The sequence below is a fragment of the Aythya marila genome, assembly GCF_965140915.1.
Source record: "Aythya marila genome assembly, chromosome: 3".
Lineage (NCBI taxonomy): Eukaryota > Metazoa > Chordata > Aves > Anseriformes > Anatidae > Aythya > Aythya marila.
The window spans coordinates 18,337,920-18,398,867 of NC_139044.1; the positions used below are offsets into that span (position 1 = coordinate 18,337,920).

A 60,948-nucleotide genomic window follows, 5' to 3' on the forward strand; every position below is an offset into this window, starting at 1 on the left:
CAGGTCAACTGTCCATTTCGGACTGAAGACTTGTAAAATTGTTTTAGCAGTCCAGGTAAAATCTTCCTTACTGGAATCAGGTTAAAGGTTTTGTTGGCAGCTCCATCTCCACTCTTCGTAACAGCTGCAAGTTAGCTGAGGCTCCCCCAGGTAACAGTGAGGTCTGAAACTGGTGCTTTCCTCTGATGCTGAGATGTGGGGCTTGAAGTGGCAAAGGAAGGGAGCAGGAAGGAGCACAGGGGTTGTCCCAAATCACACCCGTTATCTCTTCAGGTGCTGATTGTTTGCAGCCAAAACAAATCACTGGGAATGCAGCTGTTTACTTGTCAAGGGTTGTTACCAGCATCAGGTTTTCGAAAAGTATTCAGCTTCTCAGTTTGTACACACCAGACTCGTTGCCACTTTAAAAGGCTGGGCCCCTAAAGGCTGGACTAGATGATCTTAGAGTTCTCTTTGAACCTGAATGATTCTTGATCTCTATGATTCTTGATCCTTCTGGCTGTAATCTCTGTACTGCAGTTTTCTATATGTAAAAGGTGGAAAATGGTGTCACTATTGGAACATTGTGGGTGCTATACTGGGTGACACAGAGGCTGGGGGCACCCATATACCTTAGCAAAAAGTGTAATAGATTACTCACTTTCTACTTGCTAGTTTCGTGTACTAAAGGGTGATGATCATAACAAGAAACGAATTCTTCAGATGAGCGATGGATACTGGTTAAATCTGATGGTCAGTTAAAAAAAGCGAGAAAAGTCTTGCAGGGTGCATGCACAAAGGCTGCTTTGTGCGCTTACTGGCACACAAATGGATGCAGGTTTTTTAGTCTAAAAAAATTGTTCCAGCACTTAAAAATGCAACTTAGTTTTGGAAGAGTAGCAGAGACAAATTGGAGAGTGATTTCAGGCTGTTGTTTCTTGATGTTTTCAAATGCTTTATACATGTGCCCAAAATGTAAGTCCTTGTTTTCTGTCTTTAATATAAAATCGTTGCTACATTGCAATGGACTCCAAATGCAAACTCAGTGCTACTTTGTTTTGTAATTCTTCTTTCTTTCCCTAGCAATAACTGCAGATTTAGATCTCTTTTTATATTTATTAATAAGGTTACACCATTTCCCTTGTTCTTCTCTATCAGTTCTCCAGTAAGTCTTTCATGTTGGTCTTTATTTCTGTAGTGGCAGGACTGTGACATCAAATGCAGAATATTGATCAAGAAAAAGAGAAAAGCATTTCCAAAGAAGCAGCTGGAATCTTCTATCTCATCCCTACTCCTTCAGTTACAGGATGACCGACACAAATTTATGTGCATGCATGCCATTTCCTTGTAAAATGTTCTCCTGGAAGGAAAACAAACAAACAAACAGAAAAACCTTTCTTAATGCTTATTTGTTAAGTGGGCTATATTCTAAGTGTAGCATTGTATCTTAATTTAGAAATGAAAAGGTAAAAAAAAAAAATCCTGAGTTATCAGAAAAATTGTCTGTGAAATATCATTAATAGTAAATATGGAAGTATTATACTAAAGGAGCGCTTTTCTTTTGTAGATTTTATTAATGCTTATGATGATACAAATTCTGAATTTTACCTGGTAAGGATTTTGCTTCTGTTAATTTTTATGCTTGCAGGAAATTTATTGTTGCCTTTCTTTTCTTGCTTTACAGCTTGGCACTGCGATTGGCTTTTTGGTGCCACCTGTTTTGGTTCCAAACACACCGAATGATATTGATCTAATGGCACATAATATAAGCATCATGTTCTATGGAACAGCGATAGTATCCACACTTCTGTTCTTCTTAACAGGAGTGGGTGAGTGTTCTTTCCTTACAGTTTAAGTGCTGTGGCCGTAGGGAGTGTTTACACCATCATACTTCAAGTATCTAACTTCTCTCAGGGTAGCTGAGGTTTTCTCAGGTTTACTTGTGCTCACTTGTCTCTTAACCCTGGTCACAGCAGATGAATTTTTTGCTGTGTCATAACTTCACGTGGAGCAACCTCTCTAAGGATATGCAGGTTGTTTTTTTGTAGCTACCTGCCACGAGGACATTGTGATATAGCGCAAATTCTTTTTGTTATTCTGACAATTAAGATACAAAGGTCTAGACACGTTGCAGATGCAGTCTATCTCTGACCACACGTTGGTAGCAATTGCATGTGAACAAATAATTGGGGCATCTATTGTGGCTGTGACTTGTTTCTTGCATGAGAAAAATCTAAAAAAAAATACATATACATAATGTTTTATGGGAGTGATAAAGAAAACAAATCAATCTTGTGAAATTCATTGATATAGGAACAGTTCACACTTAAAAAGAAAAAAAAAAAAAAGAATTACTGTGGTAAGGACAGATCAAAATCTTTTTATTTTTCCCCAGTGTTTGAAGAAAAGCCTAAATATCCTCCTAGTCACTCTCAAGCACTTCTGCAAGCTCTGCCTCCTGAGGATTATTCCTACAAGCAGTCGATTATTAACTTAGTCAAAAATATTCCATTTGTACTCCTGCTGATCAGCTACGGTAAGTGGTGATGTCTGGCTGTTGTCTGGCAGAGCAGTTCTGATATGTGCCGAAAGCACACTGAGTTTTAATTGACTTGTTTCGTGTGTGTGCGTGTCAAATGTTCACCTATTCAGCAGCCTGCGCTGGAAAGGCCAGCAGTATTTAAAACAGCAGTTATAGATCTGGACGAGAGATCTCACCTAGTAGATAAATGGTGTTTTTTCCTTGCACTTCAGTCTTGAATATCAGAAGATTAACTCTTGGTGGTAGCAGATCTGCACGACTAGACCTGGAATGGCTGACGCTCTTCTTTTGCTATTGCAGGCATTATGACTGGAGCATTTTACTCCGTCTCCACGTTATTAAACCAGATGATAGTAACTTATTATGAGGTAAGTTTTTTTGTTTTGTTTTGTTTTTTAAAGTTTACATTTGCAGAGGTGATGTTTTTTATTATTTAGGTGCTATGTGCGCTCAGACATTTGGTTTCCTTTATCCCCCCCGTACGGTTTCTTGCATCATACAGCTATGGGAGTCGTAGGAATGTTTGTTTGCACTTATGACCGCCAAGAGGTCTGAACTTGACTCTGAGTGGAAGCAAGTTATTAATGAGCACCGTATAAATATCTGTTGAAAGGGAGAAGAAGTGAACGCTGGGAGAATTGGCTTGACACTGGTGGTGGCAGGAATGGTGGGTTCGATTATTTGTGGTTTGTGGCTGGATTACACTAAAACATACAAGTAAGTGTGGGTAGGCATCTATGGGGCTAGGGGTAGGAGACGGTGCAATGGCATTAGAAAAATACTGCAAGGGTGGAGGTAAACTGATGACAAAATGCAGCACATCCCTGATCTTACAGCAGCCTTGATAGCGACAAGTTTCTAAGGCTACAGCAAAAGCTTGAGACTCTCCTGCTGGTTCTTGGCCAAAAGAAACGAGATAGGGTGTGCTCTGGATAATGCAAAGACATGAAAGGGGTTCCAATCTACTCCTGTCTCTGCAAGGACTGTAATGCTGGCAAGGAAATCGTTGTATGTCCTACAGGTATATACAGTGGTCAGGTGGCCCAGGAGGCTCCTTCTCCAGGAAAAGCACAAAGGCTTACCCTGCCTTATTTTATAAAATTGATAGTTGATGGATTCTCAGTTCTTGTACTACTCCTGGGCCTGTTAAGAAGCACAACATTTGCTTTAATTCAGGGTGTGACCATGCAGCAGAACTCTGTTCTGGGGTAAGAGCTCCAGGGTCCATCACCCACGGTGTGACATGCCCCCCAGGAGCGGGCAGGGCCCTATAGCACTGCTCGCAATGAAGAAGTTGTCCCTTGGTGACTCAGTACATTACGTGCAAGAGCTCTAGAAACCTAATGGATGTTACTGCTGTAGGTTGGCTTTGTTTCTGCATGTCTTCTGGCTTATAAATAAGAAATAGGTGCTTTAATATTTTGGATGACGTCCCTTATACCAGATTTAAACTAAATAAAACATTTTAATGAGATTTGTTTGGCTTGCCTCTTAGACTGATTTTTATCACTAATAGTGTTCGATTTGGCTGCTGCTGTTTTGATCTTTTTATAATGGACCGTGCTGCAGAATGGCCAAGAGGTACAGCATAGTGGAGAACTAAAATGGTCTTGAGGTAATGGTTTCTGGTGTGATTGTTCATTCTTTAAGAGTGAGTAATTCTCTAAGCCTTGGGCGAAGCAGCCATATAACTAAGGCAATAAGCAGTTGGGGAAGGGTTATATTCTCACTGAAATGCATGATGTGTTTGAGGCAGAATCACATGAAGCAAATTTAATTACTGTAGAATGTCAGTTGTTAGCAAGAGTAAGAAATTGTTATATTACTTTTCTGTACTTCGGCAGTGTGCCAAATGACCTTATGTTAACAGTGTAATTTCATTGTTGTTGTTGGGTTGCAGGCAAACCACTCTGATCGTTTACATTCTCTCTTTCATTGGGTTGGTGGTATTCACGTTCACCCTGGACCTTGGACATCTCATAGTAGTGTTTGTGACTGGAGGAGTACTTGGGTGAGTAATTAAAGGGGTCTAGAAGACTTACTGCAGTTCTGTTCAGAACCAGTATTTCCACAGCAGCTTCTAACATCCGTTCCAGTGTCTGGCCATACTCTGTTGATGGTCTTTTTTATCATCTAGCATGGATATTAAGGCTAATCAAGCTCTGATATTCATGTATGCCTTTCATGTGAAATTGATTTCAGTTATGGAGTTGTTTGTGAACTGGTCAGAGAAGGTTGTTTTGTGTATATGGAGCGGAATAACGGTTGTTATGGGGAACGGCACAAATATAAACATCTTTTTAAACATTTATAAACATTTTTTTGTCCTGGAAAGAGGGGTATATGGTTAAAATTGTTGGATGAGGCAGGCAAAGCAAGGTCATATTAGGCCTTGAAAGCAGACAGTTCAGAGTACCAACTAATTCAGAGTACCAGTGGTTTGTCTAATTTTCATAGCCATAGTCATAGATGAAAGCCAAACCCATCACCCTCTTGTTTTCTTCAACAGGTTCTTCATGACTGGCTATCTCCCACTTGGCTTTGAATTTGCGGTGGAAATTACGTACCCAGAGTCTGAAGGCACTTCGTCAGGTCTACTTAATGCTTCAGCACAGGTTATATCACTATTTCTTCAAGTGAAGTAATGTTCAGGAAAGCTGCTCTGCTATAATCTAATAAGTCTTTCTTAAATTTGGCAGCAATTATGTTGCTGTAGTTGTCTCACTTGTTTTTGTAAGGTGTCTGAAGCTTTGCAAGGTAAACTGATGGCTCTTTTCTACATGGTGCTGATGAAGAGACTTTTTCTTTGTAGATATTTGGAATTGTCTTTACACTTGTTCAAGGGAAGCTTACAACAGACTACAGTCCTCGTGCGGGAAACCTCTTTCTTTGTGCTTGGCTGTTCGTGGGCATTATCTTAACAGGTAATTAATCAGAAACATAAGTGATGATTTTTCTTTAATGGAAAAATGTGTGGGTTTTTTTTTTTGAGATCTCAGACACCTAGGATTTAAATATTTGACTTCGTGTCTGGATGGAGGACAAATGTTACTAATAAGCACAAGGTTTTCTGTTTTGTTTTTAAATACTTGCTCTGTACACACCTTTTAAGGATGATGTTGCTAATAACTAGAACAATCCACCACCCATTTCTTGAGTCATGTCCTGAATTTGAGGCAGATGTCTGTCTTCTGAGTAGGATAGCGAACATAAATAAACGCAGAAATGGAGACAGTTTGCCGTTTTTCAAATATAAGAAATTGCTGATTTATTACTAAATTGTAGCAGTGATTTATACATGCCAGTGTCTAGAAGTATGCTGGAAGAGCAAAAAAACATCAGCCTTTGTTTTAAAAGTACTCATGATTTAAAAGCTTTTATTGTCATTTTCTGCATGTGATTTGTGAGGAGCAAGTTCAGATTGTCACCGAGTTCAAACTGCAAGAGTGAATTCAGATACTTTGAGTATGCGCTGAAAGCAGCTGCTGTGTGCGTGCACTGTACAAACCCTTCTCTTGAAGTGCTTGTCATTACAAAGCTGGAAATTAACTTTCTGTCTTCTCTTGCTTCCCCCTGACCCCAGCCTTAATAAAATCAGATTTGCGAAGACACAATGTGAATTCAGGGATTATGAATATGGACGCTAAACCTGTAAGTGGTGACTCTTTTACCTTGATTATATTACTGTATTTGCATGATGACTTCTATTGGCATAATAATATTAACATCAAAAGAGTAATTGACAAAAACTTACCGTGTGACTGTTCCCATGCTATTCTGCAGTGACAGAGCCACGTGGGATCCTGCTCTCAGACATGTTCCTCTCATAGCTTGCGTGAACAATCTAAGAAACTTTCTGCTCTCAGACTTCCCTGAATTTTGAGTAGCTAGTATTCATCCTTTGATTTTATTTCTTGAGTCTAGTTTTGCAGCAGGCTTGGGTCAGTTCATGTTTACTGTAGGCAGTGGTCCGTGGCTGTTCTGTTTTCCCTTATTACCTTGTTAATCAACTAGAGCGTCACACAACTTCATTAATACTACCCACGATAAAACAAAAGCATGGAGACCTCACCCCAGTATTATCGTAAACAGTTGAGAGTTGCCTGTGTTAATAAAGGTACAATGTCTGCCTGTGTAAATAAAGGTAAAATAATACACTTCTTCCAAACAGTAGTCATGAAGATTCTCTTGTATTTAAGTGTAATGGAAAAAAAAAAAAACAAAAAACAAAGAAAGTTAATCTCCGTGTGATAAATATCTATAGGCAATAAGCATATATTTTAGTTATTTTAAAATTCAATTTTATTTTTTTGTTTGCTTCTTTTAAAAATTGTAAAGAGAAGGGAAAATATGGATTTCTACAAATGTGTGATTCAGCTAATTAACTACATACACTACTGTTGGTTAACCTAATAATTACCCAAGAGTACTGAGATTGAAAATAGTTTCTGCTGGATAACAGCTTAATTCCTGATTTTATTTTTTCTTCTCCCAGGTACCAGTTGACAGTCCTGTAGAACATGAAAATTGTACTGCTTTAAAAATCCAATCAGATTTATAAATCTGAAAGATGACTTAGAAACACAAAAGTTTGGTTGAAGACCAAACAATATTAAATCTTGTAATCACATATATGAACTTATATGAATAGTAAAATGTATTAGGTGATGAATTCATTGATTGTGTAGTGGAAACTGAAAGTGGTCAGTTCATTTCAACCAAGATGCAAACAACCCAACTTTGTATGGAATATTTATTTTAACGGCTTTCAAGTTACGCAGTTTCACCGGTGAAGAACTGTCTGAATGCTCTCCACTCTAGGAAGAAACGTACATCCATGATGCACACTGAAAAGATCTGGAATCCTAAAGTATGCTCATGATCAGAAGTATTTTTGATTTCAAGGGGGAGAGGGAGAAAAGATGATTTCTTCTTCAGTCCTTTCTAGTGCATTTGGAAAGTCAGAGTACGTATAGCTGCATGACTGAGTGTACTCATATTCTTTTTTATTTTTTTAATTTTTATGTTTTTTAAATGTCTCGGAAGTAAGCCAATAGTCCCTTCTGGGAAACTGTCTATAGCACAAGACTGAAAACAGGAGATGACTGCAAATGTGAGTTTTGAGTTTCTTTTGCCTGGAAAGTTCTTGATGGATACCAGAAGGCAGGTGAGGGAAAAACAAACAAACCCACAACATGTTTCTTATTTAATACAGTAAAAAGGAGAAAGACCATGGATATCTCTACTGTGAAGTATTTATAGGCAACGGAATGCTACTGCACAGGTTTCTTCCTGAATATTTTGAGTGCTTTCTCAGTTAAAGTGAGAGGAACATGTGTTTACAAAGTGATGGTGCCTTTACTTTGTAAAGAAGATACCTGCCTCCTTTTGAGTTGAACTAGTGCTGCTAAAGAAATTCCGTTTTGCATGTTAAACTTCCGGAATATGTGTGGAGTATCAGAAAATGTGTTCTGTCTTTTTTTCCCATTTATTTCTCTGTGTTATGAATCGTATCATTTATCTCATGTGAATTTTTTATGCTTATTGTATAACTTTGTGCTCATATGAAATGAGACATGACTTACGGTTAAAAGCTGTAAGGATGACTGAAAGGAAAATAATGTTTTTCTCTGTCTGAGAAATTTGCTGTTTAAGTCATGCATCTTAGATGGAACACACTTCTTTGCCGTTCACTTTGTGTTATTACACTTACCTGAATTTGGGAAGTGGATTTCACTGCACTGCTTCTGAAAATATTGCCCTTTCCCCTGTGCTCTGTAAACCCAACTACGGAATTGCTGGCAGTACTGTAATGCCAAGGCTCTGCTGTTACTGAAAAGTCAAACCAGAGTTAGCAGCATTTAGGCTTTGGCAGCCTTTAAGTTGAGGCTGCAGTTTCGGCACCACCAGTGATGCAGCCGCTGAGTTCCCACAGATGTAGTGTGATCCAGAAGGTGGAATCCTGCTTGAAGTTTCCCATGGATTAATACAGTGAGGTATGGGGAACTGTTTAACTCCCAAGACAGACTTTCAATGAGATGAGTATAATTAAATGCTTTTTTTCCCCCCCATTATAGATGTAGAGAATCTTTATATTAAAAGGAACCTCTAAATGCATCTTTCTAAGCTTGGCCTCTAAACTTTGTGCTTAATTTGGCATTTTGTATGATAAACGCTTCAGACAGGAGAAGACTGAATGGCAGTGTATGCACCAGAAAAAGACAGGTATGTTTGGAACACCTGTCTTTCGAAAAAGGGTCTGTGCCTCTTCGTGGGGTCCAGTGCTAGAGAGAAAATTGGCACGCCTTGCTGCTTCTGGGCAGGCGAGAAGAGTCCTCTGGTGAGGGAGCTGAATAGAGGAAAAGTAGATATTCAAATGGCAGGCGAAATCACAGGAGGGGAGGCAGAGATATTTTCTTTATGTTAGTTCTTTACGTTAAATGACTTGCTCTGATACAAGCTGGCCCAGACAGGGCAATATGCACTTTCACTCTGAGAGAGCAAAGAGAAAGTTTCTGCCTTTTGATATCCGGGGATGGCTTTTGCCTTTGGAGAAGTGATTATACTATGATATATATAAAACTATTCCACAAGATACAGACTCAGTAACTATGGCCTGTGTTTGTCGCCTGTGGTTTCTATGTACTTCTGCTGTTGCAAAACTTTAGCAAGAACTTCTCTCTGCAGGTTTGGGGAAGTGCTTTCAACTGCCCAGCAGAAAGTCTTTAGCAGTCTGCAGAATGCTTTCTGTGTCTGGTACACACTGTTCAAATTCCAGGATTGAGCTCTTATTTTTTTTTTAATTTATTTTTAAAATTCCTTTCCTCACTAGTTTCCAGGAGCTTCCAGTTTCTTTGGTTCTGTTTAGTTGATTATTGAAAAATATTCCAGCCCCGCTGCCTCCTTGTGTTTTTTATCTTCTGCCAAATTACTTGGCTACCCCCTGAAAATGTCCAAACAAGCTTTATGGCATGCTGGAAAGCCTGCTGGGTCCCTGAAAATAAAATATTTCTAATAATGAAGGCTTAATTACATCCTGGATTTAATACTCCTCAAAAGGAACTTGAAAGTTGGAAACTTGTGAGCGTGTATTTATCTGAAAGTTATTTCTGGGCAAGAATTAAGTATGTAAATAAAAGGCTCAGTAGTAAAGTGAAGAACAAATAAACCAATATTTTATGCAATAATCTTGTCATCTGTTTATCAAGAAACTGAGGCTCTACCTCATGGCAGAAGCAGGTTTGTGGTTGTCGGGGCTTTATTTTCTGTGCTTTTAATTTTTGTTTTTAAATAGTATCCATTAAATCTGATGTCGGACAGTAAATAGGGTTTCTGACTCTATGAGCCTTGGGATTCTGGCTCAACCCTGCCCTAGCCGAAGTGAAAGATTAAAGAAGTAATCAGTTAATGAATGGAGTTCTGTGTGTCAAGAGGATGGAACTGGAAACCAAGCGAGGAGAGACCTCCCATTCCCACGCATTAACTTTTGCTTTTAAGTATTCTTGTCTTGTGGGTGCTTCAGGGGAACTCCGGAGGATATAAGAGACTCCATGTAATTTTGAGCAGAAACAAGAGCTCCGCTCCTGAATCACCAGAGGCCCACCAGTGTGCGTACCTCCAGCTACAAGATGCAGAGATCAGCCGTCGGAATCGCTGCAGGAGGAATTCTGCACTTCGCTCGTAAGAGACAAGCGGCAATGCATTTACTGATGAAAGCAGCGCTTTGGCAGGGCTGAGCTGTGAATGAGACAAGGATTTGACAAAGCTCACATGGTGAAACACGACGTTAACAGGATTTGCGGTGGCAAGGTCGTGATGATTTTTACTGCACCAAGGACAAGGTCAGACTAAAAGCATCAGGGAGAGCCTCACGGTGAGGGTCAGAGCGGAGTCTCTGCTGCCATCCGAACTCCAAGGAGTCTACATGTGTCTGGCTCCTGTCCTGATTCTAGATTCAAGAGTTTATGCCTAAAGGATGATGTGCACAATCAGTTCTTTGTCACCTAGCTAAGATTACAAAGTTTCAGCCTGCTTAGCAAGTTACTTGCAAAGTTTCACCAAGCTAGCTATTAGTCACTTTCTGAGTATCACTCACAGGCAAGGAGTCTCTTGACCTGGAGCAGTGACCTGGAGGGGTATCCCTGCTCCAAGGGAAGCTCCTGGCGCACAGGAGGGCTCCATGGGCTCTGGGCTGTCCCCGTGTTATTGGGGTGAGGTGATGACTACTAGTCCTATTTGCATGCCAGCCAGGTTCGGTTGGTGCATGCCTGTTAGTCCTTGGGTCTGTCTCCTCTGAATCCACCTTGGGCCTGGTTTGTCACCATCACAGTTCATCACGGTCACCACTGATGGTTATCGTCTGAGCTGGGTTACAGGTGCACGAGTATTTTATTTTGTGAATGCTGGTCCTTAATGACATCTCTTCCTGTTGCTAAATGCCCGTGTTTAAGAAGGAAGAATGAGGGAGGTGGGAAGAATACATGCAAATCATTTCGGGTTAGCATCACTGAAGAGCATAGTTACAGCTACCAGCCTATGTTCCCCAATGAAAAATGCTTCTTGAAAGATCTTTGGGCTATCTTGTGCATCTATGACCAAGTGGAATTGGGTTAAGCTGTGAGTATTTACTGCTCTCATTTTCTATTCCCTGAACTCATGACTTTTGCTGTGTGAATGGGAACGTGTGACCTTTTTGGTTGCTGTCTTGCTGTACGTTTATGTGCCACCTTCTGAATTGTGAAAGACTGCCAATGATTCATAGACCACAAGCTAAGCTGTTGTGTCCCAAGTGATTTCCCCCACCAGCATGCAGCCTGAAGTCTGTGAAGGGAGGGAGATGAAGTTAATGCGTGAAATGGAATGAAGTAAGCAAAAATATGCCTAAGAGAGATGCATTTCTTTGTAAGACCCATGTTATTCACTGCTCGTGTCTTTGTTCTCCTCATGAAGATAGCAAAGATTTTTGCTGTATTTTTTTTTCTGTTGTTGTTACTGTCCCATTCTGTGTTTCAAAAGATAATAAATAATACCTATGAATATTCTCTGAATGCAATATTGTACATATGTGTTTACATGGGTGGAATCATTCAGCATATAACCATTATATGTTACTAATGAAGTGTGTAGCATGCAACTCTGTTGGAGCCAGAATTACCATTTTTGACAGCTACTGACGCACCTGATGGTCTAAAACTGATCGTTTTCCTTGCAAAAGCTGTCATTTAATTTAGGAAACTTTACATGTGAATTATATTGCGTGCCATTAATAAACATGCATGCATACTTATGCAGACTGCATGCATTTAGGGTATATAAATATCCTAAACATGGCTTCTGGCTTACAGAGAACATTTGTCGGTATATTTTATCCTCAGGTGTTTAGTATCAATTCCCAGGACATGATCTGTGAGCCAAGCAAGTTTGAGGAACCAGCTTCAAAGAAAGTAGAGTCACTGTAAGACAGTAATTATATTTTCTTTTATATTCTTTTACCTCTCTTCTCGGCAAAGCTCTGAGTGGTTGTTATATAAGAGCCTCTTCCTAGAGGAGGCTGCGGGTGGTGCAGAGCACGGGATGCACCAGCCTTTTGTGGCAAAGCAATGCTAGCATCCAGTCACATTTGGTCAGGACTATAAGGTCACGCTGCTCTTGCAGTATCTCTGTGAAAGCTGTAGGCTATATCCCCATTTAGCGCTGCATTTTAAACATTTCCCCAGCTGGAGAGGAACAATCAGAGCAAATTATCATTGCCTGAAAGGTTGTTGTTGGGCAGACAGTCTTGGGATAAACCACCAGGAAGGTCATCAGGTAACAGGGAGATGTGAAGTCATCCTGACAATGAAACAAACCCATTCTTGAGGGAAAATCTTTTTTTTTTTTTTTTTTTTTTTTTTTTTTAATTATTTCTATAGTTGGGGGGAGGCCATATGTATCCCAAACTAAGAAGTGTTATCCCTTCCAGAAAGTGATGCAATTTGTGCACAGACAAAAATGCGCAGGTGCCGAATGCTCCATTTCCTATGCTGAAAAGGTTTCTTAGAAGCTTGTTGGATTTCCTCCCTGCTGCCTTTGACAATGAGCTAACCTCATCTGACCTTCTTCTGAATCAATATTCACATCTTTGCTTAAACAACATCTTTCAGAAGTCAAAACAATAACATCCCGGCCTTTGTATAAAGTCCTTCAGCAGTTATATCTCACTAAAAAAAAAAAAAAAAGGTAAAATACTGGCAACGTTCAGACATAGCTACTGATTTGTGAGGCTGCCTGTGGAGTATCAGGTATTGTCAATATTCTATGATGCTGATTTCTTGCATCTACTCTGCTTTCAAAGGTTATGCAGGGAGCTACTAAACCCTGATTCTTGGAGAGCAGCGTGTCTTAGGGACATCAGGAGCTAACCCTGGTTCTCAGAGCCCTGTGGAAGTTGCTGGGAAAAATCCCACAGATTCAAGGCTTCAGAAGTTCTGCACTAGGCTGAACCAGAAACTTTCCAGTCTTATTTTATTTTATTTTATTTTATTTTATTGGAAGAGGGAAATCCTGAAGTTGCTGATGTGCTGATCATTAGTTTGGATAAGGTAGCAAGGGGATTGAGGATGAGTGCGAAGCTCCTTACTCTTTTACAAACTAAATTGTCTAGCGGGTGCCAAGGGAAAAAAAATAATATATATATATACATATATAAGTGCCCTTTCTGTGCCTGTACATGCTGGTGTTCTCCATTAATTCCTTGGAATGTAACTTCATTTCCTCAGAATAATTCATCAGCTAATTCTGAACAAACCCTCCAGGCACTGGAGGAAAGCTGCATCCTGTCCTGAAGGAACAAACTTCATCCTACTGGGGGGAGAATGACCAGCTCTGTGGGACTTGAATTTGCGTATCTGAAATTCACTCAGTGGCCTATTGCTAAAAGCCTGACATTCCCTTGGAGGTCAATGCTTAAAGCCCCCAAACCCTGTAATTTCTCATCTCGTCACAAGCTTCAAAAGGGTGGAGGAGCTCTCAGAGGCTCGGAGCTTGACAAAGCCTCCCAAACCAGGCAGCCATCAGGGGAGACAAGGAAGTCCTTCAGCTTTTGGGGAACAAAGAGCTGTGCTGGGGGTGATTTTCCTCTGACCCGCTTCATCTGCTCAGCCACAAGCTGTGGGCAGCTCGCTAGGCCTGCGATGTCTGTGTGCATGAAGAGAACATAGAGCGTTATGAAACCTCCTTGATGTCCACAGCTTGCGTGATCACACTCGTGACGCTCCTATTTATGATCCCAAAGGCAGAAATGGCTCTGCAGGCTTCTTGAGTTTCCTAGTTACTTCTGAAAATGAATGTGATTCACATGATGGCAAATAATGTGGATCACAGAAAAAAATAAATAAATCATATTGCTCCAGATGATTATGTTTCATCAGACAGCTTTAAGTTTTCTAATGGACCGCAGTATTTGAACTTTTCTCTAATCTGCAGGTGTTTCTGCAGTGTTTTGGCTACTGTTCAGTCATTGATTTCTAGAAAGGAAGAATTTTAATCTGTGGAGCACTGGCTTCCAGTGATGCTTGAAGTAACACTCCAGGTCAAAAGCTGTTTGAAAAAATACATCAGTATTGAAGTGTTACTTTTTTGTACCTTGGAATGGGAATGATGAGTCACACATTTCTCTCTTTGCAGGTTTCACAAGGCACCTAAATCCAAGGTACATTTTATTGCCAAATAAAATTGTGCTTGGTACATTTTATTGCCAAACCTGATCGCTTTTCCAGCCCACTTTCAAATACTGCCTCAAAAGACAGCGCATTGGAGGACAATCTGTAAGGACAACATTTGCTCAGAGTGTTTCCTAAGCAGCATCATGCAGTTCCTAGAGGGCAAAGGGTGCCCTGTAACAGAGCTACATTGTTTAATTGATTTTTAAGCAGCAACAACAATTCGGTTTTGTGCTTCTGATCTCAAGCAAATGATGTTTGCAGGGCAGTCTGCTCCTCTCTGTGTGCAGGCAGCTCACCTGGCAGTAGAGGTCAGTCCTGACTCACCTCTGTTCACCCACCCACAGCTCCCTTGTGACAAGGGCTGGGGTGCTGCCAGTAACTGAAGAGAGATCTTGTTTCGGAGTAGCAGATCCTTTTTATTTTTTATTTTTTATTTTTTAGCAGTTGCTAGCTGTACTTCTATTATGCAGTTCCCCCGAGCAGAGTGATGGTGCTGGGTGGTTCACCCTCTGGCTGAAGGTTATGGAGGAAGTAAGCAGTCCAAAAAAGTTGGTTTGCGTAGATTGATGGAAGGTTACATTAACATTTCCTTGTTTTTTACAAGCAGATCTTGCTGTGGAGATATGCAATGTGCTGGCAAGTAAGACCTTCACAGCAAGCTGTGCTAATGCAAACATTTCCCCACCCTACAGCAGTATTTGGGGCTTAAGCCTTGGAACAAGACTGAAGGACCAAGGCCGGCAGGGATGCTGGTGTTGTACCACTCAGGATCAGGGATCTCAGCTGTATCAGGTGCTACCAGCTATAAATCAGAGCGAGGTGCCTGTGACAGGGACAGGCCGGGAAGGGACAGGCCCCTGCTTCGCTGCTGGCCGGGGCTCAAGCCAAGCAGCACACGCAGCAGGGGATAGAAGGAGACCTGCAGGGGATAGAAGGAGAAATTTGGGGTGGACAGCATGCTAGGTCTGATTTATAGGCTTTTTCTGCCACTTTTGGCTTCTTATGCTGGAAATCTTGCCTGTTGGATTAGACTGAGATCAAGCGGAGCTCAAACAAACCCACCTAAAATAAACACTGTAATGTTTTGTCATGGTAGAATTAGCACAGGAGGTCCTGGATTTGCCCAGGAAATCAAAAGGCACCTCTGATGTTCTTCCTTGCTAAAACCAGTGTTTGAAGAACAGCATGTAAAGTTTTCAGAAAGGGTTACCTTGGGGAAAGCTCCAAAGCAGCACACCCTCAAGCCTTCCTTTCATAGCTTTCTATTTTCTTTTTAAAGTCTTTTAAAAGTCCACTTTACATGTTTATTTTCCCAGCTTTTATGGTCACATTGATTTATACATAAAGTTATCGTTCTTAGCGGTTACGCAAACCACTTGTGCAAACTTGCTTCGACAGCCATTATCATATTGCCATGGTTACAGCCTTATCACCATTTAACCTCGCATTTCATTACTAACCAAATCCAATGCTGGCCTTACTTCCAGTTTAGGAAAAGAAAGCCCAAATTAACAAGTTTTATTTCCCTTTTCAGGCCATCGCTGCATGGGCAGGTTTGCTGGGTTTGCTCCTGTGCACGGGTGCGGTTCCTTGCGGCGGTGCTGAGGGGATGCTTGTGTAGGAGAAGGCTTCCTGGAAGCAGCGCCAGTGCTAATATCACCTTGCTGCCGCGGTGCAATTAAGAGGCATTAATTTTCCCTCAGTCAGTTGTGTAATTGCGCTGCAGGGCCTTCTGAATACTGCGTGTAAATGAGTCCGCAATTGGAACTAATGAAGGTTAAAACCCTCTTGCATGACTTTATGATCAAATTAGTTCCTTTGGCCCAGAAAACAGCTGCGGTAGCAACACGCTCTGCATTAGGAACAAGACCACAGGTTAACTCTGTGCTACTCAGCGCCGGCCTTACAAAGGTACCTCCATCCAAAGAGTCAGCACTTCAAAACCAAAAGGCTGCTCCGCTCCAGGGTACCGCAGCGAGGCACGCCGTGGTTTTCCCCCAAAAATGAGCCTGGCTGTGCAGACGCTGCTACGGCTGCTATGGCTGTCTGCCCCGGCTGTGCCAGCAAGCGACAGGGCTGTGGGCATCCCAACCCTGCTGCGTCCAACCAGGGAGAGTCCTGCCCTCTGGTGTGCACTGCTGCAGTGGATGCACAAGGCCTCAGGATGCAAAGCACATGAAGTCCCTCTGGTCTTCATGCTTTTGGGGCAATTAGAAGGTGGGTGGATATAGGAAATAGCTGCCCAAGTCCTCTGGCTGCAGCGGGAAGTGGAGCAGTGCTGAGTGAGGCTACGGCTGCCTGTGCTGGCAGCGATCAGGGCTCTGGGATGCCTGTGGCCGCCATCTCCTGCATTGGCACCTCTGGGTACAACGTGGTGCTGCCTGTGCTTCTGCGTCCAGCATGCGTGGGGTGCCCGCCCTGTTATTTGAGCACCCATCCTGAGAGATTGTCAAGCTCTCCCTGGCTCTGCCCCAGTGGGCAAGTTTGCTGCGGCCTGCCCTTGCTGCCCTAACCAGCAATAGGACTAGAGATAACCGGAGATAGGACTAGAGATAATCAGTGATAGGACTAGAGGGAATGGCCTCAAGTTGCACCAGGGGAGGTTCAGGCTGGCAATGAGGAGACATTTCTCCTCAGAAAGAGCAGGCAGGCATTGGAAGGGGTTGCCCAGGGAGGTGGTGGGGTCAACGTCCCTGGGGGTGTTCAAGGAAAGGTTGGACGTGGTGCTTAGGGACATGGTTCAGTGGGTGATGGTGGTGGTAGGGGATGGTTGGAGCAAGTAACTTGGAGGGCTTTTTCAACCTTTATGATTCTGTGATTCTATGAGGCTGAGCCCCCCAGTGGGGCTCCTGGGTGCCTCCACGAAGCCCACGAGGGCACCGCAGCCTCATCCTCAGCCCACCCCTGGCGCAGCGAGGACCACTGGGTACCCCGCGGTGCCCGCGCAACCCGGCCGCCATTTCACGACCCAGCTGCCGGGGGGCGACCAGGGGGCTCGGGCGCGCCCCCCACACCCCCGTTTTTCTCCCTCCCCACCAGGGGGCGCCATCTCCGCGGCGGCCGCGGTGCCGCGCCTTGGCCAATCGGCGGGCGCGCCGCCGGCCGGCCCCGCCCCTCTTTGTTGCGGCCACCAATGGTGGCGGCCCGGGGGCGGCGGCGGCCAGCGCGGGACCGGCGGCGGCGGCGGCGGCATGGGGCGGCCGCGGCGGCAGCAGCGGGCGGGGGGGCGGCGGCCGCCGGCGGGGCCGCTGCGGGGCATGGCCGCGGCTCCATGACGGGCACGGCGGGCGGAGGAGGAGGAGGAGGAGGAGGAGGAGGGCGACGCCGGGCGGCCCCGGCTGCAGCGGCGGCGGCGGGCGGGGGCCGTTCCCGGAGCGCACAGCCGCGGGCGGAGGGCGGCGGTGGTGGTGGCAGCGGCAGCGGCGGCTCGGAGGAGGAGGAGGCGTCGCGGGAGGGCGGCGTGCTGTTCCTCGTCAACCGCAGCGGCTTCCCGCTGGACGGGCAGACGTGGGAGCGCATGTGGGGCCACGTGGAGCGGGTGCACCCCGACGGCAGCGCCGTGGCCGCGGCCATCCGCAGCGCCGCCAGGCTGGCCCGGGTAAGGGCACCCCCCCCCAAGCCGTCCCCGGGGTTAATTAGCGCTCATTAGCCGGCCTCGGGGCGGTGGAGGAGAAGGGGGGGGGTCTGGCTGGGAGCGGGGCGAGTGGTGGCTGCGGGAATCTGCCCGCTCCGTGGCTGCGGTGCTGCTCCGGCCTTAATTACCCTGGGGGTTAATTGCGGTGAGTTGAGCCTCTGGGGGCTCTGCTCCGCCGGCTTCACGCTGCCAGGTAGTGCAGGACCTGGAGCACAGCAGGCAGATGCCGTCCTGCTCACTAGCGAGGCACGGAGGGGTTGGAGCAGTTTCACTGCCCATACAAGAGTGTTCCCATCCACGGGATGCTCTCCAGCCCCACTGTGATTACATCGGCCTCACGCTCTGCGGTAGCTCTGCTGTCTCCGGAGGCATCACGGCTTAGAAATCACAGGGTCAGGGTCTTCCATCAGTCTCTGAATTTCCCTTGCTGGGTTGATGCACGCCCTGCAGTGCTGTGCTGGCATTTCAGTCATCCTGCTGTGTGCTGGGATGTGTACCCCCTCGTGTCCGAGCTGTGCCAGCATCGCCCTGCATCTCTCGTGCATAGCTTCACTGTGCTGGTTTTTGGGTGCCTGGGGTCTGTGCTGAGGCTGCACCCAAAATACCTGTGTGTTAGGAGGCGCTGAGCAGCAGGCAGCGTGCCACCAGCCCGGTGCTGTCAGCGTGCAGCAGGGAGTTGCTCTCGGTGCAGCACCTCGGGGCTCCTGAGGACTTGCTGGGCAATGCAAGGCAACAAAGCCTCCTGCAGTGTGACAACCCCAGCAGGGTTTTGCCTGGCCTGGGGCTCTCCATGGCCATAGGATGGGGAAAAAGCCCAGGAGTTGCTACATCTGGAAGCTTTAATTCACTTTATTTAACTACTTGCACTCCTGAAACTTGGGCTGTGCCTGGTATGTGTAGTACAGCTCTGCCTTAGTGCCAAGAGTGACGGGCGAATAATTCACCCAAACCAAAGACATTGGGGCTGGAAGGAGCTTGTGAAACTGAGAAATTGCCTCTAATGAAGAGCTTATGCGTGGAAATTGGGATTAAGGGACGTTAATGAGCCTTACCCGTAACTTACGCTTGGAGTGACTGCAGGCCCGTCTGCGCACGCTGCCGTGTCTCTCTCATGGTGCTGAGGGTGATAACAGCACGCTGCAGACCTGGCCATCTGTCTGCCTTCCATTTAAAATACGTTTCTGTATGCCAGCAGTGTAAGAATCTCTATTTTCTTCCCTTACTGAGGCCTGTTTACAATTTGACTGGAGTAACTAGCTGAATGCTGGCTTGTGATCTCCTTGGGGGGACGGATGCTCGCTCCCCCAAAACAACAAACGCACAAAATCCCTTGCTCGTAGTGGAGGTGGGAGCCTGGATGGGAAAGTGTGTAACAGAGACGGCTCCAGACTGTTCAGCCTCGCTTTTTTTGTCTGTAATCGTTGGCTTGGAGTGCCTTTAGAGCTGTGATGTTTTGCTTTATAACCCTTAGGGCTGATCTGCCCTGTTCCTGGAGCAGCATGGGGCTGAGCTGTGGCTGTGGTGGTGTCGTGGCCCCACGTGGGTTGTGTGCTTCCCTCCGTGTGTTGTATTGTGCCTGCCATGGGCACTGCTTTCTCAATTTGGGTTGGCATTAATATTTAAGCAAACCATTCCCTTGATTGTGTTTGTGAGAATTGTGTTAACTTTTAGCAGGACTTTCCCCCTCAGGCACCACTGCCTGTTTTAGCACGTGCTGACCCCTTTTTTTGCAGACACCCCCTTAAAATAAGGGGGATTATGACAAAGAGCTGTCCCTTTCTTGCGTGGTTGCAGGCTGAGGAGCCACGTAGCTATGGGGATTAAATATGGATTGAGTGCCAGGCTTCTTATGGTGCTTAGGCACAAGCAGATGTCTTAGGGGATTTTTGAAAAATCCCATTATGGTGCCAGTTTATATCTTTAAGTGTCGTAATATCATTAAATATCTGGGTCCCAGGTGGTCTCCAAGGTACCCCGCGACCCCTGCCCAGCAAGCGGGCTGTCGATAAGCAGCAGATGGAAAGTTACACAGCCCAGGATCCTTGTCTCCTCTTATCTTTATCTCCTGCTAGAGGAAAACAAAGATTAGGCTTGAAATGAATCCTCGGGTGAGGGATGATGACAAAGGCAGCCCTGGGACTCTGCTCCTCTGAAGCGCCCTAAGCTAGAGAGGGGGGAGGAAAAATGTAAACCATTTGCCTCCTGCCCTAATCTGCCTGTCCCTCTAGGGAGGTGTTGGAGGGACATCGCTGGCAGCTGTGATGGGGTCCCCTTGCTGCAGCAGGGACGGGGCTCGCCCCGGTGCACAGGCATTTGCTGTCACAAGTGGGATGGTTTTGCCTGATGCCTGAGTTCACTTTGGGCTGGAGCCATCTGTGCCGCCGCGTGGTATCGCGTGAAGCGCCTGCCTCTGTCAGAGCAAATCGCTCATCCTCTCCACGGGGAGCGGTGGCTGTCTAACCTCTTTATTTCTATTTATTTTATTTTTTCGTTTGTCCAGCCCTCGGTGCCGCCGGTGCCAAACTACAAGCTCTCCATGTCGATCCCGGAATGGCTCCAGGCAATACAGACCTACATGAAGATGCTGCAGTATCCTTCTTGAGCACGTGGCCTCTGGGGAGAAGGCTGGCTTGGGCCTCGTGAATTAACGGGGTTTACTGAAGCACTCGGGCTTGGGATCATTTGGGGTAAAAGGACTTATCTCGGCACAGCTGAAGATTTCTGGTGGTACCCGCAGCCCGGAGCTTGTCACAGCAATCCTGTGGGCTGCGTAATTAACTTTAAATGATACTGAAGAATTTTGCTGTGGTGACACTGGTGAGAACAGAAATGCTCGTTTTGTAGTTGGTGTATGAGGATGTTATGATCAGATCATGATGCCTGGAGAAATAGTATGGCAAATATGGAAATAGTTGTGGCAAACCCTTTCTCCCTCAGCCCTGACGGCCCCGAAGGGCTCCCTGAGGCCTGCCTGCTTGCTCGGGACCGTCTGCTCTCTGGAGCCCGGGGGTGGGCAGCCTTGCCCGTAGCTCAGGGCCCTAATGAAGGAATCCTCCCCACAGGCCCTGCTTTCGGTCCCTTTCTGATGCGGTCCTGAGCCACAGGAAGGCAGGGGCAGCGGGAGGGAGGCCCTGAAGCAGTGCATGGCTGTGGCGATGTGCGTGTGGGGGAAGCGGCGGAGTTGAGGAACGAATGTGAGGTCCTGGTAAGGATTAGGAAAGGATATGGGTGGCAGCTGGAAGAGCATCCGAAAATAGCGGGGCAGGCAGCAGCGGGGATCAAAGCCCCGTCAGGGGCTGGAGCCGCAGTGGGGAGGAGGCTGGGGCCAGCTGCGCTGTGGGGAGCGGCTGCTGTAGGGCCAGGCTCTGCTCTGCAGCCCTGCAGTGTTGCAGGGTGAGGGATTTGGGGTGTGTTTGTGGCGGGGAGGAGCAGGGCTGTGCCAGAGGGGAGGCCGTGTCATGCGGAGCCCAACAAATCGTTGTTGTTTTCCAGCGGTTTTGAAATCCTGTGCTCTGCTGTGGAGCAGAGACGAGCCTTAGGCGTTGGGTTTGGGTCTGTGTTCAAAAGAGCTTCAAAGGGTGCTGGGGAATGGGGTCTTGGCTTCCTTTGTGGCTAAAAGAGGCTGTGTGCTTTGTTCGGAGCGCTCTGGGGAAGGGCCTCCCGAATGGGGCTTTGAAGGCAGGAGGGAGGAAAGCCTTATTTCTGGGGAGCGCCGAGCTCCAACCGGGGCCAGTTCTGAACATCCTGATGCAAGCTGGAGCTTTATTTAGACCACGGTCACACAGCCAGCAGCTGTGCTACTCACCCCTTGCCAGGCAGCCTTTGTCTGCACGGAGTCGCCCCTTTCTGCCCTGGTATCAGCACTGCGATTTTGCTGGCGTGAGTGTTCTTGTGGCCGTGCTGGGGATCTGATTCAGCTGGAAAAACAGCCTAGCGAAAACAAGTGGCTGGTGCGATTTGGGTTTTATTTTATTTTTTTTAAGGGGGTGTTGTTTGTGTTGGACAGACCAGTTTCTGATTTATTGCATTGCTGCTTGAACAGCTCTGCTCGAAGAGCAGAGGAGAGGCTGCTCTTGGTGCTGCTGCACATCAGCTTGCATTTCTAGCCGAGCGGTGCTGAGCTTTAGCTGGCGGGTGGCTGTTTTCTGGCATCCTTTATGATGAACTTACGTGCTCGTAGCAGTAACTTATGTTCCTGGTTTGCATTTAGCTGGACATTTCCATTTTAAGTGCCCTGTATGTTTTAGGGAATGCTTTATATTTCCATATGTAAATGGCTGTATCTGCCGTGCTGCTTGTTTGCAGGTCCCGCGTGAGCTGCACGGCTGAGTGAGTTAAAAACTTAGGAAGGAAGCCAGCTCTTTGAAACAGTGAGTGGTGTTGATTGGTTCGAGTAGACTACAAATGCCTTCTCTCCCCTGAAGGGGGGAATTTTGTCAAGCTCTGATGTAACCCAGTCGTGAGTGGGAGCTGGAGGAAAAGAGAAGTCATAACACACCGATGCCAGATGTGTCATATCAGATGTGTCACTTTATTTTTTTGGCTGTTCAAGTTGCTTTCCTTTAACAGACAAAACACAGATACAATCACACAGGAACTCAGTTCTTCGAGATTAGGAAAAGCAGACCTCTAAGTGGGTAAGTGTCTCTGGAAGTGGCCTACTGTCCTACTCCCCATAAGCACAGAGGGCAGTCGGCTGGCATTGTGGTGTTGTGGCAGGCTGCCTGGCGCAGCCCAGGCTTTGCACGTCACTCAGCAGCGATGTGGGAGCTGCAAAGCTTGAGTGTACAGAGTTCGAAAAACTCAATTCTTGCTTGTCGGTGTTGTTTTGGGGGTACTGTACTGTTTTTATGGGAAAAGTGCAAGTCCTGATGTTCTGATTGCACTACAATGCCCTTTACTGATGGTAAGAAGAGATCAACTGTGCAAAATACTGCAGAAATCTTGGCATTGTCTTGGGCTCAGTCGCTTCCCCTGGAGGATCACAAGGAATAGTTCAAGTCGTGGTCTTGCTGCTCCTCGTGCCATTCCTTCCATCTGGCTGACTCCTGCTCTGGGTGACACGGAATTGTGCAATACGAATGTGAACATGTGCACAGGGAGCGTGACGACAGGGAGTTGGGATCCCTTACATGTAAGAACTGTAATTATGACAGCTCTTTAAGAAGACTCAGTAAGTTGGCAGATTAGGGTGGGAAGTGATATTGACAACATTGTGCTTTTAGTTAGGGCAAAATTTAGATAAGCAGAATGTATTGACTTCTGTGGGCTGGCCCGTCTAGCTCTCCCGAGCTGTCTGTCACTAATTTAATGGTCCCTTGCTATAAATTCCAGTTCCCATCATAGCTCTAGACTTGAGGTTTTCATCTTGCTGACAGCAATTTTTACCACTTCCTTTCTCTATGCAATTTTACTGTACTGGTGGAACTAGTTTAGAGGAAACCCTGTGCTTTGAATAAATTGAGGGCTTTATACAAGCTTAAACCAATTTTCAGGTTGGTCATTCATGTTTAAATTTGTCTCATTACTTTTTCACAAGGAAGTGGAGGATGAGAGTGAGCTCACTGCTTGAAAGGCCCATGTTTTCTGTGTTGGGCTTGATGAAAGTCTGGTTTATGAGGACAGTGCTTTTTGCTGAAAGTGAACCAGTGGTGCTCCCAGCTGGGGGTGTAATCATGGCTTTGGATCCCCTTCTAAGTGGTTTCATTTCCTCTGCTTACCTGCCTTTATTGTTTGTGGCTTGGGCACTTTGTATTTGGCTTCTCTCCTTGTTGTCTTGCTTCTGAGCAACCTAGTTAGTGGTGATGGGGCTTCTGGAGAGCTACAGCTAGCGTCACTGGAAATGGCCAGCCTCCTAGGGCTGGCTGCTGCCCGCTTGCTGACCATATTCGCCCCTATTTGGTGTATGTTGGACTCACACAGCATTAGGTCCTAACCCTGTGTTGGTTTGCTCCAGCTGCAGGTATTTCCTCCTGCAGTTGTCCTAGGCAATTGGTTCACCTGCTGCCAGGCCAGTTTTCATCAGAGTTCAACAATCACCCATACCTACAAGATTTTTATTTTTTTTCCTCCTGGGAGGCTTGTTCTGTTTCACAGGAGCCCTGAGCTGTGTCTCTGGGCTGCTTCCTTTGTCCTCAGCTGGCGCCTGGTGGACATGCCGTACGCTGGAGGAGCTCGTCTGGAAGATGCTTCGTGACTTCCAGCGCGGTAACAACGGGCCCCTTGTGCTGAGGCAACAAGCAGTGCTTTGAGGAGGCTGCTGTGGTGTGAGTGGCCTTGCTCGCTGCTGAGGGGCAGGAGATGTGTGGGGCAGGAGGCAGGAGCGCTGTTTCTCGCCTCAGATGAGGGGAGAGCCACACTGGGATTGCTGGTGTCCCTCCAAACCTGGTGCCAAGCTCCCCTCTTGCTGTGCATCGCCCCTGGCGTGCAGGATCCCCTGCTTGCTGGTGAGCTAATGCAGGAGCCTGCTGGCAAAGCAAAGCTTGTGTTTGCAAGTTGATCTGGCAAGGTGCTGCGTGCTGTTGGCTCCCACCGACTCCTAGAAGTTGAGGCTGTTCCCAGAGCCGTGATTTATGGGTGCGAAGCGTGTTTATTTCATGTTACGAAGGCTCGGGCTAGTGACAGTGTTACAAGGCCTTTGGCAGCCTGTCTTCCCGAAAGCTGGACACAAAGAAGTTGAACACTAGGTGGAAACGATTAATATTTATGAATTCATGCGAAAGTTTCCTGAAGCATATTAATGAGCATTTCTGTTATGGAGGGCGGGCTAGATATTATGGAGATTTACTGTCAGCGTTGGCATCGTGCATGCAAATAAAGATGCGTGGCTGGGCTTAGGAAGGAGAGCATAAACTGCTTATAGGAACTCAGAGCATTAAGGAACTCGCAGCTAAGTGACACGAGCTTGACATAACTCAGTATTAAAAATCTCCTGGGAAAAAGTTGGTTAGCTATCAGCTGGCATCTAGGCTAGCATCTTGGCTTGCCTGGGTTTGCTGTACCTGCACAAAAGGTTTGCAGGTTCAGGAGTGCTTTGCTAGGAGGTCTCCTGACCCATGACACTGTTCTTGGCATAGGCTTTGTGATGTGTGCTTTCCTATGGGGCAGGTAAAGGGCAGCGTGTAGAGGAGGAATTTGAGGAATTGCAGCCTGGAACCTGGAGGTTTCACATCTCTTTTTGCTTCGTTTGGGAAGAATAAAGCTGCCAGGAGCTTCTGAAAAATTAAGGAGAGGGAGCTTTCATGGGCCTCATGCAACATCATTGTGTTAGTTCCCAGCTACCCATCAGGTGAGATGGAGCAGTAATGTGGAACCTGTTCAGATAACTGGAAGGACTCAAATACAAATCCCACAAACAAACCCTGCTCAGAAAAGCAATCGAAGAGCCTGATGCTGTTTCTTTTTATTTTTTTTTCCCCTTCCTTCATTAACACGTTTATGTAGCCTTTCTGGTCACAATTGATACCCGAGTGTGGTAACAATTCAGGAGTGAAATCAGGTGAAGCCAAGGCAGAGAGCACTTGTAATGAGTCATTGTTGAAGTGAGCCGGGTGCAGTGGAGTTAGTTCCAGGTGACTTAGCTGACAAGCAGCCTCCAAACCATTTCTGCTTCAGGTGGAGAATGTGGGCAGGATGGATGCTTACGTTGGAAGCAGGACGGCAAAGGTAGCAGCCTCCTTGGAGGAGGGGAAAGAAAAGGGGTGTGGGTGGGAAGGAGGTCTAGGGACTTCCAATTTATCTGCAATTTTGGGAGAAATGCTCGAGCAAATAATCAAGTGTCTGGAACGTAACAAGGTGGTAAGTAACAAGCAACGTGAATTTAATCTGACGTGGTTTGTTTCTGATAGTTCCCCTCTGTGAGAGCATCGGAGCTGTTGTGTGGAAGGGATAACTCTTCGCTTCAGTCTGGCCTTTGGCAGCCTCCAGATAAGGCCGAGACATCCAGTCTAAATGAAACTCTTGGGACATAAGGACTCAGCCTGGTGCAAAGCTGGGCCTGGAAAGTGTTACTAACCAACATCTCATTCCTGGTCTAGCAGAGCAGTTGAGGTTTGCAGTATCTATCCCAGTTCAATGGTTTTTTTCATTAATGGCACAGATATGGCTGTTTACTCCTGTGCTTTGTGCCCCAAGCTGGACAAGGCTTTGCAAGGTGGAATTAGGCTTCGGAGTGATCTTGGAGAGCAAGAGAGGTGGACTGGGAGTTAACAGTGCTGGTTTGGTTGCAAAAATACATGCAAAGCTGGATTCAGAAGGTAGACAGTGTTTGCACTGGTGTGGTGAGCTCAGGTGAAGGGTCGTGTGCGAGTCAGTTGAAGAGAGTCTAAAAGGGAAAAAAGCAACAAACATTGCCCCAGGCCTAGAAAACGTGACCTGTGGGAAAGCTTGAGGGGGAGAGGGGTTTATCTAAAACAAAACCAAACCCTGTTTTTTCCTATGTTTGCAGAGAGGGCAGATTACAGCCTTCTGCATACACAAATGTGTGTTGCAAGAGGAGAGATAATAAATGGTCTCCTGCCCGCTGTGGATAGCAGAAATAGCTTCTGATTTAAATTGCGAAAATAAAGATTTAGTTTGAACGCGAGGGGACCTTCTTAGATGTGAGGTTAAGTATAGGATAGATTTAGTGGGAGCTTTGCAAGCCTTTGAGAAGCCAGTTAAAAGTAGGCTGGAAAATTATCGGCGAGGAGTGATTTAGATTTGGCTTATGCTACCTCGGTGGCTTAGGGATGCTCTGAAGGCCCTGGTCCCGATGCAAATGCAGTTTCTGAGGCTGTGGTTCGACTCGAGCTTGTTAGGAGCAGCAGGAAGGCTCTCGGTGGTTATTGAACTGGGTCATGCAAATAACCTCCGTGGCCTGTGTTGGAAACGCAAAGGAAAAAAGTGTTTGCTGGGTGTTCCCCGGGACTCCGGAGTATGTGCAAGGGTGGGGTGGCTGGATGCACAAGTCCTCAGGGCTCGGCTTAGCCCCCAGCCAGCTCTGTTTCTGTGCTCCATCAGCAATGAGCACCTCTTGCTCCATGGCATGGTCCCCAGAGAGAGGCTGGTTGAGCCCCTGAGTTAGGAGAGCTGCGGGGTGCCGTGGCCAGATCTGGGCAGCTGCAGGGGGCTGAGGAGGGTGGCCCCTGGGCCCTGGCCTTCCCTTCCAGTCCCTCCTTCCAGGGACGGCTGTGATTCCTGCTTCCTCATGCTTGGATGCTGGACAGGAGGACCTCCTGCGGTCCCTTCCAAGCTCTATTACCCTGTGATGCGATGTAAAGTAAAGGAGAGCTGCTGCTGGCCTCAGAGGGAGCGGCTGCTGTACATCAGTAGGACTTCTAAGCAAGCAAAATGCCTCTCATGTTCAATTTAAAGCTGCTTTAATAACCACGGAGCATCTCACAAAGCTGTACTTCAAACCCAGCGCAGACAGAGCCCATGTTAAATACAACTGAGTATTTAAATACCGCGAGTGTCGCTGCGACAGATGAGTTGGTACTAATTTGGCTGCTCGCTTAGGCCGATTACTTTGAAGGCTCCCTCCCTGGCTGTGAAGTCGCTGCTGTTTTATCCATGCTGACAGCACCTTGGCTTCATGGCAGCAGCGAGCTCGTGCAGGCGGGCGCTGGGAGACCTGATGCTGCTTGCCGTGATGCCGTGGTTACTCCAAGCCCAGTGTGAGCAGGGAAAGAGGTTTGGAAATTTAGTGGATCGCCTTGTTTGTGGATGCATCCTGTGCTGCACACACTTCCTGTGCTGGCGGGGAGGAGGCTCTGCAGCAGCTTCTGCCCGGCCAGCTCTGAGGAGCCCCTTGGTGTGCCCTCAACAGGGCTGCTGCTGCTTGCTCCAGTGGTGGGGCTTTTCTCACTGATGGTGGGCATGTAGGAGGCAGGCTGGCTCTAATTCGTCTTCTGTGTGGCAGGCAGAGTGTAAAGAGCAGCTGTTTACAAATGAAGAGATAATTTCCAGCTCGGATGAATTGGGTGCGGAATCACTGTGACAGGCAGTAATAACACTGGGGGCTGCGCCGCCGCTCGCGCTGCGTGCGGGGTTTGAAATGCATGGGATGTGTGCGTTGGGAAGGGGGAAAACAGATGAAAATATGCATCTTGAGCCATTAGTCATCTTCTCTAGTACAAATATTTCTATCTTTTAATGTTGTGTTTCCTCGAGAGCCGGGATCTCTACGAAAAGCTCTCCTCAGGGAAAGGATATGGTTAGAGGAGGCTTCAAAATAGAAGTCGTCCTTTGTTTGGGCTTTTTTTTGCTGAATATTTTACCTCTCTTTGTCTCCTTCCTACAATTTTTTAAAAACTCTGCAGGATTTGGGGATCTGCTGGCAGAATAGGGTAGGGTACCTTGTTGTTGATGGTGCAGTATCGCTCTGACCTCAGCTGAGATCAGATCGCTTGCTTCTCGTCACAGCGCTGCCCCTGTCAGATGAGGCTGCTCCAGAGACAGAGTCCAGGTTCCACTAAATTCTGTGGACTTGCCAAGATCTTGGGGATGCATAGTTTGCATTCCTGTAGGAAATCCTGCGTGAGAGGAGAGGAGCGGCAAGATGGTAACTCAGCTTGAAATGCCTGTGCTGACAGAGCTTTCTGCACAGCAGGCTTGGATAAAAATACATTAAATTCCTGCCTGCACCTATAGGCATTAGCTCAAATGGGCATTTGTAGCTTTCAAGGGATATCACAAAATTTCTATATCCTCTTTTATTTTATTTTATTTTTTTTTTTCTAATAGAAGAGAGCTGCATATTTTGAGAACTCAGCTAAATTTGGTCATGCTGTGGGAGCTTACATGATTGCCATCTTGCAGCTCAGCAGGGCTTTGTGTCACAGTCCAGAGCGATGCTCAGGGCCTTGCTGGGAGAGGCAGCGAGAACTGCTTTTCTCCAACCCATCTGCAGAGGCTTGGAAGGCGCTGGGATACCAAACACCCGTTTATTTTTTCAGTCATCCTGCAGAAATTAAGAGGGCTCTGGCAGTCACTGAAGAGGAGAATCAAGTTCACCAGCACTTGCTGAGATGAAAAATGGAGGTGTCTAGCTCTCAGAGTACAAGAGGATCCTTTGTTCCAACTGAAAAGACTAAAACCCTCTTGTTTCTGCACCAGGTTAATGGAGACAGCAAGAGAAATGACCAGGGAGTCCCTACCTATCAAATGCCTTGAAGCGGTTATCCTGGGGATGTATCCTTTTGTGTGTCTGTGGCTTTTTCCACTGCAGCACTGTTGAACGTATTGCCCTCCCTGGATGATGTTTGAGATGCTCACAGCCACAGGTGAGTGCAAGCAGCTCAGAGACTTTCCATGGGATTGACCAACACGTTGCTGAGGTGCCTAGGTGTGTCGGGAGGAGCTCAGAGGCTGCGTGCACGGTTCAGAAGCGTCAGCTGGCGTTATCCCCACTTTGCCTTCTGCCCGGGTAATCTGCATAATGTCAGGAGCTGACCCAAAGCGCCCAGATAAGCAGCTGTCTGTGCAATCCTTGCTTTCTTCTTTAGTCTTTTTTTTTTTTTTTTTTTTTTTTGCCAGCTATTGTTGGAGCTTGCTAACACCTGACAAATGTAGGTTCTGTGCTACATTTGTCTAATGTTTACATAACAAAGTCGTGTTGTGATTTTTTTCTCTGCAGTTGTACTTACTGCAGAAAAGTGCATAGTATAATTAACCATTGCATTAAGGTAAAGCTTAAATGCTTATTTCATACTCAAATCCAGAAAAGAACGCTTTCTATTTAGAGATGGGCTTGCTTCTTAATCCTTTTGTGCTCTTACTGGTAAATAAACTAACTTGCATCATCCCAAAACACCAGAGAAGGACGAGGCAGGACGACAGGAATAGTTTTCTACTGGATATGCCTCACAGCAGCTGATCAAGTTTGATTTAAGACAAAGAAAACCCAACCCAAAATAAACTCAAAAGCAGAACAGCTCCTCGAACGTCTCTGCTGTGTTTTGCTTGCTGCTGCTGCCCCCTCTTGTGGCAGCAGAAACCAGCAGAGCCTGTGCGTAGTGCCCTGTGTTGGCTGATGTGAGGGGGCAGCTGCTGGGGCTTGTGAGGAGCTTTCTGAGAGCTTCCCCCTGAAATTTGCTGCCTACAGATGACCTTTAACCTAAGAGTACTCTGGTTGGTTTAATAAGTTTTGACCATTTTACTTTTATTTGGGAAAAAAAAAAAAAAAGCTTTCTCAGGAAAGGTTTTCTTCTGCCTGTCTCAAGCCTGACTTCAGGATTTTTTGGGGGGCAAAATAGTTGAAGGTTCTGGATTATACTATTTAGTGGTGTCTGAAATTTCTTTTGATTTTTTTTTGTTTAAGCTTTGGATGAATATTTTTTTTTTTCTGCACAGTACTTTCAAAAATGTTTATGGAGAACTTTTAATTGAGATTACCTCCTGAGAAGCCTTAGGAAGGGGAGAGAATGGGACAGGCTTGTCTTTTCCCGTGACTACTTTGCTGTCTCGGAAGCCTGCTGTGTAGGAACAGGGGCCACCTGCTGGGGTGGTTATCTTTGTAACAGCATGATGTTCAGCTAGTTGATTTTTTTTTTTTTTTTTTCCTTTCTTAGCCATGAGATTTTGATCTTCAGCATCAGCCTCCAGATGCGGACATGGTGAGGCCAGCAGCTGTGACTTGCTTTCTGAGGTTGGGCAGCCAAGGCCATTGCATGTGCCTGAGCTGAGCATCCCTGTGCGTGTGTGGTAACCTCTGGCTTCCTTCTCTGTCCCCAGAAATAAGGTTCCGCTTGCAATTTGTGTGCTGGCAGGCTTTGCTGTGTTGCTTGGATACTGGGAAGAGCAAAGCCGGGTTGGGTGGGCCCTCGGCGTGAGCCTTCATTCAAAGGCCGCCTCGTACAGAGCAGCTTAGCAAGATGTCACTTTAATTGAGCAGCTTGCTGGCTCCTGCAATTGGCCTCTGCAGCCCGACTTCTTATAAAACACTTGGGTAATCCCTCTTGCTACAGAATTAAGTTTTGCATAATTGCCTTCGCGCTGGATCTTGAAGCATTTTTATCTGGCAGTGAGTTAAATACCGGGCGACCCTGCCTGCACGCACCGAGGGAGCAGCTGCTGTGAGGTTACCAAAACCTCACACAGATCCTACGGTATGACATTGATTGCAGCCCTCTGCACGGATCTCCTGCTCTGCTCTGCATGGCTGAACTGGCTCCATATCCTGCTGCTTCCGTGGCCTGCTCATCAGTGCCTAACCGGAGGCATTCCTCCTGCTGCCATCCCCAGGGTATTTTCTCGGTTGGGCTGTAAATCAGCCGGGTAATGATGCGTTCGCCGCATCCATTACGAGCGCCGATCGAAACTGCTTGTGCTCAAGAAAGGGAGTAGTAAACCGAAAGGTGCCAGGGGAATTTTATCCGTGCCGTATTCTTTATTAAAACGCAGAGAACAAAATATCAGGGGGTAAGAGGGAAGCACGGCTCCTCAGGGGATCTTGCAGTGCTGTCTGTGACAGATGAATATAACTCGCTCCCATTGACTGCTGTACACCTGTCCTGGTTCATGCGAGGTAACAGACCCGTAAAGTGTATTTATTAGACCTCCCCCTGCCCAGTAACATCATTAAAGGAGGAAGGGGAGAGCAGAAGTGTCTCAGGAGGAGAGATAATTTAATAGCTTCTGCACTAGGCCTTCTGCACATTTAATCAGTGGGTGATGTTTATTGCTGCTGGAGTCCTGGGCCCATCCTGTTCTTCCTGCCCAGCAGGCAAATTCCTGGGCTAGGCGTGAGCCCCTTCGGGAAGGGGCAGAGTTTTTCTGCGGTCACTGCAGGATGGCTGGAATATTGATGTCCTCTCTTTGCTTCCTGCCAGCTTGTCTATAGCTCGACCTGCTCACGAACTGAAATATGGACCAGGAGAGTCCTGCTGAGTAGCTGCTGTCCCTCTGGTAGCTCATCCCATCCAGATGTGGGCTTGGTGTAGCGCCCTGCCTTGCCATCAGCAGTCCCAAACCTGGGATCTCAGCGCTGCTGGAGCTTGTGAAAAATGCTGTCTGGCTCCAGGATGTGCTGTGAAGCTTCCCTGGGTGCTTGCCTCTGGCAGTTGGATGCCCTCTGACGTTGCTAGCAGTTGCTTAGCTGTTCTCAGAAACAGCTCCTCTCTGCTTGCTGAAGCCATATCTGATGTGTGAAGTGTGATGTTTGCTTTCTTCCTGTTCAACCTCCTTGCTCTAAGCTAGCAGCTTTGGTGTTGCAAGCCTAAATACAGCTGCCTCCTTTCACCTCTTGTCCTCTGAAGGGTGTGTGGAGCGCCTTACGGGGCGGCCTGCAAGGGCCTGGGGTCCTCTCACCCTTCCCTAGGTGAGAAAACCCTGAGGTTTTCTGTGCTCATTTTAACCAAAGTTGAGTGAAAAGGTCCTACTGGGTGGGCCAGTAGGACATGCAGCACTAAAACATCATCTTGTCCAAGTTAAATGGGGAGGATTTCAAGCACTGATTAGCGGCACAATGCGGATTCATCTGGTCAATACCAGATTAATCAGAAGGTCTGTTTTCACCTCTGGTTTGCGATGCAGAGTGGAAATTGTAGTGGGGACAGCTACCTGCATCCCCAGTGAGCGTCAGGAGTGATGCTGGGTGTTCCTGCAGCACTTGTGAGCCTGGCTACTGGGAGAGCTGGGCGCTTACACCCCTTAGGGCATCGGCGCTGGCTGGCAGGTCTGATTGACCCATCCATGTTGGCCCTTCTTTCTGAAAAAGGAATTAAATATACCAATTTGTTTTGAGATGCTGGGGGCTCTGCAACACCACTTTGCACTGACTTACTGACTTTTTTCCCCTTGTTCAGAGCTCGAAGGACAAGCTCTCAGGGCTGCTCCCCATGCCTGTGTCCCCTGGGTGTCTCCGCCAGTCTGTGTCCAAGTGCCATGGAGCACCATGTCCAGTCAGCGGCCCGGCTCCCCTGGCCTGCTTTTGGGGCCTGAGCACCTCTGACGTTGGTGTCTCGTGGTGCTGTGACACTTGCTCCTCTTGAAGGGCTGGCACCCTTGCCCCGTGTCCCCCTGCTGTGCTGGCTGCGTTTCCTCATGGCTGTGGGAGGCCGCTGGCAGCGAGCAGCCCGAGCCCAGCTCCCACAGAAGGCAGCTGCCAGCATGTCAGCCCTGTCAGCTGCTAGGGCCTGTCTCCAGAAATGTCCACGTTCAAAGCCCCAAGCCGGCATGAGGGAAGATCCTGCGTGTTAACAGAGCCGGGCTGGGTAACGCCAGCGGCCTCGCCCCCGAGCACGCTGTGTGCTTCAGGCCAAGCTCTGCCCTCGCTGCTTGGAGCCAAACGCCCAGCCAGCCTCTGGGGGTGTGCGAGCAGAGCTCATTCCTCTGAGAAGGTCCCTCCTGGTCATCTCTGAGGGGATCAGTGTCCCTCAGTGCCACTTTTGGGCTGTGTGGCCTAGCGGGCTGGGCCCTGGGATTCACAGCAGGGCCTGGGATCTGGAGGGCACCGAGGTTTTCGCTGCCCTCTCCCCCTGTGCTTGGTGTCAGCGCTGTGGCACATAATTTACTCCCCGACTCAGTCCCGCAGTTGCAGTCCCGGCTCAGAAATGCAATGACGGCTGTGGCATCGGCGTGTCCTTGCCTTTTGTTTGCCACAATACAGCTCTACTCGGGCAGAGCAGAAAGGGAAAGAAATAACAATGATAGACGGATGGAGGGGAAGATCTGACGTGCCTTTCCAGCCCGTGTGCTGTGTATTTCATCTCGGGTGGGGACTCTCATTAAGTAGTCGCTCGGCAGAAGCAACCTGTACCTAAAGGTTAATTTCCACAGCAGTTGTTGCTGGGTTGTTTGATGGTGGGTAATTTCCAGCCTCAAAAGAGTCTTTTACTCCTACCTAGTATTTAATGAGATTAAATTGCAACTCCTCCAAGACCTCGTGGCGGAAGTGTGTATGTGTGGCAGGTGGCCACGAAAGCTTTGTGTGGGCTTAATAGAAAGGCGCTCGGGGAGCAGAGAGAAAAAAACCCTTTCATAATGAAGGGGAAAAATAGTGGCGATGTTTGAAAGCTTCATAGGTGTTAATAAAAGATACTGCTTTTTCAGTCACACGGATTGATAAATACAATGGGCTTCCGTAGGAATCTGTCTGTAGGACAAAAATTACTCTAACGTGGCTTTGATGCACGCATGATGCTCCTTGGAAGGCCTGGGGCGAGGTGACCCTTCAGGCGAGGTGACTGGGATAAGTTTTGCGGCTGTTAGGGTAGTGCTGGGCCTGATCCTGACCTTGTGGTGTACTTAACATTTGCTTTGTTTGGTGAAGGTAGTCCTGCAAAGATCCAGCAAGACCGCCGAAGACACAAGGGAGGTTTTGTTCCCTGTTGGTGCAGTTAAGTTATTCTTTTTTTTTTTTTGGCTTTGGACAGAGGTGATCTCCTTGCGTTTGACTTCAGACTCAGTGGAGCTCATTCAGTGGCTCTTGTTTCACTCCAGTTCAAGAGCTTTTGGGGCACAAGGGAGCCGGGGGGGTGCTGGAGATCTCCATACCAGGCAGCTCCAGCGGGGACCGACACTAGTCCTTCATCCTTCAGGCTGTCCCGATGGCATCTCAGTGGCGCTGCCGAATTACCCTGCGGCTGTATTTCATCGTCAGACCCAGCGTGGGTTGGTGGGGTCTCCGCTGAGGGAGGGAAAGGCACCTGCTGTCCCTGGGGACTGGGAGGCCTTGGGGTGAGCGTCAGCTGTCCGGGATTAGCAGCAGGGAGCCACACGCAGCGTAGGCGCTGACGCACGCCCACGTGCCTGAGGGAATCTCGCTCCTCTTCCCCTCGCCAGCATCCCGAGGAAACCACCTGGACCGGCGCGTAGCTCCCGCCTGAGATCACACATCGCTGTTACAGGGCTTGGCCCCTGGCCACTTCACGTGGTGCCTGTGAAATGGCCAGCCAGCAATCCAGGGACAAATCTTGCTTTTCAGAAATGTTTGCTCCTGGCCGTTTATCTGTGCTTATTTGGAGAAAATAATTATCAAGCTGGGAGCTTTCTTCTCCATCATTTCAGCAATATGTCACGAGTGCAAAAGCCGGTCTTGTACACGGAGTTGCCAGACTGAAGGCCAGCCTGTAGACTCCAAGCCAGAAATGCAACCCCAGAAAGGATTCTGAGCTCTTTGTGCTGCAGGGATGTGTGAAAATGAGGATAAGTAAACAGCCTGAGTCATACCGAGCTCCGACATAAAAGGGAGGGATGTTCCCTTTGGGAAACAGAGGAGTTTGGTATTGGTGTCACATAAAGGAGTTCCCAAGGATCTGGGAGGATGGTCTCTGATCCAGCACGCTGAAATGAATGCTGGTACTGTTGTTGTTTTGTTTTCTCTTCCCCCCAAGCATGGCTGAGTCAGGCCCTTTCCGGCCTGAACAGTTGCATCCTATTCTCCGAGTGCTGAAAGGGGCTTTGGGCAGCATCAATTATTTCTGGGGCACAGTGAGTGTAAATTTGTGCTTATCAGCAGGCGGGGGGCCCTGTGGTTACCGCTGCTGGGTCTCTCCCAGCTGTAACTCTGTGTGCTCGCTTCTCAACCCCGTTGGTGCCTTGACTCGGCGCACGCCAGATACCTGACGAACGGGCAGCCCTCCGTGGAGCGATTCCCCATCAGCTTTAAAACCCACTTCTCAGGGAACTATTTTCATCACGTGGTGCTTGGGATTTACTGCAATGGCCGGTACGGCTCGCTGGGCATGAGCAGACGTTCCGATCTGATGGACAAACCTCTGACGTACCGAACTCTGAGCGACCTCATCTTTGAATTCGAAGACTCCTATAAAAAGTACTTGCATTCGGTCAAAAAGGTGAAGATCGGACTGTACGTCCCGCACGAGCCGCACAGCTTTCAGCCCATCGAGTGGAAGCAGCTGGTCCTTAATGTCTCCAAAATGATGCGCACAGAAGTCAGGAAGGAGCTGGAGAAGTTTGCCAGGGATATGAGAATGAAGGTAGGTCCTCGCCTCCGGGCTGCCGTGTCCCAGAGGTGGCTGTGCAGTCCCACAGAGGTCGGTCGTGCTCCCCGGGGGGCTCAAAAGGCAGGAGGGGAGCAAACCCCTGGCAGGATGGAGCTTCCCCACCAGCTGGTTGGACTGAAGAGCCTGGAGAAAGGCGGGGAGATGGGGCTGTGGGGTTTGGCTGCCCTTTGGGATGAGGGGTGTCCCTGAGCGTGCCTCTGGCGCGGGGCAGGAGCTGGCCGCAGCCACGGCGAGCGGGGATTTGGTGCCTTTCCAGCCTTCTGCTGGCAGCGGGAGCCGAGCAGGTGTGCTGCTAAGAATGGGGCTGGCTCTCGCCGAGAGGTATGCAGCACGGCCTCCGAGTTATTCTGGGTTCCTGGCCCCTGCCCTGCTGGCTCGTGGCTGGCAGCCCTCTGCCCGTTTGGCAGCAGCCCCTGTGTCCCGCTGCCACCTCTCCTGCCCCTCCGAGTAGCTCAGCAGGGTGAGAGGCGTGTGGTGACCCCCAGCCTCCACCTCTTGTACGTGTCCGACCCCAAGAGCTCCTGGAGGTGGCTGTCACAGGCTGATTTTAGTGCTTCTGGTAGAGGGCCCAGCTGTGATGTCTTTTTTTTTTTTTTTTTTTTAATTTTTTAACATTTAAGTGGGGACTGAGTTGCTGACACCAACCAATTCTTGCAAGGGGCCCTGGCACAGCTACCACGTGATAACTGCGTTGAGCTCCTCTTAACCTGGGGCAGGGTTTGCATAAACCCCAGGGGACTGAGGGCTCTTTGTGTGCCATCCACCCTACTGTCTGAGGCCCTTTGATTTTTCATTTTTTTTCTTTAGTGAATCATTGCCTTCATTGAGCGCATCTTCCTTCCCTCCCCCATCTCCCGCAGATTCTGAAACCCTCAAGTGCCCATTCTCCAGCGAAAGAGCGGTCCCGGGGGAAGTCGTTGTCCCCTCGCCGCAGGCAAGCCACCAGCCCGCAGAGACGAGCGTGCCGGAGGGACAAATCGTGAGTATTGCTGCACCAATGCTGCTGCCACCACTCGTGGGGCACAGGCTGAAGGCAACGATGCGTTATTGTACAGCACAGAGCTCGAGGCACGCTCACTGACACACATAGGAAAGCTGTACCAGGCATCTTGGTTGCCTGGGAGTCTCCAGAAGCCAGGAGTGCTGGTGTCCTGGTGTTTCTGTGACAGCCCCTCTGTGCAGTGCCTCCTCGGAGGCCCTGCTGACCTCTGGTTCAGCTCTGCAGGGTGTTGGAGGGCTGTGACAGTACAAATGGGGCTTTCACCTTCTTTTTTCTAGCTCTTAGTGCACTCTTGGGAGAAATGAACCTAGTTTGGGGTGCAGGAGAGCCTTACAGAGAGGCACGTAGTTTGATCCTGTTTAAGGGCGTTCAGATGTAGGCATTAGAAAGAGGAGAATACCTCTAGGAGAACATCTCCTGGTGGTGGTGGGCGCCCTGCTGTCAGCGTCCCTCTGCCAAGCTGGATTCCCCAGGATGAGCGTTGTTATCGGGCTGTGCTGCTGACGGAGGGGTTGTCACTGAGGACCGACAGACAGGGACTGGAACAAGCGAGCCTTTTCTTGCCGAAGCAGAAATACTGCTCCCATTGTATTCCTTCGCTTATCATCAGTTGAAAAACCAGACCACTTCCTTCGTGCGTCGCAGCTTCAGCTTTTCGCCGGGTGCTGAAGGATGGGCTAGGCTCACGCAATGCCTCTACATGGAGAAAAGTGAGCCTCCAGGCCACGGGCCTTGTACGGCCGCCAGCGATGCAGCCTGCCGCCCATACCTTACATTGGGAAGTCGGGTTCGAGCCGCGCTGCGTCGTGCCAGGAGGCTGACAGCTGTGAAAGCCCACACGTAACCCAGATCAGGCACATATTTGCCATCATTGCTTTTTAAATAGGCTCGCAGGCTCCTGCCTCAGCACTTATTTATTTATTTTCAAGTGGCTAACAAAGACGTTAGGCTAGCTTGCTAAAGATAACTTGGAGATACTTTAGCAGCAGGCTTTTATTTTTACTCCTGAATTCATACTGGGTCCATGATGCTGGGCTTTGGACGTCATCAGCACAACCCGACCTCCTTGTATAGCACCTGGATAATTATAGTCGTGGCAGGCCCTGCTCCTCCTTCACCTCCTTGCTGCTTTTGGAGGGATGGGATCACCTCTGGGGTTCTCAGAGGGCTGCTGTGGAATGCCCCGTGTCTCGAGGGGGAAACAGGACCCAAAGGCAGATTTATGGAGTTTTGCTGAAGTTTGGGCATGGTCATGAGACACCTCCCCCCCTTCCATTAGGGAAAGGAGGAAAGGAGCCACCCAATTAAAATTTAAAATTTGCAGTAGCTTATATGCAATTAGCACCAAAATGCTATTTTATAAGTAATAAAATAATACCCAGTCATATTTCTACACTAGTCCTGCCTCTGCAAATCTGCCTCTGCAAAAAAATGGGTGCACAGTGATAAATCTCAGCTGAGGGGAAAGACGAGAGGTGAAACTGGGTATTTTCTGCAGTGTATTGATGCATCCTTGAGAACCTAGCTGCTGCAGCAAGAGGCCTTTGTGTCACGCACAGAGGGAAGGACTCTGGGTAAGGCTGATGAGCTTGAGGCTGACTCTGAGCTGAACATCAGCCACGCTCATTGATGCTGCATTTGGTTTCTTCATGAATCTCTTATTTGCATGCTGTAATTACAGCTTTTTAGAGCATGCAGGGGAGGGGAGGGGAGAAGTGTTTTTTTTGCTCTAGCACGAGCTGGCAGGGGCTGAATAACGCGTTCGTTTGAGAGGCTTCACCTGCTGATGGCAAGCTGTTATTACAGCCTGCTTCTTGTCGACAATGAAATGGGATGGGCCTGCTGGGAAAAATCGCCCAGTGAAAAGCGTGCGAAAAGCCCCTGCTGGAGCAGGCACGGCTCCATTTCATCCTCAGTAAGGTGTTTGGAGGTGGCGGGGTTGGGAAATAGTGTCACATGGCGGCCTGCAGCAGTCTCTGCCCCTGAAAGTGTTTGTCAGATCTGTTTCCTTTTCATCTGATACTGAGGTTTTAACACGGTTGTGCTCTGGGTGTTGGCGTGACACTGCCCAGCTCTGGGATAACCAGAGGAGGCAGAACCATCCAGGCTTGCTTCAATTAAAGGGAGGGAAAGAGGGAGAGAGGTGTGGGAGGGGAAGAGGAAGTGTTAAGGGCTGGAAACCAGCTGTCTGAGGAGCTGGAGGAAAACACTGGATGACCAACTTGCTATTTTACTGCTCAGGCTTTAGCTGTGATTTCTGTGAGGACTTTGTAATTTAAAAAAAATATTACAAAGGACTTTGTAATTTTGTAAAAATTGGGAAATTTTTGCAGTAAATTGTCCCTGGTTCTGCACGTGCTCTCAGCTCCTGCGTGGCAGTGTTCAGCCCGTTGTTGAGCAGCGCCCTCTTCCCTCCTTTGCCCGCAGGCCCGCGGTGGTGGACAAGAAGGGAGACCTGGCCACGCTCAACGAGGTGGGCTACCAGCTCCGCATCTAACAAAGCCATAGGCTGGACAGAGAGAGGGCTTCCTTGGTGCTTCCCGCTGCACTTTACCTGCACTCCAGTGGAAGGAAAAAGGAATGGGACTATTTATTAACTCGTGGACATTGAAAATGGAAGTGTTACCTAGGAAATAGAATAGGGGGTGGATTTTTATTTTTATTTTGGTGGCAGTATTTATTTTCGTTCGACTCATGGAAAAGGCACCAGTGAGGAGAACCTCAAGTTGTTGGCCGGGATGCGAGGTTCTTTTCACTGTCTTGTGGGAGGTAATTCCAGGGGTATGCGAGTTTCTACAAGTAGAGTTTTGCTGTACAAGTGTTAATTGAGTTTGGACATTGTGCTGGGTAGTAGCTTTGGGACGACTACAAAATCAAACACGGTCTTAAGGTGTGCTGGGGTGCAGTGTTTAAAAAAATTCGCAGTATTAATATTTAATTCAGCAATAAAAACAAGCAGTGCAGAAGTGGCATGAGTTTTTAAATTGTCAACATTACCTCACTAAACTTAATAGATATGCAAAACTGTCAGTATTACTGTTTTGTAACGAATTTGTACCGTTTCCCAGCATTTCTGGTAGTATTGGAACAGCACTGGATGTGCTCTGCCACCTGTATTATTGTTTTGTGCATGTTGCTGAAGGATGTTAGGTAACAGTAATATGCAAGTGTGTTTTGAAACACTGACATCTTCAGAAAAAAATGAGTGTTTTTTTAAAACGACAGTAATTGAATAATGAATTTCTAAACTTTAATAATTTTTTATACTTTGTCACAAGCTTTTAGTCTTTCCAGACTACACTGCTGAAGCACAAAACCTAGAGATTGCTGTTTTGGAGAGACAAGTGTTCATGTACTAGTTTGTTTCTTGTGTATGTTCTTGGAATAATGGGAGAACTGTCAGAATTGCTAACCCGAGTCTTTCTGCTTTCCTTTCAACACTTGTATGCAACTTTGAACCTTGTCTTTGAAAGGCTGAGCAGGCTCAGACAGTGATGCCTTGACATCTTATATTAAGATCAGACATCACAGGCTGAAGTGAAGCTTCCACCGTCCTGCTGTAGGGAGTTTTTTGTATATGCACTGTAGTAACAGATGCTTAGTCAGAGCTGAATAAAGAAGCTTGTGTTGGAACAAATTCAGCAATAAAATCAACTGTATGTCTGAAATAACCGAGAATCGAGCTCACCTGCTTCCTCCCTCCTCTGTCCTTCCATGCGAAGATTGGGCCAAGGACCTGTGGTGGATGGCAGCATTCTCAAGCGGTGGGGTAAGGCTTTCCTTGGAGTCTGCCTTTTGCGTTAGTGAAGTTCTCTGGAAGCATTTGAGGGCTGCATTCCTGAAAATATTTCATTAGGTGCCTAAACAGAAACTGGACACTTCCAAAAGTCCAGCTCCTACCCGTTGTGCTGTGCTCCCAGATGATACTGCCGTGGGACTTGTGTACTGCCTCTGCTGGGTGCTTGCTTTCGTTGGAATGGCAGAGCAGACAGGGCAGCAACACAACAACAACGATGCTTAATCAAATTGAAGGATTTAAGCTCCCAGAACCCTTCTTGTCTCAGCCAAAAATGGAATGGGTACGGGAGGAGATGAGTGCACGTACACAAACCTTATTGCTCAGAGAAGTTAGTGAACCTCATCTACCCAGGGCAGGAAGACAACACTGAGACCCAGCAACCTTCTGCAACCAGGAAAAGGCTTTTCAATAGTCAGGCTTCACAAGGCCTAGAAAGGCTTTTCAAATGTATTATACTTCTTTATACAAGATGACTATCGATTACAGGGAGGCCTTTCTCATCCCTCTCACCCCAGCCTTTTTTGCTCCTGTGTTCACAACAGGATTTTTTTTGGGTTGGGAGTGAAGTTGAAGAGAGGGAGATTATTCTTTTGGTAGAAGTTCTTGTGTGATCTGACATCAGCTGCAGAGTTTGTTTCACACTTTGTGCTGCTCAGTGTCTTGTGACAGTTTTTTTCTTGTGTCCCTTAGATTTTTCATGGGTAAAACACTGTGGAAAGACTTACATGGTGATCAGCTGTATTCTATAGCATGAGGTTACCTAATATCTTGCAAGTTTTTCTATAAAACCATTGTTTACTTCAGCTTGAGTGACAGTGGTTGGTATATAGCTTTTGCCAGTGTTCAGAGCAATTTGAGTTATTTTTTCTTCACCTCTAACTTATACTGAAACTCTTTTATGCTATAGAGCTGTGTGACAAATTGCTTTTGGGGGTGGGTCTGGCTTTGAAGTTCAGCTGAAATATTCTCTAGGAACTTGCTTATGATGGCATTTGTCTTAATTGTGGTTCTAGTGACTTTAATTCCCTGCAACATCATCAAATACTGTAGAAAACATGCATGCTGCTCTCTTTTTCATTACTTGTATGCTTAGGCACAGTATAAGACTTCAATAAAAATATCACGGTAGTCTTTTTAATGATGTAGGGTTATTTTTTGTCTTGTCTAACACTGGCTATTACAGGTAAGTGTCCAGGTTGTGATATTCCAGGAAAATATCATTTTATTAGGTTATAGTCTAGAATCAATGTGGCAAAAAGGAAGGAACCAAAGCAGCTTTTTGTATGCTAAATACCTACATCCATTATTTACTGTTCTACAAAGAAGTTTATGCATTAAACCCTTAAACCTCCCCTAACCATTCACTGGGTTACACTGACAGACTAGAACAAGTCTCTAAACCCTGAAACTCCCTTGCTGTGTATTCTTTCAGTACTGCCTTGTCCGTTTCCCTAACAACATACCCTAATGAAATAGAAAAAAATCTTACTTCCTGAATGGGTTGCCAGGGAGTGGGGTATGTTTTCAGAAGGCTGTCGTGTTTACTGCCTTGAATTTGGCCATTTAAAGTGTCACAGTGACTTTTTAGAAGTTTAAGAAGTAATTTAAGAGTGTAAGTATTTGCCTTAGGCAAAACTATCCAGGTCCAACCCTGCAGCCTCTGCCCTGGCTACAAGTAACAAAGGAAATTCCTTTGCAGAATTATTCAGATGAAAGCATCTGCAGAGCAACTCTGTAATAAAGCATTACTTTTAACTTACTGCAAAATGGGGCATGCACACAAACTCACTTCCCTTTGCTCAAAGAATGACACAGTTGTCAGAGAATAATCAATTTTACTCATATTTACAATAAAAACCATTTACACTATCTCTGAAAAATAATGCCATTTTAAGACTGGCACAGATGTTTTCCATTATCAAAGGAAGCTAATGTAAACTTTTTTTTTTTGCCTCAAAGACTTCATGAAGTCATTTAAACGTTTAAAAAAAGTCTCTAAAAAGTCTACTTTACACAACACTAACAAATCAGCACGCATGCAAACCTGTTTAAACCGGACCAGCAGTGCTTGAATTAACCCTTAAAAATAAAACTCACATGAAGAGAGAAGGTGAAGGTGACTTTAGCTACACAAAAGTTCCTTTGGTTATTACCGCTCAATAAGCCTGAACTCTGCTAGCAATGGCAGGTGGTCAGAAGAGTTATTTTCATTGGGCAGACCGTTAACAGTCCAGAGATCTTTCTCTGTTAGAAGTGCCAGCCTACCAAGAAGCTTCAGACCTCCACGAAAAGAATCCACTGCTCCTAATATTAAAAAAAAAAATAAAAATAGGAACATTCATCAGTGTGGACTAACTATTAAAAATCACATTCATACATATTCAGAAAGAAGAAAACACAACAAAAAATAATTGAAAGTGATTACTGTTCCATGCAAAATCACCAGTAAGGTGTTTTGGAAATTCTTCCAGTTTGTTACTGTACCCTCACAATAGGACTTATGACCAGTAGAGCTAAAGTACTCCGAAAGATACTGCCCCTCCATTTTTCAGAAGGATAACTGGAGGTAGAAAGGGAAAGGGATTGATTTGTCCATTGGAATTTCCCTGAAAAAGCCTCATACAATCCAGTCTTAAACTCCAGCCTAACAGCATGGTTAAACAGTGCTGACATTTGCAAAATGAAGGATCTTTTGAGAGTTACCGTTTCACATTAACATTTTATTTCTGTATCCGCAAGCATACAATTCTCCAGCAGGCAGCAGATGGTTTCATTACTGAGGAAAAAAGCCTTCTGGTATCTCCCTTCCTAACTGCTCTTCATAAGAAATGGATCTTTCTCTGGTGTTTCCTGCTACTTTCTATAATGGCAAAAAAAACAACAAACCAAAACACCCCCCAGATACCAAAAGCACCACATTGTTCATGGAAGAGGGGAAGATGACTGACAGCCTTGTCATTATTACACATTACTATTACAATATGCTTAAAATCTGTTATCAAAGAAACTGAAAGCTATCAGCAGCAAGAATTAATAAGCTTTTGAGTCAAGTAAAGGAATTCTATTCAGAATAAGATCCTGCAGTGATGCGTCAACAAACTCAAGCTTCTTAAGCTGTCTCTTTGAGGAAGAGGACTATTCAGCAGCCCTAGCTACTGCTTTCAGAGCACAGAGATAATAAATAGTGCTTTTCAGGTACAGCACAAACAGCAGCTCCAACTTTGACAAAAAAAAAAGTCGGTGTGAAAATGAACAGCAAATTTAGATCCTCCTGACTGAACCTTTTTAGGTACTGTCTTAGCAGCAGGGGTATTTAAAGGATTATCCAGCAACTGTTGAACTCCTCAGATAGTTCAACATCTTCACTCCTTAGCCAACTGCCAGCTTTCCAAGCCTTTAACAGCCCAGCAGCTGTTTACTACTGCTTTGAAGAAAAGCCTTTTTGCTGCGAAGATGCCTCAGCAGCTCCAGAGCACGTCTTCCCAGCTCTCGAGCCAAGTTTATCATTTGGCACAGCACCCGAATGTCCATAAAGCAGCAGTTTGTTACTACAGACAGCTTGGTCCACGTGCAGCAATTAATTTTGGCTCAGGGCACTCTGCAACCAGCAAAATCGAATCCCGAAGGAGCCAGGTAGGTGCTGAACCCTGCTTTCACAGCAAGTCCAAAATCCTTAGCTAAGCATAACACAAACCACAGCATCAGAACTCTGCCGAAAAACCCCCAACACCTTTAATGGGGGGAAAAAAAGTGATCAGCCAGCCTTGGACCACATCTAAGTCACTTCTGACTTTGGACAACTTTCCACAATGGACATCCAATGACAGGCATCAGAAAACTGAAAAATCTGAACTGAAAACTAATGAATGAGAACTACACTAGTTTACATTACTCTGAGAACTCAAGTTTACTCATATTCTATGCTCTGACATGGGGTGAAAAATCTATTTGAAAAGCCATGCAGGAAGAAAGAAGTGCTACAGCTCTGCTGGGGCACTGGTGCTGCAACAAAATGCATGGGCATGTGAATTAGGATTCCGTTTTGCAAGGTGCTGCACTGAAACCAACTGAAACCACACAGCACTCATGTCACACAATCCAGACTGAGCTTAGACATTTGTCATCCAGCTTTTCAGAACTTTTATTTCTGCGTTTTAAAGCTTTTGTGTTTGTTACTTTACAATAACACAGTATTTGCTGTGCATGTCAAGACAAATGAGACTGTTGTGTATCGACTCAGTGAATTTTAACAGCCTAGACTCAGGGTGTGAGAGATGAAGGTGGCATTTTCATTTCCAATGCTGAAATGAATGTTAGTTTATAAACATCAGTTGCAACCTACACTGGGAGCAGGAGCAGAACCCGGCTTTCTTTGCTCTGAGTTCTGCAAAGCCATTAATTTATCTGATAGTGCTGCACTGTGCAAGGTTCTTTGACAATGACATAAAACACACAGCTAACTGTAACGTGGAAAGTCTTTTCTTTTTTATAGCATGGAAAGCCTCACATGGAAAATCTGCTCAGGAATATCCATGGTAAGAACACAAAAGCAATTAAGGATGATACTGCTACTACCCATGAAGAAATACACCCGCAGAGGCACCGTGTCTTTCTTGCACCATCTGGTGAGTTTTAGCTGCAACTGCAACGGGAGAGGGACAGCTGGGCATGTGCCAGTGTCTGCTCTCAGAGGAAAGGCACATGAGGTCATTTGCTTGACAGACATTACATCAAACCTACCTTAAAAGTAATTTTCTAAGAAATCGTTCATTAATAAACTTTAATGTACATCATAAATTGCTATTTTGCCACTGAGATCCTGCATGTGTTACTGACACCAGTATTTCCTAGGTGCTACTTACGTTGCTGCTTTTCTGTTTCCTCTGCTCGTGGTCTCCAGGCTGAGATAGCAACTACAGGAATGTTTAGCAAGTTGAAAGAGTTTGCCCTGTGTGGGACTCTACATCCAGCTGTGGTAAGTTTACAAGGCGAGACACATTTCTCAGGTAATTTGTAAAAGGTAGAAGTTTTCTGCTTCAAAACAACACCACAAACCCCTGAGATGTTTGATACAGATCAAATTGTCACTGTGTTTCCCTTACAACAGGATCTGGAAGTTCCCTTTCAGCATTTCTAAAAAAGTAATTAAAAGCTGATTTCTTTACCTGGCTGGGTAGCATCATCATCATTTGCTGCAGAATAGAAGATATAATCCACTGTGACTGCACTTCGGGAGTGACAGGTTGTTACTTCTGGCATCCCAGTTTCAGGGAAGTAGTGAGAATACACTGAAGACAACTTAAAATGGTGCCGCAATTTTGAAGACAACCTAAACAGAGTCAAAGAAAAACATTTAATTTTCCTGCATTTCCTAGAAAGAACAAGCAATGAAGAAACACCAAAAAGTTTCTAGTTCAAACAAAATCATCATCAGGATATGTAGGTTATACAGCCTTTGTGCTTCTCTTAAGCAATCAATCCCACCACCTTCTGCTTTAGGGACCCAGACCTCTGAAGGTAAAATGAAAACAGCTTTTTCAAGTAAATGGCAGACACCTAAAAGCCTATCAAAACTGGATCAACTCCATCCACACTTTAAGATCTCATATGCCCTCATTGTGCTATATCTCCCTGAAACATGGGTAGAAGTGTCTATGAGAATAGCTTATATGAAAAGGGACTAACTGAACTCATCTAACTGGGCATACAGAGAAATAAAGATTTATTTATTTTTTCTAAACAAAGCTATCAGGTACTTTTACATTAGGCTATGCCTGATTTTTCTTCTACTTAGGCTCTTATTTTGTGTCTTCCCATCACCTGTCACACTACTCCAGCTCATCCCACCTCATCTCACCCGGTTTTTCAATCCTGAAAAAAGACACAACTGCATCTTCTAGCAAATCACCCTTCCCTCAGCTGTACCTGCCTTGCCCTGCATGGGCTGCATTTTAAACCTGATCTGCAATACATTCTGGTTAAAACCAAGCTTTTTTAAAAAAAAATAAAATCAGCATATCACCTGCCTGGGTGACAGTGAGTACAATACAGAGGGGTAGTAATTCCTGCTCTGGAAATTGCTGGGGAATAAGCTCCTCTTTTCCATTGATTCTGCTACTACAGGTTATCCATTGCAGCTTCCATGGGTTTCTGCTTCCTGCATTTTGATGAACTTTTTCATCCACAGTCAGCAGAAGCACAGCTTTACGGAGTCATCGCAGCCTGCCCTAACTGCCTGAACCAGCCAGCAGCAAACACAGGCTGGGAGTAACAACTGTGATGCCTACAGGAACACAGGTCACTGGAGAACATCCAAATTATCAACAATCCTGCAGCTCACAACCTGGCCAACAGTGTTGCATCCACACGAGGCAAACCACATACAACAGACTTTTCTTCTGTGAGCTTTCCTTACTATTTCTTAGAAACTTCTACAACGCTTAGCAGGTAATTTTATCTGTGCGGGGAGACAAAGAACCTTTACCTGTTTTATGGCTACTGCCTGGAAATTTGTCATGATTGGTATACTTCCTACTTACCCCTTCCATTTTTATTCATGTTCTGCTAGCTATTAAGGGTTTTCCTGTTTATCCCTTCCCAGCTGTCTTTTTTTCTAAGCCAAGACGACCCAAGTCCATTTAATCACTCTTCAGATCAAAGCTAGGGAATAACTTTGATCAGCCTTGTTATTTCATGTTCGTTTTAAGATGAAGCAAAAAACCTGCAGTCAGTCTTCAACACGTAGCATGCTAGGGATTTACACTGTAGCAGAGGGTTTCCCAGATTACCTTCTACTTTTCTCAGAAATGCCATTACTTACCTTTTCTATTACCAGGGGTTTTAAGGTGGCTACCAGCCATGTGTGATACCAAGATCTCATTTCTGATTAGAAGAAATGCCTAACTTGGAGCCTGATATCACACATACACAGTTATAGTAGCTTCCTCCTTCTGTGCCTTATTTTAAATACTTCCACCAGTTCGGTAAATGTAAATATATTCCTCTTTTCAAATAGCAGCCATATATTTCTTCAAAACAGTCTAGTGATGGCTTCTTCCTTCAGTTTTACTGGCAATTATTTTATCTGAATAGGAATCATACTACCAAATCAATAATTACATTAAAGATCCCTCTTCCATACCCTCTCCCCAAAAACAAACAAAAAAAGACACACTACAAGTTTTGGGGACTCCAAAAACTTCAGTTCTCCCACAGGAAGAACTTCTGACCTTTTCAGTTCCCTATTTTATTAAAATGTGACACTGTATTACAGGATTTAACTAGCACCTGTAAACCAGCATCTCAAGAACAGTAGAGAGAGAAATGTACCAACACAAGCAGCAAGACAACACTCCTCTAAAAACAAACAAACAAAACCATCCATGACTACATGATTTCTGCAACCGGACTGCCGTTTACTGGTTTTCTACGATGTGATTACAGAGCAAGCTGAGATGTCCTGCTTATGCCAAGAAGTGACAAAAATACGAGATGCATTCTTTTAAGAAAGAGATAGAAAATACCCTCTTAACCAGCACTGATACCTCTTCTCTGCATTCTGAAATAATTCTTGCAAGTTCCTGTCAGGACACACAGTGATTATTTTGCCAGACGGGCAGACTGAGTTAGGTGAGCATCTTGTATCCATGTCTGGAATCAGATGCAAGTTTGGCCTCAAACCAAAACCCAAACAGTATCCCCCACCCCAAAAACTAAGAACCAGTCCATGGTTTCAATTTCTTCCTCCCCACAAAAACATACTTTTCAGATGTTCTTACAATCTCCTTAGTATCGTTCAACTTTGCTTCTTCCATTTTTTCTCCTGCAAAACAAAAATACATTCAATTTACATTTAAAAAATAGGATATAGGTGAGACCTGTATTGAAAAGCTACAGAATAAGAAGAGCCACCTGTTATATCTCTAAGTACACTTATTTCTTGCAGCAAGCAAGATAAAATTCACAAATCTGGATTAAATTATTCTGTTCCATTATTATAATTCCCTTCAAAGAGTTCATTTCAAATTATTTTGTTTGTCACAGAAAAAAAAAAAAAAGGTGGATGAGAGATGTGCTAACACTCAGGAACCACTTGCTTTTCCCATTTGTTTAATTATTATGGATCAGCTCCTTAATAGTATTTGTGTCTTCTAAAAGATTCAAACCTGCAAATACTGACATGAACAAATAACTTTACCCTCTAACAAGCTCACCGATGATTTTTTTTTGCAAGCTCAAGGCTCATTTTTCCCCTCTACTAGAAAAGACCTTCTGTTTTTCAGTGCTGCCTGCAGGATATTTTCAAAGGACCACAAAATTCATCAACCCCCAAACTGACCTGCATTTTCTTCTTTTTGTTGCTGTTTTATCTCATATACACAGCTCTGTGAAATACCTAATTTTTTTGGCCAAATTGGAATAGATAAGATTCTTTGTCCCCTTGGAAACTGTTCTTGTCCAGAAACCTAAGAAAGACAACAAGCTTTTTTTCATACAGAAATCTGATTAAAAAAAAAAAAACATGGAAAAATTCTGTAAACTTTAAATTTTTACACGAAATTCAGCTCTTTAGAATAAATCTTCTGTAATGGTTTGTCAAGTCTCTATAAAAACACTAAACTCTCTTTATGTACACTTCTTTTGTTAACTCTTACCAAACTTTTTGCAGATACCTAGATTTCCAAGACAGTTCTCGTGACACAAAGCTGAGAAACTACCAAGAGCGCTTCTAGCAACATAACAGGACCGAGAATAAACATCTCCCTGGCAGACACTTCATCTTCATGATGCTTGTTCTTCTCAGAGCAAGTAAAATCAAAGAGGGGCTAGAAACAACAGCCCACTAGCAACAAACAAAAGCTCTCGTTTTCCTGTTTTCTCATTGTATGTACTCAAGTTGCTTTCTATTAAATAGCTTTTGGCATATCCAACAGCTATGTACAAGAATTTAAAAAGAAAACCATATAACCTCACACAGTTTATGTTCAGCATCTAATCATAGTTTGAGTTTTATAGTTATTCTAACCACTTTAATTCACACTTCATCTAAAACAGAAGTCATCTTTCCAGAGAGAACACGGTACATATTTGATTAAGTACTTATTTTATCCTATTTAAAGACCAGGACACTTAGAAACAGCGATACCATCATCTTGTGGCTAACTGCCTTTTGAGAACAATTAATTTGCTTGGCAAATTCTTCCAGCATGCTGAAATGAAACAGACAGTATTCTGTAAGGCACAGCTAACAGACCCAGGCTTAACTTCACAGTAACTTTTGCTTTACAGCCTTTGCAAGGGAAACCAAGATTACTAACATTGCAGTATCAATCACAAATCCATCTATCATATTCTAATGTCACTTACAAATTTCTTTTTAATCAGCATTAACCTTTTTATTTTTTTTTAAATGAGAAACAAAAAGCACAGCTTACCTTCCCGATAGCAAGTCCTTCATAATTTAACTTTCCTTCCTTTATAAACCTGTACAGTGGGGAACCAGGAACAGAATTGAAGTCACCGCAGATGATAATCGGACAGAAGGTACCGTCCTTCTGAGGGGCCACGCTAGCAATCTCTGCCAGGAGCATTGCAAGCTGGGTCAGCTTGATGTCCCCTCTCCGTGGGTTATACAACAGATGTGTGTTGGCTATACAGATGGCAGCATTAGTTTTACACTGAAATTTAGGCTGCAAAAGCAACACCAGTCCCACATTGTCCCTGTCCAAGAGTGGAATATCACGGCGAAAAAATTCCACGGGGTTTGACGAGATCAGGCTAAATTTGGAAGTTTTGAAGCAAATAGCACAGCCATCAGGCTTTCTCCCAGTCCTCATTTTATACTCACAGTGATACCCTGCAAGAAATTTTTCAATTAAAAACATAAAATGCCATTGTGTAAGTACAGATAAGTTAAAAAAGTACAGATAAAAAAATATATATATATAAAAATTAGAAAGACTTCATGCTACTTTTCTCCCACAGCAGTGAAGATCCAGTCTATTTCTACCAAAGATAAGGGATGTCCACTGTGTTTCTTCAATATCCGTCATGGACTTATGAGGTAAAAGTCTCAGACATTGCCTTGGAGGAAAGCTGATTTTAATGGGAATTATTTGGCATCACTAAATACAAAGCTGGGAACAGAGTTCATAAACAATATTCATCACAATTTCCCTATAGAAACTCCAGCTTTAATGGCTTTTGACAGGAAAGGAATACCAAGAAATCTGGGTCACGATAAAAACAAAGTACATAAAACCTAGTTCCCATTTATACTTTAAATTGATAGGGACCATCCCCATTGTTTCTTGTTTTCAGAAGAAAGTTGCTTTACCAAGGGAAGTGGTTTCCCTAAGATGGGAAAACAGTTCAACATTAACTGCCCAAAGTAAAGTTCAGCTAAAAATGTAAACAAGTTTATATAAAGGTATTTATCTCATATTCTTTAAATGAGAAATTATTTAATGTCATTAACAATTCATATATGAAGAGGTATCCTTAGCATTCATTTTATTCCTTCTCTGTATGCCAAGAATCAACTTCTTAAGAAAGATCTAAACTTTTCTTCAAAAGTTTAAAAATATGATTCAGGCTTCAAAATATGATTCAGGAAGGAAAGTGTACGCAAGACTTTGTCCTAACTTCAATTAAAAAAAAAAAAACAACCTGCAAAAGGCATTAGACCAAATTTACTGTAATGTATAAGCATCGAAATAGTTCAAAAATACGAAGCATGTTCTCTCCTCATGTAGAAAAACAAAACAAGAAACAAACAAAAACACTGAAACAAAATCTAAACCCCAAGTCCCATAAAAGTGGATTTGCGTACTGAAGTTTTTTTTCTGAATGTTACAATAATGGTTTAAAAACACTAGCAGTGAAGTCTTCCAATCAAAAGCAATAATCACCGTAAGTCATAAATCACTGTCTAAAATGATTCATAGACTATCAAATGCTTCAACATATTTACACAATTATGCAATTATCCAGTTAGCAGCAAGAGGCAAGCTTGCAACAGGAAAACTGAGACACCTATCAAATGACAGAACTGGAGTTCATGTAAGTCCACCTGAAAATAGTAATTTACCAAGTTATTTATTCTATGCAGAGCTGAAACGCAGATTTTAATGACCCCTTATCTGTGTAAGAAAGAACTAAATATCTTGCCACAATACTTTTTTTTTTTTTTAAACACTTCTCTGCCCAGCCCATGCCATATAAATTCATGAAGTACAGCCCCATAAAGCAGAGTTGACCAAAAGCTCCCTTGCCCACAGGAGCCTGGCCTTGCACTGCTATTCCACATTCCAAGCTGATTTAGGTCAGTGCTGCCATTACGCTGCCTTCTTTACCTGCACTTGGTTCTGGGAGCTAGACTACTAAGAAATAAAGAAAAAATAAATCAGTGCAGGCTCCTCATGGCATCAAACAAGTACCAGCGCCGGGAAGGGAGCAGGGCCCTGGGACTGGGTGCAAATAAGATTTCAGTGAGTTTAAACCACCATAGAATGACATCCCTGTCAGCTTGTCCCTTGCCACCGATTTATATGACAGAGTGACAAGGGCAGTATCAGAAGGAAAAAAGAAAAAGTGGTCATAAAAAAAAGTAATAAGAATTTCATCATACCCAGGGATTCCAAACTTGACTTGATCTCTTTTCTGTAGTGGTCTTCTTGGACTTCTTGTAAACAAAGTACCTAAGGCAAAAGTTTACAGTTAAAAGATGTTGGTCAAGATATTAATTGATCTCTCTGTTGGCAGTCTTTACAGGCTTAAACAACACAAAAAGTATTTCAGATTTTTGCCTCTATAATCCTACAAAAGGATTCACTCTCCTATAGAAAAACCTCCTTAAAATTGTGAAAAGGACTCCAATTCCTCCCCGCCTTTCTCAGACACATTTTCAGATGTAAAATTCAATTTAATCAAAGCAGCGACCTGTTAATACATTCTCAGCAGTTTAGAAATAAACTGAATAAAGCTAAATAACAGCAATGGAATAAAGAAGCCAAGGACACACTTTCCTTTAACTACAAAGTGGATGAGAAGTTTCCTTTTTATGACAATCTGAACTGAAGATCAGCCCCAAAATAGTCCATTAAGAAAGTTCTGAGCATCTGGAGCCTTCTCCCTGCACACTGCAGTTACACACAGATTTACAGCCACCTTGGGACTCTGACAAAGGACTGAGCTCCTGAAGGGTAATGAGCTAGCAGTGCTTACTGAACAGCAGCAAGACTGCTTATCCAGCTGACATCAACTCATTCAAGGTCTCAAAGACAAGAGCACAACCTGAAGCATCAGTCTGATGTTTCTACCCAGCTTTAACAAGAAGCCCTCTTGGTTACAGTTCAAAACAATGACTCAATTACAAGTTGATGTCTTTTGGCAAGGATTTACTCTGCACAAAGGGCATCTCCATCTTCTCTGCAGGCAATACAAGGCATCAACTCCATCCCAGTCTCGCGTTGCGTGGCTCCACAGGCTTTAGCACTCCACTCTTTGCCAGAGGGGCTGGCTTTTGCTCCAAGCCTTCCTCCGGGAGACATCTGTCACCGCTGCTAGCACCAGGCAGATGCCCACCAGAGCCCCTCCTGAAGAGGACTTTCATCTTCAGCTTCCTGCCTACACACTCACAGGACTGCATTTTCCAAGTGGCACAACAAAGCAGCTTTTCGGTGGCTGCTCTAACGCGTTTACTTGGATTTGTTCAGCACTGTTTTCTGATGTGAACAGGTTGAACTCTATCACCAAACTTTCACTGGCCTTAACAATGACTGAAGCAAAGTTTGACTTGACTTCCTGACTAACAATAAGCACCGAATGTCCTTAAAACAAACAAAAACACCTACAGCCAACCAACCAAGGACATGTAAAGCCCTACAAGATGAGGTATTTTTTCAAGCCCTGCTGTAAGCAGGTGTTCAGAGGTATGGCTCAGTAGCAAAGAGCAGTAAGCGTGTTCACAAGTCAAATGGTGCAGAATACCAGCCAGAAAGAATACTTCTGGATCAGAGTCTCATTGGAAATAGGTACTACTACCAGCTGCATCTTTCTCACAACCTTGAATGTTAATCTCAAGAAAACAGCAGTTTTGTCACTCAGGACCTCATGCAATCAGAAAAGTCAATACAACATTTGAGGCTGCCTGCCTGCCAAACCAAGGATTCCCACCCAACAGCAAGTTCTCTATTACCTGGTCTAACAAATGGCTCTAAAAAAACAAAAGCAACTCTGAGTAACTCATACTGTAGAGTTCGCCTTTGCTGCAAGTTTGGATCACACAGAATACACTGATTGTGTAAGCATAAAGCAGAACTGCTGTTAAGCATGAGATAACTAAAAGCTCAGTAAGATTCACTAGACAGCTCACTTACTAAAAGAAAATACAGCAGACATTTGCTGCCCCATTTCATCAGTTCATACTAACATTCACACGCTCATTTTGTACTCACATCCGCATCCAGCTGTTTGATTTCTTGCAGAATGTTGGGAAATCTGTATGTCCAGATTAACAAGCGTTGCCTGCAGTGTTTGTACAGGTGGGAGTTATCTTCTAACAAATTCTGTGAGAGGATGTTGTAGGACATGACTGTAAAATCAAATTTTGCTTCACTTTCTCTATTGCTTTGGTCAATTTCTTTATTTTCAAAGATCTTCATTGTTTTACTGTGCTGACAGAAATATTCCCAGTGCCTTTTGATGGTTCCTGTTAAGAACACACGCAGCAGAAAACAAGTTATGTAATAACACCATATGACTTACTTCTATTGGAAATCATTCTACTGACAACTATTTGTGAAATTGCTTAAGCAATTCTTAAAGCTCTTTTGATTAGCACTGATTCAGGCCCTCCATTTAAGATAAACTTTATATAAGCGTCAGTAAGAAACACACCAGAAAGCTATTACAGGCTCTCGATTTCAAATGACTGTGAAATAAGGGAACTGGCACGTTCCAAGGAGATCGCTGCTGTCCTGCCACAGCATCTTGCTTGTTGGAGGCTGTCAAACCAGTAAGCCAAAGCCAGTCTCTGATGCAGGCTTATGCTATTGCCTCCCCAGTGGCCATGGGGTATGGCAGCCCGGGGCACACCCTTAGCACAGCATACACGCCTCTTGAGCTATCTTGTACCAAAACAGGTACCAAAGTTGATTTTCCTCAGCGAGGTTAAAGAAATTATAAGCCTCAGAATTACCAAAAACTTCTGAAAAGGCTTACTTCGCCTTTCTGCCATACCTAGTTTAGTATTTATTATTTGTACACAAAAGTTTAGAAGAATATCTGTCCACCATTAAGCGTCTAATTGTTTTTCAGCTATGTATTTCTCCCCTTAAGAAGACTGCAATCAAAGATGCCTTTCAGCTATGTTCCAGCTCATCCAAGAGTGTGCCAAGACCCAGTTACCTGTGTTATCAACAAACAGCAAGAGCTGTTAGTATCTGCCCTACTTGGGTAGCAAACTTCAGCCCTGTGCTTACATTATTCAGGACTTTATCCACTATTTGCAAAGTACACCAAGGCTTTAAATACTGTTTTTATAGTGGGAGAGAAGCTACATTGCTCCTCAGTGAGTGCCTTTAATTACTGTCACCTTACAATGTGTGAATGAAAGATAACTAGGATGGGCCACAATGCCCACCACTCTCTCAGATAAAAAGTCCATGCTTGCTAAGGAGGGGATTAAGGCAGAACTCAGCAGTAATGACATGGAGCAGCCTCCCTTCCTTCAGCTCCTGATAATGGATGACTTTTCTAATTCTTCAGGAAGGAATTCTTCATGTTTGTGGATATTTGTGTCCAAAAAGCCCTTTGGGATCCTGATGGCATCTGTTGTCCTTTTCAGGCACAATACAACTTTTACTTTGCTATAGAAGTAATTTAATTAATTTACAATCTTGACTGTGCCCCTCTGTTTCACAGTTGACAGAACTGTTAATACCCTAAACACTCAGTGAAACGTTTGGTGTCACGTGTAGTAAGTTAACACAGACAATTCCAAGTTCCATGAAAGTAGATTACTGAGTTGAGTAGGTGTATGTGTGTTGCATTTGCTCTGCCACCAAGTACAGCACACCTTTCTTTCTGACAGGCTGTTTGACATCACAGAATAAAGCAATTTACTGACAGCATTACAGAACTGTAACATTAAGACAGATGTTTTCTTGGGAGAGGCACCAAGAAAAATAGTAACTCCCAAGTTGCAGGAAACATTGCTTCTAACAAGTTTGTTATAAATAAACAAACAAAACAAGCAAAGAGCTTTTCTTTTTTTCTTTTTTTTTTTTACCTTTCTTGCTGCTATCACTTTTTTTGTTCTGTGCTACAGAAAGACACGATGCTTCCTTCTGATTAGCGAAGTTTGTTTCTTCCTCAGGAGCTGGAGTATCATGCTGACCACTAAGCCTTCTCTTCTTCGTCAGTGGCTCTTCTCCCTCAGATTTCATACTGGGGTTCGGTAGATGGAAACAAGAACTTTGTGCAAAGTTATCAAGTTGCCAATTGAAGTTCTGAAATTGCCTCCAAGGTCCAAAAAACGGAGGGAACCTCCAGTTTGCTGAGAAGTCAACTGGAACAGGAAGAGGAAACGAGGCCCGAGGATAATGTCCAGCCCATCTCATGCAGGTGGAAACTGGGCCGTTCGAAGTGAATACCTGAGAACTGTTCAAGTGGGCAATCCAGTCTCTGCCCAGCCTCTGCATGTGACGGGGCAGCATGGAGTGTCTATCAAACAAAGCATAAGATTTATTACCTAAATGCAACTAGATCTGCACGTAGAGGACTGTAGATACAAGTCACCCCAATCATGACATATGAGAAGTAATCTTTTCCTACAAGTTAACTCATTTTCCTTTGAGTTCTAACTCACCTCCATGGGATAAGAACCTTATTTTTAGATACCAATTATATGTTACAACCTTTTATTTAGCATTACACATGTAATTGGTACACGTGCAAATCGTTCAGGTAAAAGTTGAAATTTCTGAAGGGGAAGTTTACGAACTGATCTTGTCTCCTTTCCTCCCTTCAGCATAAAAAAGTCATTTAAAATTTTCAAACTCCCCATCTTAATAGCTATCCACAATTTGTTCCCTGCCTTGTTGAATTCAACATCACATCTTTCAAGTGCTCAGCTGAATGATCTTTACAAAAGCTCATTTCCGCGTGTTGTATTATTAAGCTATCTGAAAAGAAGCAGAAAACCGCTACAAGCAAGTTTCTGACTTCCTGAAAGAAAGAATCACAAACTTGGCTCCAGCCACAAAGCCAACAAGACCGGGAAACAGAGGGTACTGATGCTCTCCCCCTTTCAGGCACCAGCTTAGACAGAAGTTTTTACTATGCGAATTATTAACGTTTGCTTTGAAGGTGAGAAAGTTGCAGCTTAATGATTAATGCTACAAAGATAGAAATCCCACCCATTCCGGAAGAAAAGTCTCATTCTCAACAAAACCGTAGGAAGTCAAGTGCCACCAGGCTGTCCCAGCTTCCTCATTGTTCGAGCGACAAGACGTATTTTAAGGTTATGAGCAGAAGACATCGGAGTTTGACATGTCTAAAGTAAAGTCAAAACTTATCTGTCATTCAGCCCAGCAAATAAACTTAAATACAACTCGGCAAAACCAGCTTGTTCTGAAATAGTAGTTTTTACTGCGATGTACTAGAAGCAGCTCCTTTGTCGCACAAGTGCAATACCGCCCCAACGCACCGCAGCATTACGATGCGGTCCCAAAGCAAGCGCTGCCTCTCCTGTGAGGAGAACTCCTGGAACTCTCGCTTCACAGAGAAGGATTCCAAAAAGACTTAATCCACCAGAAGGCTTTGTCAAAGCACAGCCTCAGACGAAGGCTTTCGTAGCGACCAGCGGGGAACGCCTCCGCTTCCTCCCTCCGGCCGCTGCCCTGCATGCCGCCGGCTGCTAACAGCAAAGAGCCGCCACCTGCGAGGCTTTATTTAGGGCTGTCCACCATCGGGCAGCTTCATCGCCAGCCCCAGAGCGGCTCCTGGGAGGGAAGGAGGGAAGGAGCGAGGCCGGCTCCCCGCGCACCACAGCGCCCAGGCGGCTCCCGGGCCCGGCGAAGCCCCGCAGCGCCCCGCGATCCCGCGACCCCCGCCCGCCGCCCTTTTACCTCCCAGCGGGCCGGGGCCCCGCTGGCGGCTCCGCGCAGCCCCGGTGCCCCCCGAAGGGGTCAACCCAGGACGGCGCCAGCTCCGCCCGGCGCCGCCGTGCTCCCTGCCTGCCCTTACCCGGCACAGCACGGCGGGCGGCGGCCAGGCCGCGCCCCACAGCCCGCTCGCCCCTGGGACTTGTAGTCAGACGGCGGCCATCTTGGCTCCGGGGCGATGAAGCCAGGCCGCCATCTTGGGCCCGGGCTGGGGGGGGGAGGGCGCCATGTTGTGCCCCGAGGGATGGGTCGTAGGCTGCCTCGCTTCTCACTTTCGGGCTTTTATTATTATTATTATTGAAAGCAGATGTAACGCTGACTTTATGCTGCATTTTCCATACGCTGTCTTCTCCGTGGGATGCTGTCTTTACCATGTATTCCCTAGGGCCTGAAGCATCTTGAGGCAGAGCTGCCGGTTGTTCCAAGCTGCCACTCGCTGTTTGCAGAAAAATAAAAGCCACTCACCCAAGACTGTATTTTAGCATTCCTGGGTTAAAATGCTCCACACATAAGCTCTGTGCTGGTAGGGAGTCCCAGTCTGGTGAAAGAAGCAGAAGCCTGCCTGCCCTGGCAGCTCTGCAGATGCACACGCAGCTACCAGCCGCAGAAACCACCAGGTCTGCTTCTGCCAGCCTTGCACAGGGTTAAATGCATCCTGGAGGTCTTCTGAGGACAAAGCACATGCTGGCTCTGCTTACTGCAAGAAAATACAGCACAAATCATACGAAATATGATAGCGCTGCATAAGGCAGATGCTGTGCAGGAACTGTATAATTCAGCAAAATACTGTTTCTCTGCATTCCTTTATTTATTTTTTTCATACAAGTGACTTTAAGCAAGCAATCACTTTAAGATTTTCCCAGGACTGGTAGGGAACACTGAAACTGGAATAATGTGATTATGTTAAGAGTGTTACATTAGGTGATGTGTCCAATTCACTTTGGGTTTTCATTCTTGAACACAGCTTACTTAATGGCAAAAGGTAAAGATTTTCTGTTAGTTTCTTCACAAGGTAGTAAGGGAGTGAAGCTACTGGTTCTGTAATTTGTCAGCAGTAAAGAACTCTCAACTGTTATTTTCCATCCATACATTATTTCTTTCATTTATTCTTTTCCATATTTTTGAAGTATTCTTACTTCTTGGGTGTATTTATAAAACAGAAGACAGAAACCCATAGATTCAGCAGCAAAAGCTGCTCTTGTTTTTAGGAGCAGTGGGAATCTTCCTGTAGAATGTAGTTATTTTCTCTATTTTGACACCCAATGCTGTATAAGGCACCCAGGTTACTCTGTTGCTTTGAAAGCTTTTGCATAATAATAATAATCTCAGTAGTGAGGCTAGAAAAGGGGAACGGGTGAAACTTTATTTTATTTTTTTTCTAAGATGAGACTTGAAAAAGATAAAGATATGTTGTTAAGCATAAAATTAATTGTGAAAACACAAAATAGAAGATAACTAAAAGATTAACCTATTCGTATGATACAAATTGTTTCTTTTCTGAATTTTGAAGGTATTTTTTGCTTTGCCCTAGGTTAAGCCTTAATAAGCCAGTAATGCTTAATTACAGATTGTGTGTTCTTCTCTAATTATTTTGTATATCTAGGTCAGCCATCCAATGTTAAAAGTTATTCTTCAAAATAGGTATCTCCAAGTTCTCTGATTTGTAATTAGAAGCCAAGTTTTTCATGAGTCATTTGAGCTTCTGAAACGCCCTAGTGAATGGAGGCTACTGACTCACCGAGGGATGTTTTGATTGATTATGCTGAACATGAGAGCAGCCTTGGTGGCTCAGCTCAGTGCTCCGCAGAGCTCAGTTTCCTGCTTTCTAAAGGTGGATAGCAGCAGATGCCTGAAGATGTGCAGGGACCGGGCAAATTTCAGCTGAATACACCTGCATCTGGTTGTTTTGAGCTTTGTAGATTTCCTAAGACTGATGTGTTTGTCATTTACGTAACTCTCAGTGACTCTCTCCCCAAAGTACTCGAACTTGGGAACTTTTTGCATCGACAACACCCTTTGACAAGTCCTGCAATTCTAATGCTCATTATGCGACAAATGATTTTTTAAATTATTATTTTTTAACCTCATTCCTACCAACTTCACTCACTATGGCTCTTGTCTTTAAAGAGACACTGATCAGTCCATTCCCATCCATCTTCTCCAAGCCAAACATGATTTCATGGACCACTACTATATCCCATCATGTTATTTCTTCTTCCGTGCCAGAAACTTCTGCACTGTTCCAAACAAAGAGGCTATTCCATAGATCTGATCATATTTACTGTCCTTCTGAGGTTTTCCAGTTCTAATATATGCGTATTCTCTGGTAAATAAAGGAGATGGAAACTGTACAAAATACATAAAGCTTGTTTCAGACATGGAGTTAAACAGCTGCAACATACACACCTGTCACCTCAGCTTCTACTGGTTCGTTTCCGTTTCTCCTCCCATCAAACTGCTAACTTTTGAATTTTGAGTTAGCTATTACAATTTAAATGAGATCTATTATATCGTTCCTTAGGGATTAATCAATGACTTCGGTTCCACTGATTTCTGCTTGTAGAATTAAAACTTCAAAGCTACCACATCTTATGAGGTATTATAAGCAAGTGCTGCTTCATAAGCAAGTTTATACTGGAATTGGTTGTCTAATCATGTACTATTAAGGAAGGTTGTATGAACTGCTTGTACCAAATACATGCATAGTATCTCATGTTGGAAATTGTTTCCACGTTCCCTTTCCTATTTTCAACCAGCTTTTTGGTTTTTGGATGTGGTGCCACCACAAAAGTGATCTGAGAAGCCACAAGTTTCCTACAGCTAAAATTAGAGAAGATGAGAGTAATAAAATGTCCTCTGACACCATTCTAACCCCTTCATTTCAGATTTAAAGAAAACTCAGTGTTTCTATCACTTATACATTAAAATTGCTCCAAACAGAGGATTTTTTTTTTTCGAATGTCTCTTTCAATGAAACTTCAATTTCACTGAAAGGATTATGTGTCACTGTAAGAATTAATGTTTCCTCTCTTCCCCATTCCTTAAGAAAATGTTCCCTGTGCAAAGGAATTCTCAGAGATGAAAACCAAGCAATTCTCAGAGATAAAAACAATAAAGAATCTTTCAGGTAACTTGATAGCTGGGAATGCCAAAGTAATCCAAAGAAAAACAAGAGA

At 45.1% G+C, this 60,948-nt stretch overlaps 3 protein-coding genes across 5 annotated transcripts in view; 2 read left to right on the forward strand and 1 right to left on the reverse strand.

Moving 5' to 3' along the window:
* FLVCR1 (FLVCR choline and heme transporter 1) overlaps positions 1–10,479 on the forward strand; it is an 11,657-nt gene extending 1,178 nt beyond the window's left edge. The window contains exons 2-10 of the mRNA XM_082756399.1: positions 1,664–1,808; positions 2,375–2,515; positions 2,822–2,889; positions 3,135–3,238; positions 4,422–4,532; positions 5,031–5,136; positions 5,334–5,445; positions 6,105–6,172; positions 7,017–10,479. Of these exons, the coding sequence (XP_082612525.1) occupies positions 1,664–1,808; positions 2,375–2,515; positions 2,822–2,889; positions 3,135–3,238; positions 4,422–4,532; positions 5,031–5,136; positions 5,334–5,445; positions 6,105–6,172; positions 7,017–7,082 (921 nt within the window). The 3' untranslated portion in view covers positions 7,083–10,479. The remainder of the gene's footprint in view (positions 1–1,663; positions 1,809–2,374; positions 2,516–2,821; positions 2,890–3,134; positions 3,239–4,421; positions 4,533–5,030; positions 5,137–5,333; positions 5,446–6,104; positions 6,173–7,016) is intronic.
* Positions 10,480–17,609: 7,130 nt separating this feature from the next.
* VASH2 (vasohibin 2) lies at positions 17,610–41,694 on the forward strand. The gene is made up of 7 exons (XM_082756266.1): positions 17,610–17,821; positions 20,358–20,446; positions 22,438–22,494; positions 28,955–29,029; positions 35,397–35,778; positions 36,666–36,784; positions 39,233–41,694. Exons 1-7 carry the CDS (start codon positions 17,741–17,743, stop codon positions 39,300–39,302), a joined length of 873 nt encoding a protein of 290 aa, XP_082612392.1. The 5' UTR covers positions 17,610–17,740; the 3' UTR covers positions 39,303–41,694.
* Positions 41,695–42,435: 741 nt separating this feature from the next.
* Positions 42,436–57,944, reverse strand: ANGEL2 (angel homolog 2). Of its 3 annotated transcripts, none has more exons than XM_082756265.1 (9): positions 57,855–57,944; positions 55,897–56,330; positions 54,062–54,315; positions 52,234–52,303; positions 50,039–50,460; positions 48,943–49,069; positions 48,366–48,426; positions 45,770–45,933; positions 42,436–42,908 (listed from the first exon to the last, which is right to left on the reverse strand). In XM_082756265.1, the coding sequence occupies exons 2-9, from the start codon at positions 56,321–56,323 to the stop codon at positions 42,754–42,756; spliced, it is 1,680 nt and encodes a 559-aa protein (XP_082612391.1). In that variant the 5' UTR covers positions 56,324–56,330; positions 57,855–57,944; the 3' UTR covers positions 42,436–42,753. The 3 variants fall into 3 exon arrangements, with proteins under 3 accessions (XP_082612391.1, XP_082612389.1, XP_082612390.1); XM_082756263.1 differs by lacking the exon at positions 57,855–57,944 and adding an exon at positions 57,316–57,695; XM_082756264.1 differs by lacking the exon at positions 57,855–57,944 and adding an exon at positions 57,737–57,841 and having other exon boundaries at positions 42,437–42,908.
* Between the last annotated feature and the right edge of the window lie 3,004 nt (positions 57,945–60,948).

Coding starts and splice junctions, on each gene's coding strand:
- VASH2 (XM_082756266.1), top strand. CDS start 17,741: ATGTGGGGCCACGTGGAGCGGGTGCACCCCGACGGCAGCGCCGTGGCC. Junction 22,495..28,954: donor AAAAGCAGACCTCTAAGTGG/GTAAGTGTCTCT, acceptor TTTCTGCACCAG/GTTAATGGAGACAGCAAGAG. Junction 36,785..39,232: donor GCGTGCCGGAGGGACAAATC/GTGAGTATTGCT, acceptor CTTTGCCCGCAG/GCCCGCGGTGGTGGACAAGA.
- ANGEL2 (XM_082756263.1), bottom strand. Junction 54,316..55,896: donor AAGTGATAGCAGCAAGAAAG/GTAAAAAAAAAA, acceptor TGTTCTTAACAG/GAACCATCAAAAGGCACTGG. Junction 48,427..48,942: donor ACAAAAAGAAGAAAATGCAG/GTCAGTTTGGGG, acceptor TTTGTTTTGCAG/GAGAAAAAATGGAAGAAGCA.